Source organism: Theropithecus gelada, chromosome 11, assembly GCF_003255815.1.
Source record: "Theropithecus gelada isolate Dixy chromosome 11, Tgel_1.0, whole genome shotgun sequence".
Classification (NCBI taxonomy): Eukaryota; Metazoa; Chordata; class Mammalia; order Primates; family Cercopithecidae; genus Theropithecus; species Theropithecus gelada.
In genome coordinates this window covers 95,286,247-95,340,079 of record NC_037679.1, presented here as the reverse complement: position 1 = coordinate 95,340,079, position 53,833 = coordinate 95,286,247, and the positions used below count along the sequence as shown (strand labels likewise).

Here is a 53,833-nt window from a genome sequence, read left to right as displayed (position 1 = left end):
GGGAAGATCCCAGTCCATCCTCTCAGAGCTGAGTGCTGGATCAGTGGCCCTGGCTTTGAGGATCTCAGGCAGGGTAGGGGCAGTTCTCTCTTGGGGAGGCCTGCAGATCGTCACCCACCCCGCAGTGGGAAGGAAAGATGAGAGGTGGAGCTCCAGGTGGATTGGGAGGAGAGGGAGATGGAGTGGGCTTTGGCAAGGTGTGGGGGGATAAGCTTGAGATGCAGAGTGGCAGCAGGCAGGCAACAGCATTTCTGGAGACCACTAGGCACAGGACATGCTGGCCTGTCCTCAGCACAAACAATGCCAGGGCCTGAGCTGCCCTTAGCCTTGAGGACAAGGCCCGGGAACTGGAATGTGGGCTATGCTTTTCTTCACCAAACTGAAGCTTGGCACCCTGAGTGTTGTTTGTACCAACTGCAGTAGGCAGACAGGGAACCAACGCTTCATGAGCACTGACTGTGTGCTGTGCGCTGTGCTGGGTGCTTTCTGTCTGCTTGTTTCATGGAGAGATGGAGCTCTGGGGAGAGGGAAATCCCCTGAGAATGTCCCATCTCCTCTAAACCCCCCACCCCAGGTTCTCTAAAAGTCCCTCTCCCCTTATGTCACAGAGAACAAAGCTTCACAGGAAAATGCCCTTAGAAGGGGGGGATTTAATTCACCCTGAGATGCTAAAGATGGTCATGGAGCCCTCCTTAAGCAGAGGCTTTCAGGAGACCAACAGGGAAGAAGGCAGTACAGGGACCCAGCATGTCTTCAACTCTGGTTAAATAAACCTGTAATTGATTGAGACATGTCGCAGTCACTTTGTGGTTAACAAGGTCAACCGAGGCACAAGCACCAAAGTCCACCTGAAGAAGCTGGGTCTATCTACGAACCACTTGTGAGTCACTGTGAATATTTAGAACTGGGGGCTAAAGCTTTTTTTTTATTTTTTTTGAGATGGAGTCTCGCTCTGTCACCCAGGCTGGAGTGCAGTGGCCGGATCTCAGCTCACTGCAAGCTCCACCTCCCGGGTTCATGCCATTCTCCTGCCTCAGCCTCCCGAGTAGCTGGGACTACAGGCGCCCGCCACCTCGCCCGGCTAGTTTTTTGTATTTTTTTTTAGTAGAGACGGGGTTTCACCGTGTTAGCCAGGATGGTCTCAATCTCCTGACCTTGTGATCCGCCCGTCTCGGCCTCCCAAAGTGCTGGGATTACAGGCTTGAGCCACCGCGCCCGGCCTAAAGCTTATTCTAGTTGTTTGTCTGGATATCAATGAGGCCACTCCATAGTAGACTCTCCCACCTTTGGTTTAATGGGATGGACAACTTTGGATTAGGACTAAGGAGGGAGATTTGATCTTGGAAGATACCTTAGGCTTCTTGTCTCTTATCTCCCTAGGAGACTGTTGACTGTCAGTCTCTATACTAGGGGTAAGCCCAAGTGACAGGAACAGTTCTGGAAGCATCTCCTTGAGGTTTCAGGAAAGATTTCACAGACACAAGAGGAGGGCAGGGTGGCAGAGCAGCATCAGATTTGGTTTTCAGTTCGCTTTTCCATCTCCACACGTGTTGGCTGAAATTCACAGGGTCACCTCGCCACACTCCCGTGGGTGTATTTGGATTATGAATGAGAGCATAAGAAGGGGGGCTGTAGGTTACGTACGGCGGAGTGCTGCTGACTACAGTCCCCATCATGTAAGAAAGCACATCAGATTGCCATAGAGCAAGTTATGTTATTGTTGGAATAACTGAAGTCCATTTTAATTTATTTTTAAAAATCATTCTGAAACTTTGTCCCCCCTACCACATAGTAGCTGAAGGGTGCTCTGTTTTCCCTTTTTCTGTCCTAACCAAGAAACACAGCATGCCTCAACTGTTCTGTGACCCCAGCAGCTGCACAATTTGCCCTGCAGGCTGGAACCCGAGGTTAGGCTTTGAACATTCCCAGACACCTACAAAGGTGTTTAGGTTGTTGCCCCAGACACTGAGAGGAACTGGCCAGGCCCTGAGCCAAATGCCTTAATCTCTCATCAGCTCCATTCCCTGATCCTCGTGCTGCAGACCTCACTAGGTAGCACCTCTTTCCCTAACTGTCTATCTGGAGGATATGGTGAAACCCAGTTTCTACCTAAGTTCTCATAATAAATGCTTTGAACTGATCACCCTGGCGTCTAGTGCTTCTTTCTTTGGGATTCCAACGGGTCCCATCTTGGGATGGCTTGGGGTACTCCCTTGTGGGAACTCCCCTGATGCCAGATGCCACTGCTGGGGTGACTCCAGCTGTGAATTCACCGGAAAAGAACACAGGAATTACTGACTAGTTCTTTATGCTCCTTCAAAGGTCAGAGCTCAATTTCCTTGCACCTGATTTCTCATCTACAAAATGGTATTTCTAACACCTCTGTGGAACTTTCCTCCAATATCCTTCTTCCTTTTTTTAAAAAAAAAAAAACCATGCATTTGGCTGCCTGGAATGGAGAATATGTTTTCCACCCTCCCTTGCAGCTAGGTGTGGCCCTGTAACTGAGTTCTGACCAAGCAGTGGAAGGCAGAGTCCCATATGGCACTTTCAAGAAGTATTCTTAAAGAAGAAGGGCACGTCCATTTCTGTCCTGCCTGACTTCTTCAAGACTAGAATGAAACATGATGCCCGGGGCTAAACAGTGATCTTAAACCATCAGGAGGAAGTGATATATTAAAAGGTGGAAGAGCCAAAAGATAGACAGAACCTAGATGACTTATGCTAGCAGAGCTATTCATCATTTTGCATAGTTTGCCTTCAGACTTTGTTCGTAAGGGGGCAAGGGAGTGTGAGTTTTCCATCACAGGCAAACCCAATTCTGATGGATTGACTTAGTCTATCAACATTGCTGTGAGGATTTAAGGAGATAATATAAAATCCTTAGCACTTTTTCTGGCATGAAGTCAGAGGGCAACTTTTTTTTTTTCTCAAAAGTAATGAAATATTAAGGCTACTGAAACTTGGTTCTGAGAACACTGAAAGATACGGAAAGACCACAGAACCTGTTTCCACATTGGCCAGAATGGACTGACATTACATCTTCGAAGTTGGTCATAATCAGAATGTTCTTCATGGCTTCTAAATTGTATGCACTATTGGATAAAACTGGAACAGTACTGACTCCATGTTAGAGAAAAGCTTGTTTGCTTGAATATAGTTACTGCTTTTCTTGAGACTATAGATTATTCATTAAAGACAGCCTCCGAAATACAGGATCTTCAGCAGAGATAAAAGAAAATACACTGACAAACAACTCTGGGAATGGGCTGAGTGGCTTGATAAGAATAGCCTAATGGTACCTGCAGGTCATACAACATTGACCAAGAAAACAGCGATTGCCTGCCTGCCTGCCTGAGACTGCACATGTTTCACAAGAATGCTTTGATCAGCCAGGTACAGTGGTTCAGACTGTTATTCCCAAAACTTCAGGAGGCTGTGGTAGGAGGATTGCTTGAGACCAGGAGGATGAAACCAGCCTGTGCCAAAAAGCGAGACCCTGCCTCTACAAAAACTAAAATAATAATAACAATTAATAATAATAATAGCTAGGTATGGTGGTACATGCCTGTCATCTGATCTACTCAGGAGGATCACTTGAGTCCAGGAGGTCAAGGCTGCACTGAGCCGAGATAAAATCACTGCACACCAGCCTGGGTGACAAAGTGAGACCCTGTGTCTAAAAACAGAGAGAGAAAAAGAAGCTAAGGCTGTTTTCAGGTTAGGTCAGGCTTAGTAACAAAACCTTTTTGTGAAATGCTTCGATCATTGTTTGCACTGCTCCTAATTTCCCTTAAAACCTCCCGGATCAGAGAGGTGGTCTTTGAAGATGAGTTCACAGTCTCCCTCGAGTTTTTGGCTTCCTGAATATAGCTAACTTTCCCTTTCACCAACATTTGTCTCTAGACTTTTGGCTTTCAAGCAACAAGTGGCCTAGATCTGGGTTTGGTTACAAAGTTGGGCAAGCCCAGCCAGAAGCCGTGTGCTCTGGGCTGTTTGCACCCTGTCAGCTCCCAGCTCCCAACAGACAAAGCAATTGGTCACAGCATCATACCAGGGTTAACTCATCCATGTTGTTGGGACGACTTCCTGGTTCCCAAGAGGTGGAGCAATTGATGGCGGCAGCAGGTCAGGGCTAACTCACCGACATTACCAGAGGTTAGCAGCAAATGTTCCGTGGCACTGGCTACTCATGGCAGAAGGGAACTGCAGACACCACCCCAAAGTCTGCCAAAGAGAGGCTGCCAAAACTCTTTCTGCTTCAGAAAAACTTTCTCCTTTCCCCCAATCAGTGCTGACTGCCTACTTTCGCTTTTAGTTGGTGAAAGGAAACTAGCTTTTTTTTTTTTTTTTTTTTTGAGATGGAGTCTTGCTCTGTCGCCCAGGCTGGAGTGCCTTGGTGCGCTCTCGGCTCACTGCAAGCTCCACCTCCCGGGATCACGCCATTCTCCTGCCTCAGCCTCCCGAGTAGCTGGGACTCCAGGCGCCTGCCACCACGCCCGGTTAATTTTTTTGTGTATTTTTGGTAGAGATGAGGTTTCACTGTGTTAGCCAGGATGGTCTCCATCTCCTGACCTTGTGATCCGTCCACCTCAGCCTCCCAAAGTGCTGGGAAACTAGCTTTTTGGATGAGCTGATGAGCTCTATAACCAGGTAAGTCTACTGGGGTGCAAAGTAGTAGTCCACTTTCTTTACCATTTGGGCCTGTGGACCATTTGTGGTACCACTGGTAGAAGAAATGACTCATAGTGACTCCACACCAGTCTCTTCCTTTGTGAAAGCTTGGGTTTGAAAAGTGCTTCATTTGTTTTGGTTGTGTTTTGTTTGTGTCCACCGTGGGAGGTTTTTTCATCAATGCCCTCTCAGAGCCCATTGTGGTTCACACTGGCTGACTGGTCAGCCTACAGTGATAACCCTATGACAAAAAAGATAATCTACTGCAACACAGTGTGGCCAATGGATGTGATACATGAGGAAGATAGGTGGCCATGACATGGTTCTTTGAATTTAATGTTATACGGCTTGAACATGTCTATCTGAGATCAGGAAATTGGGACTGCATACCTTATATTCAAGCTTTTATGTTGGTACATAATAAGCATGCTTCCCAGAAAGGTTGCCAGCTGATGGTGCAAATAGGACCAAATCAGGTAAAATCTCCTCACTCTCCATCAAGTGATGAGGAACAGAAGGAGACAGGATAATCTTGTCAACTATAAACCCTCCACAGGCAAATGATGCTGAGGCTTTGCAGGTGCCTGTCCCATTGCAGCCTGCTCTGGTGCCTGTGCAGGCTCCCACGGAGGCCCCAGCTGCAGCACCAGCACAGTATCCTGAGTTGCCCCACCTCTGCCCCCTCCACCAGAGGATTATCCAGACAATTCAGGTGTACAGGGTGTGGTGTACCCTCCTCATTTTAAAGGTAGCCAAGAAATAGGCTCCCCTTTTAAGACCTGACAGGGCAACTAAATTTGGCCAGAGCATACACCCTCATGGGGCAGAACAATTTCTGTTATGCCAGTTCTCTGCTGGAGGATTAAACTCACAGGGCCATGCTCCTGGACTATTTTGGTTATTCACCATTTTCCATCTTTGACTAAATAAATTGAAAAAAATTCAAGTCCATCCTATAAGGATGATCCATAGGAGATGACTGAAATATTCACCAGTACTTTTCTACTCATCATTCCACGATAGCAGGTGTACAAGCATTATTAAATTTTATGATGCAAGGGGGTTATTTTTAGACAAGGCTAATGATGGAGCCAGAAGGCTATACCAGGAAGACCCTGCTGGGTCCTCCAACACCCCAGAGGCAATTTCCTTAGTGAAACTCAAATGAAACCTCAATAATGAGGTTATATCTTGACTGCAGGATTACTCCTAAGAAAGGGAGTGCCTCAGCCGCAAAGCCTCAATAAAAAATATCCATGACCTCTGGTAGGAAGTCAGTGAAGACCCAGCTGCTTGGTTGGAACAAGTATATCCGGCTTACAGAAAATATTCAGATATTGACCCAGAGCCTCTGGAACATGTTTGGGTCATAAACATAACTTTCATCAGTCAAAGTGCTTCTGACATTAACAGAAAGGTAGAAGAGCAAGAAGGGACTGTTGGAATGAACCCTTCCCAATTTATAGATATTGCTTACAAAGACTTCAATGCTAGAGAAACAAGAAAAACTAGACAGGCAACCGTTTTTTGTGGAGACTGTTCAAATAGGTAGAAGAGAATGAGGGGTGAAACAGAAAGGAACCCCTAGATAAGGACCAGTGTGCCTACAGTGGGGGAATCTGGACATGAGAACTGTGCCACTATAAGTTACAGAGAAAAGATGGTAATAAAAAAGACAAGGGGGAGGAAAAGGGAAATACAAGCCAAAGAAGCAGATGGTGGAGCAGGATTGTGAGTCTGATGAAGACTGATGGGGCGCAGGGACTCCGCTTGGTTTAACAGAGCAATAATAACTTTCCTACAGAAGCCCTGGGTACCAGTGACAGTCGGGAACAAAATGACTGACTTACTGGTTGATACTGTAGCAATGTTTCCAGCCAAGGCTGGAGTCAATGGGAAGTTACAACAGAGACTCTTTCTTAAGCCCTAAGAATACAAATTGGGGGATACAAGATTGAAGTATAGCTTTCTATATAAGCCAGATTGCCCTATTCCATTGTTGGGCCAAGATTTGTTATGTAAATTAAATGCCCAAGTCACTTTTGCTCCTGAGAAACAACATGTAAGAATCCAGGTATCACCCAAACATGTCCTATGCCTGCAGGCACTGGTGATTCAGCCAGAGAAAAGAACTCAAGAACCATTCCTCCTGGAAGTCTCCAACAGAGTGAGTAGCACTGTTTGGGAAGACAGGGAACCTGAACTAGCAGTCAAAGCTCAGCCTGTGCACACTGAATTTTAAAAAGCATTAATTCCACATAAGAACACCACCACTTAAAAGGTAAAGAATTAGAAGTCATACAGGGGGATTACACAGGCTTCTAAAGCTGATGTATTCAATCATGACAGTCTCAATACAATACCACTATCTTGCCAGTGAAGAAACCAAACTCCAATTAGTATCAATATGTGCAAATTTGAGAGCTATTAATGATATTGTTCAAGATACCGACCCAATCGTGGCTAACCCATATACCCCACTTACAGCTATCCCCGGGGATTATGGCTGGTTCTCAGCATAGGAATTAAAGGATGCTTTGGTTCGGTGTCTACCAATTGAGAAGAATGCCCAGTTGTTTTTGCACTTGAATGGCAAGATCTGGAGACTAGGGCAAACTTCCAAAACTGCTAGACTGTACTGCCCCAAAGATTTAAATATCCTCTACCATTTTGGAAAAAATCTTACCAAAAGATTTGAGAAGCTTGCCATTAAACAGGGGAATATTATTACAATGCATGGTATTTACTCACTGCTAGTCCCACTTATGAAGACTGTTTATACCAATTTCTGTTTGTTTGTTTGTTTTGAGACAAGGTCTCACTCTGCTACCCATGCTAGAGTGCAGTGGTGTGATCATGGATCACTGCAGCCTTGCCCTCCTAGGCTCAAGCGAGCTTCCCAACTTAGCCCCCTAAGTAGCTGGGACTGCATGTGTGTGCCACTGCACATGGCTAATTTTTAAAATTTATTTGTCGTAGAGATGGAGTCTCACAATGTCGTCCAGGCTAGTCTTGAACTTTTGTGCTTAAGCGATCCTTCAACTGTGGCCTCCCAAAGTGTCTGGATTACAGGCGTGAGCCACTGCAGCCGGCCAATACTAGTTTTAAACAGCCTGGTGGAATTGGATCATAAAGTATCTCTTTGCAAATATGCAAAGAGCAGGTAGTCTATTTAGGGGTTTGCCTGCAATAGGGTAGACAGAGTCTGATGCCTGACAGGTAACAAGCAATAGCCACTATCAAGGCTCTCAAAAATCAGACAGCTGAAAGGATGCTTAGGTATAGTTGGCTTTTGTTACCTTTGATCCCTAATTTTGGTCTCACAGTAAAGCACTTATCTGAGGTATTTAAAAAGTCAGAGTCAGAATCTTTATATTAGACAGTGGAATGCCAACAGTCATTCAATAACATTAAAGAAAAACTAAGGAAATTTTTATGGGTCCCCAAGATGTTTACCTTAAGACAGTTACGTTGAATTTCACCCTGACCATGTAAATTGATGGCTTATCTTCACAGGCATGGAACAAGAGACATAAGTCATCTCTCTTCTCACCTGAGACAAATGCATATCTGATTGCTCCCCCTGCCTGTGTGTCTTATGTAAAAATGCAGATTCATTGAGCTAGATGAATGTTTAAGTGACTGTTCCCCTACCCTCTCTTACATGTGAAGGCTAATCAAAGACTCAAAAGAATGCAACTGCTTGCCTCTTATCTACCCACACCCTTCTAAAAATGTATCTTCTTCTTTCCTCAATACCTGGCCTTTTCCCTTTAAATATTGGGATCCCAAGACCCTCTTTGGAAAAAGCATGAAACACAATATTTCCTGCGGATCTATGTTCTTTCCTGGGCACGTCCTCAACCTCGACAAATAAACCTAAAATGATCGGGACTCACCGTGGTCGTTTTTCTTTAGTTTACATTTCCTAAGCTACAGACCTGTGCAGCATGTGACTATACTGAATACCATAAGCAACTTCAACACGATGGCATTTGTGTCTCTAAATGTCTCAACAAAGAAAAGATACAGTAAACATATGGTTGAAAGATAAGAGTGGTATGCCTCTAAAGGGCACTATAGCATTACAGTATGTATATGTCTTTGTCCAGGGTTCCTGGCTCATAACTTCTATAGCCCTCATTATAGTCTTATTATAGTGCTGGGACACTTTAGGCTCAGAAAACAGACTCATTCTTTCTCTCTCTCTCTCTCTGACTTTTTCCTGCCCTCCTTTCACCTGCCCAAGGCAGGACTCTGATTGCGCATCACAAGATCCTCATCCCAGAGAGGGTCCTGCCCCATCCTTAGGAGGTGGGAATGCTGCACAGAGAGGCCAAGAAGAATCTGGATAAGCCTTGGTGGGTTTCCCCATCTCAGACAACTAGTGTTAGATCATCCCTTCTGGTCCAATTGCATTTGTACATGGTTTTCAATCATGTCTACCCAATGAAGTCCCCATTGAAGGCTCAAGAGGACCGGGTTCAGGGAGCTTCTGGAAAGCTGAACATGTGGAGGCTGACAAAACTCATCCCCACGCCAGGAGGGTGGCACACCCCAACTCCACAGAAGCTCCTGGGCTAGGGACCCCTCCAGACTCACCCTATGTATTTCTTCATCTGGCTGTTTATTTCTATCATGTAAAATACCCTTTGTAATAAACCAGTAAACGTAAGTGTTTCCCTGAGTTGTGTGAGCACTCTAGCAAATTAATCAAACACAAACAAGAGGTCATGGAAACCCCAACTTGAAGCTGGTGGGTCAGATATTCTGGAGGCCTGGACTTACTATCGTGGGAAGGAGGGGACAGTCTTGGGAGACTGAGCCTACAACCTGTGGGATCTGACACTATCTCCAGGTAGGCAGTGTCAACATTGAACTAGAGGACACCTAGCTGGTGTCCCCTCCAGAATTGCTTGCTTGCTTGGTGTGTGGGGAGAAATTCCCCTATAAGTGGTCACAGAAGTCTTCCATGTTAATGGTTGTTGTGGTGTGAGAGCAAAAGAAAAACACACTAGAGTTGGTTTTTCCACACACAAGCACTTATCATGAATGGAGCTTGCAGGACTGGAAGTTGTTCTGGGTGAGTCAGGGAGTGAGTGTTGCGTGCACGTGAAAGCCTAGGACATTAATGCACACTGCTGTGGACTATAAACAGTGGACACTTAGGCTATACTCAATTTGTTAAAATATTGTTCTTTCTTCAATAAATTAACCTTAGGTTTCTATATATTTTTCACCTTATAAACCTTTTAATTTTTTAAACTTTTTGACTCTTGTAATAACACTTAGTTTAAAACACAACTGTAGAGCTTTTCTTTATTATATAAGCTTTTTTCTATTTAACTTTTTTTTTTTTTTTTTAGTTTTTAAATTTTTCTGTTAAAAATTAAGACAAACACACTCATTAGCGCAGGCCTACACAGAGTCAGGATCATCAATGTCACTGTCTTCCATGTTGTCCCACTGGAAGGTCTGCAGGGGCAATGACACGCATGAAGCTACCGCGTCTTATGATAACAATGCTTCCTTCTGGGATATTTCCTGAAGGATCTTGGCTGAATCTGCTTTTCAATCGGCTTCGTTTTTAGAAAGCAGAGGCCAGGTATGGTGGCTCATACCTGTAATCCCTGCACTTTGGGAGGACAAGGCAGAAGAATCACATATAGCCAGGAGTTCAAGACCAGTTTAGACAACAGAGCAAGAAGCTGTCTCTACAAAAAATAAAGATTAAAAAAATTAGTTGGGCGTGGTGGTGTGCATCTGTTGTCCAGCTACTCAGGAGGCTGAGGTGAGAGGATGGCATGAGCCCAGTTCAACACTTGAGTGAGCTATGATTATGCTGCTGAAGTCCAGCCTGGGCAAAAGAGTGAGACTCTGTCTCAAAAACAAAACAAAACTAGAAAGCGTACACTCTAAAATAACAATAAAGGTATTGTAAACACATAAACCAGTAATGGTCATTTATGATCATTATCAAGTATCGTGTACTGTATGTAACTGTCCAAGCTATACTCTTATACACTGGCAGCTCAGGTTTGTTTATACCAGGACCACCATAAACATGTGAGTCATGCGTTGTGCTACCATGTGATGACAGTCGCCATGCCACTAGGTCACAGAAATTGCTCAGCTCCGTCATAATCTATGGAACCGCCATCCTACGTACAGTCTGTTGTTGGCTGAAATGTTGTTATGCAGCCCGTGACAGTGCATTGGCATTTGTCTACTTGGTCTTCAGCCGAGCTTTGTACTTTGTCTTTGACTTTTCGGCTTCCACTGCAATTTATTTCAAGCTTGGACTCCTTGGGGATCTCTCCGACCCCACCATGGTCTCTGTTTCTTGCCACCAGTCCCTGGTTGCACATTCTTAGCAGCTGCCCCAGCTTAGTCTGATTTATGGGGTCCCTTATCTCATACCTTTTGGGATCCTGACCAAGTCAGGCTACACGGCAGGAGGAAATGTCAAAGGCAGAGGGAAAAGTGGCCCTCTCACTTAGTCTGTCTGTATCTCCAGGGTCTTCCTTTGCATGGTCTTCTTTCCTTCTACCCTCAAGTCCATTCCTCTCCTGTTTCTCTCTGTCCCTCCAGGGTTCCTCCTCTAACTGCATCACCTAGAGTCATCTTCACCTTGCAAAGTGGTTTTGTTGAAACTATTGTATTAACACTAAATGCAGCTGCCCTTGGAATGATCACACCCAGGAGATTTTTTTCTAATTATTGTTCACTTTGAGTGTACTATATTTCAGTGCTGATCATTTTGTCCTTCGGCTCAGATAGCTGTAAACTGCCTTTTATTTCACTGATTCATCATTGTCTCATCTTCCTTTCCCATCTCCCTCCAAATGTGGACCTTTCTTTTTTTTTTTTTTGAGATGGAGTTTCGCTCTTGTCTCTCAGGCTGGAGTGTAATGGTGCGATCTTGGCTCTCTGCAACCTCCACCTCCTGGGTTCAAGCAATTCTCCTGCCTCAGCCTCCCGAGTAGCTGGGACTACATGCATTCACCACCATGCCCAGCTAATTTTGTATTTTTAGTAGAGACGGAGTTTCTCCATGTTGGTCAGGCTGGTCTCGAACTCCTGACCTTAGGTGATCCACCGCCTCGGCCTCCCAAAGTGCTGGGATTACAGGCGTGAGCCACCGTACCTGGCCCAAATGTGGACATTTCTTAAAGGTCATTCTCTGTTCCTCATTTGTTTTTCAAAAACTTGTAATAAAATATACATAGTAAAATGTCCCATCTTAACCCTGTTCAAATGTACACTTCATTCATGTTAAGCACATTCACATTGTTGTGCAACCAATCTCCAGAACTTTTCCTCTTACAAAACTGAAGTTCTCATACCCAAAAAACAACTCCCTATTTGCCCCTCTTCCAGGTCCTGACAATCACTGTTCTACTTTCTGTCTCTATGAATTTGACTACTCTAGGAATCTCATGTAAGTGGAATCATATAGTATTTGTCTTTTGACTGGCTTTTTCATTGAGTATAATGTGATGGTTAATTTTATGTGTCAACTTGGCTGAGCCATCATACCCATACATTTGGCCAACATTACTCTGGGTGTTTCTGTGAAGGTGTTTTTTTTGGATGAGATTAACATTTAAATCAAGGAACTCTAAGTAAACCAGATTAGCCTCTGTAATGTGGGTGGACCTCATCCAATTAGGTGAAGACCTTACTGGAGTAAAGACCGACCTCCCCTGAACAAGGAATTGTGCCAGCAGACTGCCTTTGGACTTGAACTGTAACTCTTCCCTAGGTCTCCAGCCTGCCAGCCAATACAATCAGATTTTCATTCACCAATCCTCCACAACTGCAAGAGCTAATTCCTTAAACCTCTTTTTATCTCTGGGTAGACACACACACCCACACACACACACACACACACACACACCCTGCTGGTTCTGTTTCTCTGGAGAACCCTAATACAAATAATAGCCTCGGGGCTCATCCTTGTGGTAGCCTGTGTCAGAACTTCCTTCCTGGACTGAGTTATACTCTGTTGTATGTATACACCACACTTTATCCATCCATCTGTCGGTAGACACTTGGGTTGCTTCCACCTTTTGGCTGTTACGAATAATGCTGTTATAAACACGGGTGTACAAAAGTCTCTTCAAGACACTGCTTTTACTTCTGTTAGTCATATACCCAGACGTGAAATTGCCGGATCATATGGTAATTCTATTTTTAATTTTTTTCCATCGTGGCTATACCATTTTACATTCCCACCGGCCATGTATAAAAGTTCTAATTTCTCTGTATCCTTGCCATCATTTATTTTTTGTTTTGTTCCTTTTGGGTTTTTTGAGGTTCTTTCTTTTTTTTTTTTTTTGAGACAGGGTCTTGCTGTGTCACTCAGACTGTAGTGCAATGGTGCAGTTATGACTCACTACAGCCTTGAACTCCTGGGCTCACACAATCCTCCTACCTCAGCCTCCTGGGTAGCTGGGACTACAGGTGTGTGTCACCATTCCCCCATAATATTTTTTAAAATTTTTTGTAGAGGTCTGGTCTCACTATGTTACCCAGGATGGTCTTGAACACCTGCCCTCAAGTGATCCTCTCACTTCAGCTTCCCAAAGTGCTGGAATTGCAAGTATAAGCCACTGTGCCTAGCTCTGTGTGTCTGTGTGCGTGTGTGTGTGTGTGTGTGTGTGTGTGTAATAGTGGCTATCCTAATGGGTTGCAGTGGTACCTCATTGTGGCTTTGAGTTGCATTTTCCCAGTGACTGGGATGTCGAGCATCTTTTCATGTGCCTGTGGGCCATTTGCACATCTTTTTTGGAGAAATATCTATTTAAGTATTTTGCCCATTTTTTAATCAGATTGTTTTCATGTTGCTGAGATATAGAAGTTCTTCATAGATTCTGGTTATTAACCCCTTATCAGACAGATGATTTACAAATACTTGCTCCTATTCTGTAGGTTGCCTTTTCACTCTGTTGATCTTGTCCTTCAATGCACAGAAGTTCTAGCTTTTGTTGTTGTCCAGTTCATCTATTTGTATGTTATTTTACAAATCCCTCAACTCATCATCAATATTTTTATTTTTGCTGCCTGTGCTTTTGGTGTCATAGCCAAGGAATCATTGCCAAATGCAACGTCACAAAGTTTTTCCCCTCTATTTTATTCCACCAGTTTTATAGTTTTACAGCTTGCTTTTAATTTTAAACTTTAACTTCAACTTCAGAAAATCCATTTTAAGTTAATTTGGATATATTATATAAGACAAGGATCCTACTTCATTCTTTTATATGTGGATACCTCCTTCCTTTTGGAAACTTCCTTTCAGCAATCTTACTACCTCCATAGCTTCAGTTTAGATGTTTTTGTTGTTTCCCAGGAGTGATCAAATTCATATATCCAGATTTTACCACCTTCCTGAGTTCTAGTGCCCATTTTCAAACACTACTGAAAATTTAGTTTGACTAAGTACATCAAGCTATTATGTGAAGAAATAATATGTCCCACCCCACTATGGTGTGGCTTAATGAGCTAAAGTAATATATCAAGATAGACATAATAATCCAAGAAACTAGGGTTCAGAGAAGCAAATATTATTAGGGTACATCTTGCACTGTTCCAGAGTGAGGCATGTAGGGCCTTGGGGACAGAACAATCTTGTCTCTAATGATGTTTTCTCTTATAGCACAGGCACATTTCATGAGCCTTTTCCACTACGTAGGTGTTACAGTTTGGATATGGTTTGTTTGGCTCCACTAAGTCTCATGTTGAAATCTGATTTCCGGTGTTGGAGGTGGCATCCGGTGGGCAATGTCTGGACCATGGGGGTACATCCCTCATGAAAGGCTTGCTGCCATTACGGCAGGAGTGACTGAGTTCTCACTCTCAGCTCCCGAGAGAATTGCTTGTTGAAAACAAACTTGTACGTTCTACACGCTCTCCTTCTAGAAGAGGATCTAAGGAAATTTATAATAAAAGCACAGGAATCCTGAAACCAAACCCAATTTATATCGGTAATAGCTACCATTTGTTAAGCTTCCACAATGATATGTTAGATGTTAAGCCTTTTATGTTACCAGGACTATCTCATTTATCTCATAAGAATTCTAGAACGTAAGTTCTATTATTATCTTTATTTCATTCGTGAGAAAAGCAGAGACTCAGAAGGCTTAAGTCATACGCCAAGGTCATCCAGCTAGTTAAATGGTGGAGTAGGGAATCTGGATCCAGGCAGTCACACTTTATTAGAACATGTACTTAAAATTAGCAAGAAGGAGTGAGAACAACAACAACAACAAAATTAAAAAATGCTGGCCGAAGAAAACTAAAACAATGTACCATATTTAGCCGTGAGATCACTAGCAGTGAAGGCAAAGAAGAATGCATAATGGGTTTCTATAGCTCTCACTGTGCGGTTATAGAAAATATTTCTACATTAGTACAAGAACTTTTCTTGCTAGCCCTGAGTTTTGAGAGGAGTTTATGAAGGTCTCTGAGTTCATTCAATCAATGGCATCATCTAAGGCTGTTTAATAATAAATGCCGAGGTAGTCCACATAAGGAACTTTTGCCTTTACCTTTGAGACAAAGCCCAGGGCCTCATGTTAGGAGTACAGCTCTCTAAACATAAGCCTCCAGGGCAGAAGTGAGGGGAGGATGGAGGGACACAATCCAGATTTACAGCCTGGTGGGAACGGCCTTTGTCCTGTCCGTGTCTATTGCCACTCTTGAGGTCCAAGCCCCTACTGCACTGTCTGGTTTACTGCACAACCCAACTTGGCTGATTGCTTCTGGTCTCCGCGCCAAACCATCCTTCACACCGCTTCCAGCTTAGTATTTCCAAGACGTTGCATTTGCAAATCCACTCCTCTGTTTAAAAATGTTTCAGTGACTTGTAACTTGTCTACAGTGCGAAGTCTAAATTTATTAGCGTGTTGTTTAAAGCCTTCTACAACCAGACCCCGAGCGACCTTCACGTCCTATCACTTTCTATTCCTCCAATGGTGCTTCTTAAACTGGACGATTCCTACCCTAGGAGTGTGGCTGTGTGGGATGGTGTTTGAAGCAATAGGGTAAAAAACCTAGTGTACCTTCTATTCTAGAGATGTCAATTTACCAGACAACAGTTATTTTAAAACTCTGTTTTTATGCAAAAACAAACACAGATGTTATAGGGTAGAATGCAACATTTTTATGGGCCTGTGAGCCACCTGTACATCTTCTTTGGAGAAAAGTGTATTTAAGTACTCTGCCCATGAATTCTAAACTTAAAACTAAGACTTCAAAGACCCTCTAAGGATTCTGCTGGCCACATCCCAAGACCCTGAAGGGTATTACTTCCTCACCCTCTCCAAACTGCCCAATAAGGAAGCAGGTGACAAAAAAAAAACTGACCCTGGAATCACCTTTTGTAAATTCCCACCTCCAAGCTTTTCGACAGCTTGTTAACACTGGCTCCTCTCCCCAGAAGCATTTCCTTCAAGTCCCAGCAACTTCCCCTGACCCTGCTGGGAAGGTGCACCAATTACCTGTCATTCCAGGAAAGCCCGTAGCAAGAGATGCTCCCATTGATCATCTGCCAGAACCAGACTTTCTGAAAAGTTCTTAAGGACCAGCTAGTCCAATCCCTCACTGAATAAAGGAGAAGCAAAGTCCAGGGAGGTGAGGCGATGCGTTGTCCTCCTAATTAGCAGGTAAGCTCCAGGCAGGGCTGGGTCTTCCGGGCCCTCCGCAAGGTCGTGCCCCGCACGGGGCAGAAACGATTTCATCAACTCGTCATCTAGACGGCCTTTCACTGACACTGTCTCTCCGCGTGGAGGAGCCGCTGGGATGCGCAGTGCAGGTGTCGTCCGTTTCAGAGGTAAAATAACCGAGCTACGGATCTCCAGAGGCCGACTAGAGCCGGGACCAGAAGACAGGTTTCCCGTTTCGGGGACAGCGCCCGTCCCTGGGCGTTGGAACATTGGCTGATGTTTCATCTGGTCAGGCAACCGTCCAGCGCTTCGTACAACTGGCGCTAATCGGCGGGGATTAATCACACAGCCCGCAGCGGGCGGAAAGCAGCGGGAAACCGAACGCTGAGGTGAGATCCAAGTTCCGGAGCGCGCAAACCACGCCCCCTCCAGATTACAGCGGCTGCGTGTTCGCGCGCGTCCTGGAGTGCGCATGCGCAACAGCGGGGGTTGTTCCCGCAGCCTTTCATTGAGGGGAGCCGCCAGTTTCAAATGCAGCGGCGTTTGCCCAGATTCCCTGGGCCTGGTTTTCTGCGTAGCAATTCTGCCGGCGAAGAAGGTGAGCGCAGTGCTGCGTGGCGGCAGAGCTGAGGACGAGGAGCAGCGGGACAAGGAAGGGCAACTCTGGTGAAATCGCAAACCAGGCGTCTGTTCCGGCGCGGGACCCCTGTATGCAAAGGTAGGTGGCCAGTTCGGAGCGGGAAATTATTCCGGAAGTGGAGGGCGGGGCCAGCGTGATTGACAGGCGGGAACCCTGTGCGGAGACTGGGCAGGCCTGCGAGGGTTGTGCCTGCGGTGGAACTGGGCGGTGCGCAGGAGTCAGTATTAACAGCAGCCACGCGTCTGGGTCTTACATTTGGCCCAGCTATGTTGAGCTTTTCATGGATTATCTTACGTAGATAAGACACTGCAGCAGTGAGTGAGCACTGTGACCCACCTGTCTCTTACAGATGCAGAAACTGAGTCCCAGAGATACTAACTTTAGCAAGGATACAGCTGGGATCCTAAATTTGGCAATCTGAGCCCAGAGCCAATAAAGTTAAGGGCTCCATGGCTCTAGCTTCCCTTAGGGCCGGAATCGAGGCGGAGCAGGGTACAGTACAGAGGCCGGGGATGAGTGCAGTTGACCAGATTGTTGACGGAAGTGTCATAAACGTGGACTTAAATGCTCATAAGCCGCTAGTTGGGTTCCACACAGGGTGCGAGCTCAGAATGCAGGTGGGAGGGGAGACAGGGCCAGAGCAAGGTGGGAATGTGGGTTTTATGGGCCAGGCCATCCTCCAGCTGGTGGAGCACCACAGCACTGCAGTGTATGGCCCTGGCTTAACAGCAGTGCGAAAAAGCTTTTCTCTTGGAGCTGTGGTGCTTTCCAGGTGTGTGAAGTTAAAACATTTTAGGGCCATATGGTAGGTAGCACCTGCCACATAGTTGTCCTGGTCAGCGCCGGCTGCCATAACAAAAGACCATAAACTGGGTGGCTTCGACACAGAAATGTGTTTGCTCACAGTCCCAGAGGCTTGGGACGTCCAAGATCAGTGTGGGGAGGACACAATTGAGCCAACAGCAATAGTCTGTACTCAGTAATGAGTGATAATTGGGGATCGAAGAAAATGAACACTTTAAGAACTAATATGTGCCGGGCGCGGTGGCTCACGCCTGTAATCCCAGCACTTTGGGAGGCTGAGGCGGGCGGATCACGAGGTCAGGAGATCAAGACCATCCTGGCTAACCCGGTGAAACCCCATCCCTACTAAAAATACAAAAAAATTAGCCGGGTGAGGTGGCGGGCGCCTGTAGTCCCAGCTACTCGGGAGGCTGAGGCAGGAGAATGACGTAAACCCGGGAGGCGGAGCTTGCAGTGAGCCGAGGTCACGCCCCTGCACTCCAGCCTGGGCGACAGAGCAAGACTCCGTCTCAAAAAAAAAAAAAAAAAAAGAAAGAAAGAAAAGAACCAATATGTTCCTGAAGTGCTTTCACAACTCTTACCTCATTTAATGAGCATGAGATTTGCTGTCCTGGTGTGTGCCTTGGCACAGGGAGGTGATGGTTGTCCTCCGTCCACACAGCCAACCTGAAGAGGGCTGAACAAGTCACTGCAAATGTTTTTAATCTGGCTTAGTGAATCCGTTTTACTCAGATTTATCTAAACCTCTATGATTTAGCCTGTGCTGCTTCTGGAATAATGAGATCTATAATTACCACTGACGGGGAAATGAAATAATACTTAATGTTTCTTCTGTATTGTTTAGTATTGTCATTCTAGGAGTTTGGTAACCAAGTCTGTCTTTTTTATCCCACTTACCCTGGTGGGAGGAAAAGTGAGGAGATACAAAGCTTCAGGTGCCTTGGCCATCTGGCAGATGTGGTTTAAATCCTGAGTTCAAGCACTTGCTGAGTGACCTTGGGCAAGTCACTTAAGTTTACTGCATCTCAGTTTCTTTCTTTATAAAATAGAGCTTATAAAAATACTGACCACACAGGGTTGTTGTGGGGTTGTGTGAAAACGGTTCGAAACTATTAAAGAACTGGCCATTTAACTAGATAGGTATTGAAGTCGTGGGACCTCCATTACCCAGCCTTGGAACAGAAACCTTTCCTTATACAGCCCGCATGTCTGGCTGGCTACTCATTCATTCATCACATTTTTGTTGAATGCCTATGAGGTGTTGAAGCACCTCATTCTGAGTCCTGGAGCGAGAGAAGAACAAGACAGACAAGGTTCCTCTATGTATGGAACTTATATTCCAGTAAGGAAGAATAAATAGGTTCAGATGGTGCTTAGAGCTATGAATAAGTTAAATACAGAGTAATATGATTTTTAAAAAGTGACTTAGAGCAAGCTAGGGGTTGAGGAGTGGGGGTGGTGTTTGACCCCTGTCCAGTGGCCAGACAGCCGGAGAGCCTTCTCTGAGGGGGTGAGCCTGAGCCGAGGCCTGGATATTGAGGACTCCTCCTTTTCCAGGCCAAGGGGAGCAGCAAGTGCAAGACCCGAGCTGAGTAGATGAGGCCGGGAGCCTGACCGGTATCAGGCTGACCAGTGTTCTGTCTGGAGAGGAGCTGCTGGTCAGCTTTTTCTCTTGGGATTCAGAACAGGGAGACACCAAGACTTTTTATTTGGCAGTGGGAGCCGAAGCTGAAAGGTCCAGGGGCTGACGAGGCCACGTGCAAGCTCCAGTGTGGGGTAAGGAGAAACCGAGTGCGCCGAGGGAGTGAGATTGTGGCGTGTCCGGCGCCCGGCTGAGCAGGAGAGTGAACCCCGTGGGTGTGTGTTGCTGGTGACGTTCTGGACCTGTCTTGAAGTCTGAGCTCCCTTGCCGCTTTAGTCTGCTTCTGTTTTTGGCTTTCCCAGATAGTTTCAATTCTTACTCTCAGTTTGTGAACCTCCTTTCAGTGAGCCTCCCTTTACTTACGCTGGATATCTCTTGCAACCGGATGAGCTTCACTAAAGTACAGTCATTTGGACCTGGATTCGAATCCCTGGTTTTCCACTTTTTAGCTGTGACTTTGAGCAATTAATCTCTATAAGAATCAGTATCCGATAGCTGTATCCTTATAGTGTTGTACAGATTTTTTTTTGTTTGTTTTTTGAGACAGAGTCTTGCTCTGTCGCCCAGGCTGGAGTGCAGTGGCCAGATCTCAGCTCACTGCAAGCTCCGCCTCCCGGGTTCACGCCATTCTCCTGCCTCAGCCTCCCGAGTAGCTGGGACTACAGGCGCCCACCACCTCGCCCGGCTAGTTTTTTGTATTTTTTAGTAAAGACGGGGTTTCACCGTGTTAGCCAGGATGGTCTCGATCTTCTGACCTCGTGATCCGCCCGTCTCGGCCTCCCAAAGAGCTGGGATTACAGGCTTCAGCCACTGCGCCCGGCCATGTTAAATGAGATAAGAAAAGCAAAAGACCCTGTAGAGTGTTTAACACATAGCAGATCCTCAAAATTTGTTAGGTACTGTTCTTCCCCTTCCTTCATGTGTTAAAGCTTTTTTAGTCCATACCCCTCTCTCGGATTGAATTGTCATAGTGTTTTTTAATTACCCTTCTTGTAATTATTCCTCTACCTCTGTAGTCATGTTTTTCTCTTTTCATTTTTTCTTGTCCCCAGAATGTCTGACAAAACAGCCAGATACACCTCCGTAAAGACAGCGTAAATAGTGCTAGTTCTGTGAGTTCTCTCTTCTTGTGCAAATCCATCAACTGCCACCAGTCTGTAGTGATGTTAATTGCCCCTAAACTGAAGAGCATCGTGGCAGCTACCTTTCCCCTCGTAAATACAGTGACACTATCACTACTCTTATTAAGGCCAAAGTTATAAAGATGGACTCTCGATCTATTAATATTAATAAAATAGGTTTGGGACTTACTAACATTTGTGCTTAGAAGAGACGGACCTGGCAAATAGCTTGGAGAAGCGAATTCTAAAGAGAGAGGTGTGGGAACCAGGATGGAAGAGTCAGGCCTCCAGATGGTGATTCAAGGAAGAAAGGAGAGGTAAACACTATTTCAGAGATAATTAGATTCAGAAGAGGAGGGAAAAAAGATGACGTCAACGTGGAGCAGAGTTTTTCTTAGCCCTTAGCCTAGGAAGGAAAGAGAAATGCCTGGTCTCAGTACTGGGAAGCTGTTCCAGCCAGAGCTTCGTGACTGTGAAGAGAGCTCTCCTGTCTGGAGCCAAACAGCAAGTTCATGCGTCTTGAGGCCAGAAAAATTAGTAGGAGGCAGCTCTGGCTGGTGCTGGAAATGGAGGCTAGGATGAACTAAGAAGCAAACTAAAGATACTTATAAGGATGTGTATGTTAACTTGTGCCATCCAAACAAGCTGTGTTCGTGGTCCTCTGCCTGTGAGTCATGATTTTCCAGTACCTCACAATGGGATAAAGTGAAGTAACTTCGGCTTGTGAATGTGCATTGCAGAGAAGTGGGAGAAGAAAGTGATTATAAGCAACACCCTAGATCCTAGGGGTGCTCGTCTTTGAGAAGAGAGCTCTAAGCCTTTTGTAGAGGCATTAGGAAGGTGTCGGAGCCACGGTGAAATGGCAGGGGAGATTCGGTTTAGGGGCTTTCCCAGTCTGCATTCCGCTAGAGGCGTTCGTTACATGTCGCTAGGTGGATTGCATGATTCTGGTATGGCCTCATGCGGACCTGCGAAGGATGGAAAGGACATGGTTTCTGCTTCCCAGAAAAATGTACAACCCAAGGAGAAATTTGATAACAAGGGTGGAAACTGCTCTTAGATACTGCTGCAGATTTCAAGCCACTTCTTCCTGCACCATGAGAGAGCTTAACATGTTGTATTTATTTTTCCTAGGTCCATGGCTAATGAAACACAGAAAGTTGGTACCATCCATTTTCCTTTTCCCTTCACGCCCTATTCCATCCAGGAAGACTTCATGGCAGAGCTTTACAGGGTTTTGGAGGCTGGCAAGATTGGGATATTTGAGAGTCCAACTGGCACTGTGAGTATGAATTGTGAGAGATACTGATAAAGACAACATAACGGCAGCCGTGCTAGCTTTTCCTGTTTGCCTGTCCGGAGATGTTCATAGTTTGAAGTTGGGCAGAGTAGTCTCAGTTTATCTTTCTGGGTAATAGTCACTTCCTCTATTAAAGTCTTTTTTTTTTTTTTTTTTTTTTTTTGAGATAGAGTCTTGCTCTGTCGCCCAGGCTGGAATGAAGTGGCGCAATCTCGGCTCACTGCAAGCTCCGCCTCCTGGGTTCACGCCATTCTCCTGCCTCAGCCCCCCGAGTAGCTGGGACTACAGGCGCCCGCCACCAAGCCCGGCTAATTTTTTTGTGTGTATTTTTAATAGAGACGGGGTTTCACTGTGTTAGCCAGGATGATCTCTATCTCCTGACCTTGTGATCCACCCACCTCGGCCTCCCAAAATGCTGGGATTACAGGCGTGAGCCACCGTGCCTGGCTTGAAGTCTTAAACATAGCTCCATGATCTGAGAAAAATTAGGCTGAAGTCATTGGTGCCTTCCTATTATGGTAGATGAGACGGCTTCCTTACAAACTCTTTTCCCTCTCTTTCCCCATCCTTCAAATATAATTCTAAGTTTCAGTGTACATTTTGAGCATAATTTTGTCTTCAACAATATGTCTTAATACTCTGTTTTTTCAGAGTTAATAAGTGCCTTTTTAAAGTTAGTTCAGTTTTGTTTTTTTTTTTTTTTTTTTTTTTTTGAGACGGAGTCTCGCTGTGCTCCCAGGCTGGAGTGCAGTGGCGTGATCTCGGCTCACTGCAAGCTCCGCCTCCCGGGTTCACGCCATTCTCCCACCTCAGCCTCCCAAGTAGCTGAGACTACAGGCGCCCGCCACCTCGCCCGGCTAGTTTTTTGTATTTCTTAATAGAGACGGGGTTTCACCGTGTTAGCCAGGATGGTCTCGATCTCCTGACCTCGTGATCCACTCGCCTCGGCCTCCCAAAGTGCTGGGATTACAGGCTTGAGCCACCGCGCCCGGCCGTTAGTTCAGTTTTTAATATACCTATGCCAGTTCCTCCCACATCATCCCATGGCCTCTCAATACATTTTCCATTCAGAAAATTCCTGTCTTAGTTGGCCAGGACTGCCATAGTAAAATACCATAGACCGGGTGACTTAACAGGAATTTATTTCTCACCATTCTGGAGGCTGGAAAGTTGAAGATCAAGGTTCTGGCAGGGTTCTGGTTCTGGGGAGGGGGTCTCTTCCCGGCTTGCAGATGGCTGCCTTCTTGCTGTGGAACAAGCTAAAAAGAGGAGGAGAAAAACAGATCTTTGGTGTCTTTCTCTTTTATGAGGACAAGGGCTGTTCCCTTACTGCTGCTCCCTTATGACCTCCTTTACCCTTAAAGGCCGGATCTGTAGTACAGTCCCATGGTGGGGTTGGGATTTCAACATATGTTTGTTAAGATGGGGAGTCTCACTGTGTGGCCCAGGCTGGTCTCGAACTCAGGCGGTCCTCGCCTCTCAGCCTCTCAAGTAGCTAGTGGCTGGCAAGATCCGAGATTACGGGTGCACACCACCATACACAGCTTCTTTTGTTTTGTTTTTGTTCTTTGAAAACATTTTTTTAACATGCATTTTGGTGGGGATACAATTTAATCCACAGCAGTAACCAATTCCATTTTTACCTTGGAGCCCTCCTGGAATCCTCCATCCTTTCCCTGTCATTTGAATTAGTTGCTCCTCAGACTGACTTGACAGATTTCAGCATGAGTGTTGCTGGGACAGACAGCCGCACCCACACCACAGCAGGGTATATGTCCATTTGGAGGCTTTCCTCAAACGTCTGGCGGCCCTGGACTGCCTGTGTATGCTGAAGAACAGGATACAGAAAGACTGAGTCTGCAGGGCAGGCTGGCTGTGGCTGCCAGGCTGGGCTCCTTTGTTGGGGGCCTCCAGTTGCCAGCACATCTGTGGGATTTTCCCTAGAGTCTTCGGTCTCTCCAGCGCAGGTGCCTCTACGCTCTGGCCCAGCAGGTACAAGGGCTGAAATCTGACAGCCAGTCTTCCTAGAGGTGGTCTGGGGAAGAGGCTCCAGGTGGAGAGTCCGCCTCAGTGCCTGCTTTCAGCCTGGCCCTCCTCCCCTTCCCCCTTGCCTCCTCACTCTGCCTGTTGCCTCCAGGGCTCTCCTAGCTCAGCTTCCACTGAGAGCCCACTTCCTGTCTTCTGCAAGGAGCAGGAGCAGGGATTGCAACCTGGGGATCTAATTGTTCTTGAAAAGAATTTCAATCCGTCCCTTTGTTTTCAGTGACCTGTCTTTCCTATCACTTCCTGAGTCTTCTGAGAGTGAATAGGGGAGATCTCTGGGGACACTTGGGCTTGAGTGTCTCTGTCGAATCACTTTGATGTCTCTGTCTTCTTTCCCTCTCTCCTAAAACATACTACTCCTTCCACTTTCTTTGTTTTTTTGGAACACAGTTGAGTGCATGTTCATTCTGCCTTGTTTATTTTAATTTTAGAGACAGGGTGTCGCTCTGCTGCCCAGGGCAGAGTGCAGTGTTAAGATCATGGTTCACTGCATGGATCATTCGACCTTCTGGTGTCAAGTGATCCTCCCACCTCAGCTTCCTGAGCAACTGGGACTATAGGTGTGCACCATCACACCTGGCTAATTTTTTAGTTTGTAGAAATGAGATCTCACTATGCTGCTCAGGCCGGTGGTCTTAAACCCCCAGGCTCAAGCAGTCCTCCTGCCTTGGCCTCCCATAGTGCTGGGATTACAGGCATGAGCCACTGCACCTGACCCCTTTCACCTTGTATAGCCTGACAACCCATCTTCTCCCTCTCAGGTCTTTCCATCTCAGTCTTCTGCACTCCAGGCTTCCGCGTTGTCTTCCTCTGCTCAGTCTTTAATTGTCGATGTCTCTGGTTCTATAGCCTCATCTTGTGTGCACTCTCTGGGAACGTACCCTGTGGCTTTATTACCTTGACATTCTTCTGTTTTCTAAATCAACTTCTGAATAGAGTGTGTTCTCCTGTCCCGGGTGTCCTGCGGCCCACAGGAGCAGCCGTGCTGGGGGACACCCTGAGTGGGGTTTTTGTTACCTGTTGTACCTACCATGCCCTTCCCTGCCTTGGATGCACAGGTACCCCCACCTTAGGTGCCTGAGATGCTGTTTATCCTTGATAGTCACCTTTTAAGCCGTGTATCGGTCTATGAAGTGGAGTCACCATTACAGCTTGGTGTGTGCTGTGCCTTGTGTAACACTGCAGTTCTGGGAGTCCTCGAACCTGAGTGCATGCTTTGCAGGGATCTATGATGCCCTCGAATTGTATGTTACATGTGGGCCTGTGGCCTCTTGCTAGGGGCTCTGCACCTTTGTGTCCTCAGCTCTGAGCCCCATGCTTGCTACCACCAGCAGGTGTTCAGAGTGAATGAATTTGCTTATCTTGGCATAAATCATTTAACTGTGTTATCTGGGACGATACCCTAGGAAGGTGAGCCTTTGGTTATGCATCCTTTTAACATTTTCCAATCTCAAAGTTTTGTGGTCTCATTACTGGATGTAGAAAACGATGGGCCTCAGTTATTCTTTTGTTGTTGTGCCGGAGTGTACCCACGGTTGTTTTTGAAAGATAACTTTGACCATGCCCTCAGGAACTTCCTCAGCTCACTTTCAGATGGAGGGCACTGGCTTTCTAACCATTGTGTCTCCCAGCCCAGTGACAGCTGAAGCTGACTGCTTCCAATGTCACAGGCAGCATGGAAGAGCCGCCCTCCAGGTGCTGCTGGGAAGTGCTGCCTGGAACTCTCTGCCGTTTACTTTCTGTCAAAAGCTGAGGGAAATGGTACATACGGGGCTTTTGTAAAAATATGGGATCCATCCATTTGTCAACAGTGTCATTCTATCCTATCCCAGGGCCCTTCAAGATTCTGATGAAAACTAATAGATCCCATATCCCAGAATAATGCTATTAATAATTGTATTATTATTACTTAATGATAGCAAAAAGTTAGCTAACTCCAACTGCTCACTTGTTATTTGCCAGGCAATCCTCTAATCCAGAGGATTTGGCCTTTCATGTGTGTTAATGTCCTGCTTGCACCATTTCTATAAGGAGGGTGCTCCTGTTGCCATTCCCATTTCTGCACTCGTGGAAACAAGCATAGTGAGGCCAGCCTGAGCCACAGAGCTGCAGGTTGGGGAGGCAACTGGAACCCTGGCGCCTGGCTGTGGAGTTTGAGGCTCTGACTCCTGTGCTGCGCTGCTGCCCCAACCCTGGTCAAACCAGGTATTTCACCCCGCCCCGGACACTCTGAGGTCCCCTCTGGGTTCAGCAGGCTGGAAGAGCTGACTGCCTGGAGCAGAAGGTGTGGACTCCTCCAGAGACTCCCCTGAGCTGAGTCCCCTTGTGGACACCAGGGCCACCTCCTTGTGGTGCTCCCTGAAGGGTCCTCTCTGGAAGAACTGTATTGGTTCCCTGGAGCTGCCGGAGGAAAGCTTCACACAGTGGGGCTTAAACAACAGAAACTGACATCCCACAGCACTGGAGGCTGGAGGCTGAGATCAAGGTGTCTGCATGCCTGGGCCCTTCTGAGGGTCGCGAGGGGAAGATCTCTTCAGGCCCCTTTCCTGGGCTTATAGGTGGCGTCTTCTTGGGTGTCATCACATCGCCTGCCTTCTGTGCATGTCTGCATCCACGTGTCCCCTTTCTAATAAGGATATTCGCCCTTCAGGCTGGGGCCCGTCCTAGTAGTCTCATCTTAACTGATTACATTTGCGATGGTCCTATTTCCAGATAAGGCCACATTCTGAGACACTGGGGGTTAGGACTTCAACATAGGAGTTTGGAGGAATACAATTCAATCAGGCTCACAGAAAATTCTGGTCTTAAGTCAAGAGTAGTGTTTTCCAGTCTGTGTGCGGAGGCACACACCTGTAGTCCCAGCCACTTGGGAGGCTGAGGCCAGAGAATTGTGTGAGCCCAGGAGTTCCATACCAGCCTGGGCAACATAGCAAGACCTCTCAAAAACAGACAGAGAGAGTGATGTCCTCTAGAGTGATTAGTTTGCTTTAAAAAATAAAAAAATAAAAAAACATGTAAACCCTGGCCCTCGTGACTCATCATCCTGCATCTGCACAGGAGCCGCATGAAGGCTGAGTGGCTGCTAGGCTCCGTGTTGGCAAGTGCATGGGATTTCTTGCTTAGCATTTGGGGGCCTTAATTCTTTTGGGGGGCTTTTTGTCTAATGTCTCAGCTTCTAATTTTGTGCGATATTTACATATAATCTAATAAACTGCTTTAAATTTGTTTTCAGAACAGTGAGCTGGATAATTAAAGAAGCTCTTTCCTGCTTCTTGGGCCCAGTTTTCATTTCTTCCTTCTGTTCTGTTTTTCCAGGCTATTCTAATGCTAATTTCCTTCCTTTCCTTTCCTTTCCTTTCCTAGGCTGGTCTTAGAGCATCCTCTCATATGTACAGCCAGACCTTCTTTCAGGCTTTTATTAAAATGGGGAAAGGTCATGTGGGAAGCTTTGTTGTTTTCCTGTTTCTGAAGATCATTTTTCTTTCTGCAGGGAAAGTCCTTAAGTCTTATTTGTGGAGCCCTCTCCTGGCTCCGTGACTTTGAACAGAAGAAGCGTGAGGAAGAGGCACGACTCCTTGAAACTGGAACTGGCCCCTTACATGATGAGAAAGATGAATCCCTGTGTCTGTCGTCTTCCTGCGAAGGGGCCGCAGCCACCCCGAGGCCTGCTGGAGAGCCGGCCTGGGTGACTCAGTTTGTGCAGAAGAAAGAAGAGAGGGACCTGGTGGATCGACTAAAGGTGAGACCAGGGGTATCCCGAAGTGGGAGTGATGGAGGAAACATGGCTTCAGCGATTGTTCTGGGGCGATTCCGAGACTCAGGTAGTGTGTGTTCCTCTGCCATTGCCGTGCCTCTCAGCTCTTCATCAGCTCCTTGGGTCGACGGTGCTGCCCTGGTGCTATCTTTTTTGAGCTGGAGGTCAGCAGGCCTTCTCCACACAACGAACTGTCGGTTCCCATTTATTACTCACCTGGGAAAGGACCTGTTCATTGCCATTGGCAACATGGTTCAGTGGCTGCAAATGGATCTGATGGAGAGCGTGTGGCTTTGGGAGGAGTGTGCAGCCTTGTGCAGTGAGCAGCGAGGCTGGGACCTGCGGGATTGAGGTCCCGGGAGGGGATGCAGCAGCCCTTGTGTGCTGGCTGGGGAAGGAGAGCTGCCCCAGGTGAGGAGGCGCCGGGCTGAGCCGTCCAGACTCCTTAGGAGAGGCCTGGTTAGGGGCTTCCTGGTGATTTTTCTTCATGTCTGCCTCCTTTAGGCGGAGCAGGCCAGGAGGAAGCAGCGAGAAGAACGCCTGCAGCAGCTGCAGCACAGGGCGCAGTTCAAATATGCAGCCAAGCGCCTGGTGAGCCTCATTTCTTGGGGGGCAGGATTATGTCCAGGCAGGGTCGCTCTGCTTGGAGGCTCATGGATGCGTGGCCAGGGCCTCAGTCTCCCCTCCATGATCCTCACTGGCTATGTGCTCCTGTACAGGAGCTGGGCTGTGAGTGGTTGAGGCATGGATCCTGCGAGTAGACCTCTCTCCAGCCAGGCAGCCAGGCCCCTGTGAATGGGCGTAGTGTGCTTTGTCTCTGGCACGTGGGAGGCGGGTACTGGTGCTGAGACTTCTTCCTCCCTCCCCACTTCCACTCCTCCTGTCCAGAGGCAGGAAGAAGAAGAAACGGAGAATCTCCTCCGCCTCAGCAGAGAGATGCTAGAGACAGGCCCGGGGGCTGAGCGGCCGGAGCAGCTGGAGTCTGGGGAGGAGGAGCTGGTCCTTGCCGAATACGAGAGCGACGAGGAGAAAAAGGCAGCGAGCGGGTGAGACAGAGGTGGCAGCGCTACCCTGCCCCAGGCCAGGGGACACCCTTGAAGACAGCTCTTTCCCTCATGCCACAGATGCCATGAAGCACCTGGTGAGAGGCATGGTGGCCTCTGCCCTCTGCTCTAAGCCGGGTCCTTCCTAGGATCCATGAGTGCCAATGGCTGTGGGGACAGTCACTGGCCTGGCCTGTGTCCTCTCAGCTGTCCTCACGGCAGCTCAGGCAGGGCAGGAACATTTGGATCTGTGCCTTATACACAAGGAGGCTGCAGCCCCACAAGGGGAGACACCTTGGCTGAGGCCACAAGCCTCAACAGTGGAGAGCTGGGCTGGAACTCGGCCGGCCTGGCTCTAGATCTCAGGCTCTGAGGCAGCTGACTGCGCTGGGTAACCTGTGAGGTGTCAGCCGTCAAGGCGTCCTTAGCCTGAGCTTTTCTTCTCCCATAAGGCCTCTGTTGGTCTAGACTTGAGGTTTCCACTTGATGAGCCATGAGCTGCTGGGTGACTTAGCCCTGAGCAGGCCACCCAGGCCATTTCGGGCCCACAGGATCCCTGGTGACAGCCCTGTTCCCATTCATACTGGAACCTCACCACCATCCCTGAGTGTCTGCTCTGGGTGTGGCACTGTCCAGATGCTGTGGACGTAGAAGGGAAGAAGACATGGAGGGGACAGTTAATAGACATGAAAACAAATAGCACCTATGTGAAATCAGCGTGTTTGCCTACAAGGAAAACCAAACGGTGATGTGGATGGGATGGGGGGCTGTACCTGGTGATGGGTCCCGTGTGTCCCGTGGCACCCTGGCCACCGCATCTGTCAGAGGGTAACTGCAAGACCAGAGACCTTCTGTGGATGTTCCTGAAGGTTCATCCCCGGCCCTCACGGTCTGTCTGCAGGGCGCCTTCTGACGCCACCTCCAGCCTCCACCAGATGCCAGCTTCCCCGCTGCCCTGACCTTCCTCCAGCGTGCCAGGCCGTCCTCTGTCGTGTCCGAGGATTTGCTCATGCAACGTGCTGTGGCCAGACACCCTGCCCTCCTCCCTTGGCAGATGTCTTCCTCTCCTTTAAGGCCTGGCTCAGGTGTCATCTGGGTGGCCTCGGGTGTCAGCTGCTCTGTTTTGCTCACGCACCCGCTTGTGCTTCTGTTGTTGCCTCCTCTCCCTGGCTGAGCTCGAGCTGCTTCAGGCAGGAACCACGTCTTTATAGTTTTGTGTTCCCAGAGCTGACCCAGCGTTTGGCGTAGGGGTGTGCTCAGTAAAATCGAGTTGACATGAATGAGCAGATGCTTCCTCGTTCCAGTCCAGTAGTGTGATTCCAGGCTGCCCATGCGGATCTCGACTATTGCCCCTGCCCAGGGCAGAGACCACCGTGCTGCTTTATGCCTCACTGGAGAGAGGGTCATAAACAGCTTGTGCTCCATGAACCCTTCCTGCCCGCCTCCAAGGTCGTGCTTCTGCTCCCCCTCCTCTTCCTTAGAGCCCGTGAGGACAAGGCAGAGAACTTGAGTGGACGTGGAGGTGGCGAATATTATAGGAACAAAGTGCTCCTTCAGGTCTGGGCAAGAGCCATGGATCCTATAGGTCAGCTTCCGGGGCTTCCCATGCCCTCGCATTTCAGGAGATAACGTGAGCCTCAGAGGACCTGAGTTGTGAATAGAAAACTTCTGCTGTTCATTTCTTCACACACCCAGCCGCTCACTGAGCTCCTGCTGGCTTTGTCCAGCATGCGACATAAGATTGATCCAAGCCTTTAAGATAGAGCTGCCTGCTCTTTAGTGACCATGAAGCCAAGCCTGTAATAATTACTCTTCTGATAACCCAAGGCAATTGTGTTCTGCTTTGTTAGAAAGGAATTTCGAGGTGAACAAAAATGTTTTCTTTTTGTGTGATGTTCCCATAGGTAGTGTGTGCCTGTCAGATGGTTTTGTGTTTCTGAGGAGCGTAGACTAGTAAAGCTGGCTCAGCTTCGGGCCATGGGATGCAGGGCTGGCCTCCCCACCAACACCCAGTGCTGATCGGCTCTTCCTGCATTGCTGGAAAGGGCAGACTGAGGCGCTGACAGAAGAGGTGTAACTGGTCATAAGTGAGAGCGTCCTCTGTTCACTTGGTCAGTCAGTTGTGGCTTCATCCAGGAGATGGCCATGGGGTTCCTGCCGCATGCCAGGCTCTAGGTGAGGCCACAGGGACTCAGCAGAGTCAAGGCTGACCTGGGTCCTCCCTTGTGGACATGACAGTCTGTAGGGAGATAGACTGAGAGAAAGCGATTTTGAATGAGGTAGGTGTTAAGAGCAGGGGCCATGAATCTGTGTCAGAGCAGCCAGACCTACCGGGGAAGGTCAAAGGCGGCTTCTTGGAGGAGGTGAAATTTCTGCTGCTATCTTAGAGTTGACTGAGAGCTGGTGAGGGGAGACAGCATTCCAGTCACAGAGCATCCAAAGGCCTGAGGTGATGAAGAGCAAATATCCCCCCTGGGACCTCAGAGGGATCCAGCTTGCCGGAGGGAGGGCAGAGAGGAGAGCAGCCTGCCATGACCCCCAAGGCTTCCAACTCAAGACTTGGGTTGGGGGTGCTGAGCCCCTTTCTTCTTTTTATATTTCCCCCCCCACAGACCTAAGTGGCCATGGGAGGCTGGGGTTGGCATTTGCCTGGGGGAGTTTCTGAGCGAGCAGCACCTGCTGCCTTGGTGGAACCCATCGCTGGGAATGGCCAGGGCTCATCACCAGCGCTCAGCAGATGCTCAGTGCATTTTGCTGAGTTTGCTGAGAGAAGACTGTTTTCTGTTCTGTCTCACACAGAGTGGATGACGATGAGGATGACCTGGAGGAAGAACATGTAACTAAGGTAACACGAGTGTCCTCAGCTGGTGCTGTGTTGGGGCCTATGGGCTGGGCCCTGCACCCCCGGGGAGAAAGCTGGAGTCACTCAGCTGCTTCTCACCCTTCTTTCTACACAAGAGATTCCAGCACTTGCACTCTGTGGCTTCCCGGATGCAACCCTGGTCCCAAGTTGCTCCCTTGGCCAGCTGCAGTGGACCCTGGAGACCTTTCCCGGGTTCGGGGCCTGGGGAGACCTCTCCTGGGGGCAGGGCCATGCTTGCCACGCCAGGGCATCGAGGAGCAGCTGTTCAGGGCTGAAGTCTGGGTGGTGTGGGTAGGACAGACACGAGTGTCCTATCCTTTGGGTCTCTCATGGTGTGCTTCTCCCCTTGTCCGTGTTCCGATTTGCATGGAGGGCTGTGGGTTATGTGTGGTCTGACATCTCCCATTTGGTTTCATTGATTTATGACTTTTGTTTTCTGTCGGAAGTAGGTATTTTCTCTGTATTTTTCTTGTTTCCTCCCTTCACTGTTGCCTTAGAGGAGTAGAGAGAGGGTATTCTGGTCAGCCTTCCTTTCTCCCTTTGGGGGATGTGTGTGACACACTCCCCCACCCACCCCCACCGACAACCCACCCTCCCCAAGTGGGGACTGTTTGCAACGGGAGATGGTCACCCGTGTCCTAAGATTGGCCAACCCTCCAAAGTGGTTGATTAGAGACTGGATATGACTCGTGGAAGGAGCTGCCTTTGGGGCATTCCCTTGAACTTCTGGAGCTGTGGGTGACTTGGGAACCCCTGGGTCCCTCGATAGATGCCTGATGTGGGACATCACTGTCCTGCCTCAGCTTTGTGCATTTGGAGCCACTCCCTTTCCCTCAGCCTCTCAGGCCCTGGCGTATCTTGATCTTACAGAATGCCGTGGGATGTTTTGGTTCCCTCTTTGAAGCACCTTTCTTTCTCTCTGCTAGATTTATTACTGTAGTCGGACACACTCCCAGCTGGCCCAGTTTGTGCATGAGGTGAAGAAGAGCCCCTTTGGCAAGGATGTTCGGCTGGTCTCCCTTGGCTCCCGGCAGGTAAACAGTGGCCAGTGTTTCCACCAGCGGCCATCCTGCTCCTTTCCCCACAGCTTTGTCCTCCTCGTCCAGGCCTGGGAGACCAGTGTGAGGAGCAGCCCCCTCCCTGGCCTGGCCAGCCCATCACTGGAAGGCAAAGGAGAGGCGGGGCAGGTCCATCTGTGTTGGTTAGATGTCATTTAGCTGGCACCATCTCTTTGCCTCTTTCTTTCTCCTTTGTTGCAGAACCTTTGTGTCAACGAAGATGTGAAAAGCCTAGGTTCTGTGCAGCTTATCAACGATCGCTGTGTGGACATGCAGAGAAGCAGGCACGGTAGCCATCGGGACCATGGCGTAGCCGCAGGCGGTCTGGAGAGAGTGAGGCAGGGGTGGCAGTGACCGAAGACCATTAAGTATCTTTCATAGAAAGAATGGCAGAGGAGACCCCAGTTCCTTCCTGAGGCCCCTCTCCTTGGGAAAAAGTGTTCCTACTCTCTGGGTCAGTGTCAGGGAATCACTGGTTTGGAGATGATTTTATAGGCTCTTTCTGGAGAACAAAAGTAAAACCTTAATAGTGTTCCAGTGAGACCACTGTAGGCAGTACTTGGGAGGGTCCTATAGACCCCACCCCATGGAAGTGGGTCTTAACATTACGGAACCCTCTGTTGGGCCCATGGACAGTTGCTGTCCTCTCTCTTTTCTCTCCTTGTGCCTGTGCCACCCTCAGAGAAGAAGAAAGGAGCTGAGGAGGAGAAGCCAAAGAGAAGGAGGCAGGAGAAGCAGGCGGCCTGCCCCTTCTACAACCACGAGCAGATGGGCCTCCTCCGGGATGAGGCCCTGGCAGAGGTGAAGGACATTGAGCAGCTGCTGGCCCTTGGGAAGGAGGCCCGGGCCTGTCCCTATTACGGGAGCCGCCTTGCCATCCCTGCAGCCCAGGTGAGGGCCCTGCAGGGCCGGAAAGCCGCGCTTGCTCTCACTGTGGTCTAGGACATGAGGGGAGTCTTCATCACACTGTATTTTGGGGGATGCCACCTACCGTGTTCAGACTGACAGTACCTAACCCATTCTTTCCTGATGTGTGAGTTGGAGGTGGCGCGTGGGATCCCTTGGGGGCTCCAGGCAGCAGGGCCAATTGGCATTACTGGGGATAGGATTTAGGAGCCAGGAAGCATGTGCATTCCTAGTGAAACCACAGGGAGAGGATGCCAGGAGCTGAGAAGAGTGCGGTACTTAAATCTGTTTACAGATGGCTTTCCAAGTGATGCTCCCAACTTCCATGCCTATCATGTGATGGCGCACGTCAGCGGTGGAACCATTCAGTTTTCCTATTTTTCATTTTTGTAACTGGAAAGCTTTCCTAGCATACACCTACCTGCAGCACGTGAGAATACTGTCTTCTCTGCCTCAACTTCTCTTGATTTTTAAACAGAAGGAAGAACTGCTAATGTAGCAGATCAAAAATAGTATCTCACGGTTATTTGGTGGGTGCAATTCCACTATTTTCTTGCTACTTTAATTTGAGTGACTTTGGAAACAGGATATCACTTGTGGAAAATGCTGTATAATCCAGAAAAAATTTAAAGTTTTAAAAGATTTGGGGAACTAAGTAACCATTTTGCACAGCAGCTGAATGCTCACCAGCATACCTGCTGAGCTGTGTGGGCGCTGGCAGAGAAACGGGGGGAAGCTGCCAGGCCCCATGATGTCCCAGGCCTTCCCTCCGGTCTGTTTGCCTTTAGAGCAAGATTAGTGCTGTAGGCATTTATACACAAATATCCTAATATGGCTCAAAATCTTTACAATTTTTGAATTTTTAAAGCACTTTGACCATATTTTGCTTTTATGTTAATAGTATTCCAGTGGAATTCTATGCATGGGGACATTGGAGCCCAGAAAAGTTAAGCGACTTTTATTTTCTCACCAACCGTGAGTGATGGATCCATTCAGTTTTCCAGTATTTCACTTTTTATATGAGTATTCCTTTAACTGGAAACTTTCCTAACAACAAACACCTAAAGATCTGCAGAGTTGCTTTTATTTTTGTTACCCCAGCTCCACTCAACCCTCGCTTGAGATATATAAACCCTATTTTGCAGATGAGGAAACCAAGGGTCAGAGAGGTTAGACAACTCCCAGAGTCACACAGCTGGGAAGTAGCAGCTCCAGGAGCAGAAACTGGGGCCACTTCCTGGCGCACCAGTGGTTTTCAGGTGGTTTGCAGAAACTCGGGGGCTTCCGGGGCGACCTTGAGGACATGGACAAGGCTAAGCAGGGGTTCCCCTCACCCAGCCCTGCCCTTGGTTTACTCAGGAGTCAGACCAGCCCGTTTCCTGTGTTTCATATGTTGGCGTTTCATTTAAAGCTCAAGGGAAGTTTGTCCGTTGCTACACTCTACTTTCGAATGGCGCTACATAGTCCAGGCAGGAAATAGAAGCACTCACGTCAGGACCTCAGTGTCAGGCAGGCAAAGCTTCTGCAGGGGAGCCCCGCCCTGCTCAGGTGGCCTCATCTCCCCTCCCAGCTGGTGGTGCTGCCCTATCAGATGCTGCTGCATGCCGCCACTCGGCAGGCTGCGGGCATCCGGCTGCAGGAACAGGTGGTGATCATCGACGAAGCGCACAACCTGATAGACACCATCACGGGCATGCACAGCGTGGAGGTCAGCGGCTGCCAGGTGTGTGGGCCTCCCCTCCCTGGGCCAGGGCCGCCCTGAGGTAAAGGGACTTGCATGGTTCCTCCAGACACCTGGGCCAAGAATTCCTTCGGAGGTGGGGCTTGCTAGAGGGTGCATAAGTCAAGGCAGTGACCTCATCGGAGGCTGACCATGGCTTTCCACTGCATCCTGGGGAGCCCGCTACGGCAGAGTGGCTCATTTCCCTGCACCTTACCTGCCCCCATGCTCCTGAGTCGCTCCAGCCCTGGATACCAGCAGCCAGCTCTGTAAGCCAAGGAGATGGCATGAGTGAGGCAGAAGGCCCCTCAGGATTGGATTTTTCGTTACTGCAGTTGCCTGGAGGGAATGAATTGAGGAATGCTCAAGATCAGTGCAGGCTCCTCCTGCCGACCTGTCGTGCGCCATGCATGGCACCAGGTGTCCCTGGTCTTCATGCTAACTCTGCCATGGGGGTGGTGTTCCTGTTTTACATTGAGAACTTAGAGATTCAGACACGGTCAAGCTGTGTCCTAAGGTCATGCAGCTCATGAGTGTGGAGCTGGGGTGTGCCCACTGGTTTCTGACTGTGAAACCCCCCACGACATCCCACCAGCTCTGCTGACCCGTGCCTGGGTTGAATTGAGGCCGGGATGTGATGGTGACCTTGAACCATCACTCTGTAGACTCCAGGTCTTTTCCCAACCCAGTGGAAACTAGCAGGGGATTCCGTACTTGAGGGATTCAGCCTCTTGCTTTTCTCCAACCCACAGTGGATGCTGGAGGAACACTTCCCTTCCTTCCCCTCTCTCTTAGCTCCCACCAGCCTGAGGGCTGTGGAAACCCATACCTTTTGTCTGCACCCAGCCCCCTCTCCTGCCTTTGGTGGCTTCCTGTGTGTCCAGGGCCAGCATCTTCTAGGCGAATCTAAGATGTCAGCAGCTCAGTCCTTGGCTGCTTGCCCAGAGCCTGGTTTGTGTTCTTTCCCCAGCTCTGCCAGGCCCATTCCCAGCTGCTGCAGTACATGGAGCGATACGGGTGAGATGTGACCCTCTGAGGTAGTGGGACAGTCCCTTGGCAGCCGCCTGCATCGGCCTCGGAGAGGCAGCACTTTGGTTCCCGCCTCTGGCCTGGGCTGTGGTGGGGTGGAGCTGCGTGCCATTCATGTCCTGGGCACATCATGGTGTGTGCTGCACACAGACCTGGAAGGCTGGGGACCGACCACTGGCTCTGAGGCCTGGCGCCATGGCCAGCCTGCTCTCTGGGAAAGGATTTGTAGCTTGTGACCCAATTTGAGAGGCACCGGGCACAAGGCTTCCACTGGGGCGGGCGGGGCGAGTCACTCTCAGGGCACCACCACTTAATGTCCATTGGCTTCTTCTCAGGAAGCGTTTGAAGGCCAAGAACCTGATGTACCTGAAGCAGATCCTGTATTTGCTGGAGAAATTCGTGGCCGTGCTGGGGGGTGAGAGCCCCATCCCCCTGCTGACCCTCGGTCTGCACAACCTGCCGGGCTGCTTTTTCCTTGGTTGCCCATCAGGACGCTTCAATTCTCTGTTTTTAAGAAGGGTCACCCAGGCGCGGTGGCTCACGCTTGTAATCCTAGCACTTGGGAGGCTGAGGCAGGTGATTCACCTGAGTTTGAGACCAACCTGGCCAACGTAGTGAAACCCCATCTCTACTAAAAATACAAAAAAAACTAGCTGGGAGTGTTGGTGTGGCCTGTAGTCCCAGCTGTTCCAGAGGCTGAGACAAGAGAATTGCTTGCTCAAACCCGGGAGGCAGAGGTTGCAGTGAGCCGAGATCATGTCACTGCACTCCAGTCTGGGCAACAGAGTGAGAATCCGTCTCAAAAAAAAAAAAAGCAGGGTCTTGGTCATTGATTGAGAAAATTCTTGTTCTTTGTAGCTTGGTTGAGTTGTCTGACTTGAGCTTTTTTTAGGTCCTCGGGTTCTTTGCCCATGTTCTGAGGACTTTCTATTTCAGGCCCTGCCCTGGGGGGATAGTAAGGATACAGCATCATATGAACACACAGTGTTTCCGTGATGGGCATAGTGCTGTGGGGTGTTCGAAGCACTTGCATATGCGGTTTTGTGTGCCCTGTGAGAAAGTAGTGCTGGCATTTGAATCCTTGTTGATGACGCATAAATTAGACCTCAGTGCAAGGGCTGCTTACGGTTCCCAAGCCCAGCACGGGAGCCTGGGATCTTCTGACTCCGGCTCCCACGCCTCTTTGCATGACCCTGTCGTGTCCCCTTCTTTTATGATGGGGCACCCCCTTGGAAGGCGTCTGTGGAAGTGGAAGCTGCAGAAAGCCTGTGGGAGCTTCTAGCGGGAGCTGGTCTCGTGCTGCTGCTCTGAGCCGCCAGCTCTGCTTTGCCTCAGGCTCCCCACGTGGCCTGGGCAGCTCCTGTGTGGTCCCGTGCCCTGCATGCATTGGTCTGGCCACTGTGTCCTGGCCTCCTGGAGAAGGGGTGAAAAACATGAACTTACAGAGCTTTGGGTTCCATGTGGAAGCACGTGAGTCAGATGTGGGAGGCTCCTGGACCCACCTGCCCTCTTGGTAGGTCCTTTGTGTGCTATAAATAGCGAAAAACAAAACAAAGCCCTTCAAGTATGGATGCTCTTCTCACTTGACGTGCAGTGCCGAGGGAGAGAAGATAGGGAAGGGTTGAGTGGCCAGAGAACCACCATTGTGACCAATTTCCATTCTCTTTCTTAGGGAACATTAAGCAAAATCCCAATACACAGAGCCTCTCACAGACAGGTAAGAGAGTTGCCCTCAGAGGGCCCAGAGCTGATCTGAGCCACTTCCGAGCTTAACCCTGGGACTGAAACCCAAGGCTCAGGGTGAAGCTCCCAAGGCCCTTCGTGTGTTTGCTCTCAGGGACAGAGCTGAAGACCATCAACGATTTTCTCTTCCAGAGCCAGATTGACAACATCAACCTGTTCAAGGTAGAGGTTTCCACCTTTCCACATTCCACATCCAGTTTCCTTCCTGTTACCACTGTGGGTAGAGTACTATGTTAAGACTATAGAAGGAAGAAAAAGCAAAACATAGACATGTAATAACCCTTAACCCGCAGCATGCCTGCGAGACAAAAGTCATCTTCCTTTAGGGTGAGGGCGACAGGGATGGGTGAGAAAGAGACTTCTTGGTGCCTCATAGAACAGATAGAGACTCCAGGTCCTCGCCGCCTCACTCCGTCCTCTGGCACAGTCTCTCAGGCTTATGGACAGGAGCAGGACATTGATTTGTTCTGTGCAACTCATCACGTCTTCCCACTTGGACCTTGGGTCTGTTTGCAGCCTCAGACCTCTGCTCACTCCAGGTCTGCATACCCGGCACTCCCCACATGGAACATGGCCACTGCCGCCTGAACCCCAACTTTGTAACTCAGATCAGCAACAGTGACTGTCCCCGGGTACAGGGTTCTGCTTGTGTTCTAGGCGGCATGCCATGTGCTGTGGCTCTGAGCTAGGATATCCTTTTGCCCCAGCAAGGAAAGCAAACAGGCCCAGGGAGGTGACTTCAAGAGGGTGGCGAGCACAGTCGTCCCCCAAGTGAGCCAATAGCACACGGCAGAGACAGCGTCCAGACCTGGCTACATTGAGTCGGGGCCCCGCATTCATCCCATCCTGCCTGCGTTTTTTTTCTTAAAACCAGCTTTCCCCCTGAATTACCCATTTGGGTCACTGTCACTGCCACCATCCCTGCCAGACAGGCTGGATCCAGGTCATCCTTGATGCCTTTCTTCCCTTGTCTCCCACATGCCTATGATAGCCGCCAGGCCCGACAGCCCTCAGACAGTCCTGCCATCCCTGCGCTTCTCCCACAGCTGGGACATGGATGCAGGCGCTCCTTCCTCGCCATTCCTCTGCCCCTCTTGCTTTCCTTCTCCTCTCCTTCCCATGGGTCTCATCACCCACCATCAAGGGAATCCTCATCGAAGGATGTCGCTCTTTTTAGAAACCAGTTTAAAGGCTCCAAACTCCCCTCTCTGCATCCCCAGCTGAGATCTGGCACCAAACCACACATACTGGATGCACCGACTTGGTGGCTTTGCTCATAGAAGTTCCTTTTTTTAACTCTGTCACCTGGAAGGAAAGCCAAGGGGACCTAGATTGTACTGAGCACTCTTAGACTTGAGAAACACTTTTGGAAAGAGGGTCTCCCCCTTCCGAAAGGAGGAGGCCACTGCATTGTGGGCAGGGGCAGTAGAGGAGGGGGTGGCCTCGGAGAGGGGATGACAGGGTTGCTGGCAGGGAGGCTCCGGGTGCCTCAGAAGGTAGCACTGCATTGTGCTGCCTGGGTGGTAAAAGTGGTGTGTGTTTTTTTTGTTTTGTTTTGTTTTGAAGAGTACAGCTTGCTCAGTTTGCACACATGCCTACAGCTGGGCTTGGTTTTTGCAGGTGCAGCGATACTGTGAGAAGAGCATGATCAGCAGAAAGGTAACTGCTCACGTCTTACGGTCCTGAACGTGACCCAACTGTGCCCCGACCCCCCGCCCTTGCCATGCTTTCCTCCCCTGCCCTCAGGGAACTCCAGAGTCCCCTTCATCTCCACCCTCCTTGGTGCAGTGGGCCTTGCTGGGGTGGTGGGATGTGTGCTGCAGGCGTCTTGGGCCTGGCAGAGCCTCCGATCCGCCCAGCCTCTCTTTCACGGCTGTTCCTCGTTCCTCTCCGCTGCTCACTCTCATTCCACCCAGCTCTTTGGATTCACAGAACGGTATGGAGCAGTGCTCTCATCCCGGGAGCAGCCCAAACTGGCTGGGTTTCAGCAATTCCTGCAGAGCCTGCAGCCCAGGACGACTGAAGGTAAGGCAGTGGGGTGGGCAAGCAGAGCCAGCTGCAAGCCTGGCCAAGGACGTCGGTTCCTTGCGTGTGGACCTGACCGCAAGGAAGCCTCCTCCCCGTTCTGCTCTGTGCAGCTCCTGCAGCCCCCGCAGACGAGAGTCAGGCTAGCGCCCCGCGACCAGCTTCCCCACTGATGCACATCGAAGGCTTCCTGGCAGCTCTCACTACAGCCAACCAGGACGGCAGGGTCATCCTGAGCCGCCAAGGTAATCAGGTGCTTCTTGGCCAGGTTCAGTTCCCAGGAAGGAGCCAAGCTGAGCCAGGGAGCCGCAGTGTGAAAGGATTCTTTCCTTCCGTCCTGGGAACTTCCGGGTTAGGAGGAAGCAGTGCAGTGGGCACTGGCCTGCTGTGACCTGGGCAAGCAGTGGAGGCGGACAGGAGGAGATCGAGGGGCTGGGATGGGAGTCCTCTCGGACAAGGGTCCTAGGGAAGCTTGCATTGTGGGGCAGATGGGCTTTGGTTTGGGTCATGGTTTTGTCATCTATGAGCTTTGTGATTTGGACTGTTTTCTTTCTCAACTTCAGTTTCCTTGTATGAAAATGGAGAGGATAGGCCGGGCGCGGTGGCTCACGCCTGTAATCCCAGCACTTTGGGAGGCCAAGGTGGGCGGATCACGAGGTTAGGAGATTGAGACCATCCTGGCTAACACAGCGAAACCCCGTCTCTACTAAAAATACAAAAAATTAGCCGGACACCTGTAGTCCCAGCTACTTGGGAGGCAGAGGCAGGAAAATCATTTGAACCCAGGAGACAGAGGTTGCAGGGAGCCAAGATTGCACCACTGCACTCCAGCCTGGACAACAAATTGAGACCCCATCTCAAAAAAAGAAAATGGAGAGGATAGTATGGTCCACCTCTGTGGACTGGTTGTCCTAGAGATTAAATGGTGTTTAAAGAGAAAGCACTAGCACTTGTGCCTCAGATCTGGACTTACCTGGGGACCCCCTTTGCTGGGACAGTAGAAGTGTCTGTTGGCTTGCACTCACCTCCCCACCGATCTGTTTTTCCAGGCAGCCTCAGTCAGAGCACCCTTAAGTTTTTGCTCCTGAATCCAGCTGTGCACTTTGCCCAAGTGGTGAAGGAGTGCCGGGCAGTGGTCATTGCAGGGGGGACCATGCAGCCGGTAAGGACGCCTTTCCCAGCCCCTTGTGCCCCATGTGTTGGGATGAGATGGGGGCTTTGGAGAGATGCATTTTCAGTCCTGTTCTCTCCTGGGGCCCCAAGCCAGAAAGGGTCAGCTCGAGCAGGCCCAGTGGTGTCCACTGGGTGACACTGCTATTCTGTCTCACTGCTGTGCCTTTTAGGCTGGAGGGACAGCAGGGACTCCTCTGCTGCTCCATTCTCTAGTGCCAGGTTCACATGTCTCCCAGAGAAAGCTGTTCTGTGGTTTGAAACTCAAAGCAAAAAAATTAGGATTCCACTTTTAAAAGGTTCATTTTGATGTATATGAATATAATAGTCTTTGTAGGCATAATTTTTACTTATGTGCATACCTATTTTAAAAACAAAAGTGCGGCTCCCTCCACGTGCTATCACTGGAACTCGCTCTTTTCACTCAGCAGTAGAGGGTCATAAACCTGTCTCCTTGTCAGCAAGCATGCGTGTATTTCAGTATCGGAGCTGTGCTGGATTCCAGTTACACAGATACATAGCATTTCATGTGGGTGCTCCTGTTTCACTAGGTGTGCAGGTTATTTGCAGTTTTCTGTTTTGAGCATGATTGGGATGAATATAACGGCATCTCTGCACAGTGGTGACTCCTACCTAGGAAAGAGCCTCCTGGACGAAAAGCTGCTGGGAATCCTGAAGCAGTGCTTCCCAGCCCCAGCTGCCTTAGCTTTTGATTTTTATATTTTTGTATGTATAGATTCATAGTTCTATTCATTCAGCATACTAAAGTTGTTCATAGTCATTATTGTTTCTGACATTCACGTTGTCTCAGCTGATGTGACAGCCCCTTCCTGCTAGCTCAGGTCCTCGCCGTGGCCCAGTCAGTCTTGCCTCCAGCACAGCAGAATGTCCTGGGTTCACCATGGGTGTCCTTGCCCCCACACTGGATTCATTTCTCCAAGCCGCCCTGGTTTCTTGTAATGGGGAATGACGTTTGGAAATCAAGCTGTGGGTGCTAGGGGTTTGTCATACTCCTGGGACATTTCAGTAGACAGATGTAGGAAATGTTTTCAGAATGAATCCATGCTGGTATTTCTTTTTTTTCCTTTTTTTTTTTTTTTTTTTTGAGACGGAGTCTTGCTCTGTCTCCCAGGCTGGAGTGCAGTGGCCCGATCACAGCTCTCTGCAACCTCTGCCTCCTGGGTTCAAGCGATTCTCGTGTCTCAACCTCCTGAGTAGCTGGGATTACAGGCATGTGCCACCACACCCAGCTAATTTTTGTATTTTAGTAGAGATGGGGTCTTACCATGTTGGCCAGGCTGGTCTCGAACTCAGGTGATCCGCCAGCCTTGGCATCCCAAAGAGTTGGGATTACAGGCATGAGCCACCACGCCTGGCGCATGTTGGTATTTCTAAGTAAAAATCAAAGCATTTGTTTACTTGAGCTTATATTGTACCTCTTTTTCTCTTAAGCCTGAACATTTGTGGTACATTAACATACTTATCTGCTCTATCCTATAATACACTTAAAAGTTTTGAAATCATAATACCAATATTACTTCTAACAATAAATGTGATTGAAATTGCCTTTCCTCTTTGCCCTTAACAGTCTGACCCACTAAGGATGTCTGGTCACTAGGCTCTAAAGTCGTGGAGCCAGGCTTCTCTCCGTGTGCTTCTATTGTCCGTTTCATAGCAAGCTAGGCAGTTTTTGTTTCATTTTCTTTTCAATTTTAGAATATGCTTTTTTCTTTTCTGACTTGTAGTTTTTAAATATGTAAATATTTGTATGGTTCAAAAGTCAAAGCTGATATAAAAAGATCTATTCAGGAAAGCCTCACTCTCGTCCTTCTCCAGCCCATTCCCCACCCCTACAGGGAGTCAGTTTTGCTAGCCTGTCCTTGCAGTCTTTCTTTTTCCCCCAAATAAGCAAAAATGTGTCTTCATTTTTCCCTTTCCTGTTTTATTTACATAGAAGGCATCTTAGTCAGTTGTCCCAGCCATTGCTCCTCTAGTGGGCTGCGTGGTTCTCCGTCTGGCAGATGTAGGGAGCTCATTCAACCAGTACTCTCTGGAGAGGCAGGTGCACGGTTACAGGGAAAGGCCTGGGGCACATGCTGTTTGGTATTTGTGGCTGTATATTTTCAGTAAACTCTTAAATATGGGATCCTGGGTTTAAAAGTATAAATACATTTAATTTGTTAACTATTGTGAAATTCCCCTTCATAAGAATTGGACATTCTGTATCCCACCAGTAACGTCTAGGAATGCCTGTTTCTCTTTTGGATTGGTTACTTCTGGATTTTTGCCCGTCTAACAGGTGAAAACCTGGAGATTCTTATTCAGTAGTTTGAGCTGGGACCTGGCCACCTATATTTTTGAAAATTTTCACTATAATTTTGCTGCATAGCCAGGGTTGAGACTGACTGTGCCAGATTTGCTGGATTTCCTTTGCTGTTCCTGCACGTAGTTTAAATGAGGCTGTCAGCACTGGGTATCAGTCACCATTTTTCTTTTTGTTAGTTTGCCGTCAGCCTTTTCTTTGACCTCTTCTTTCAGTGTGTGTGTACTTGCTGTCTCTTAGCCCAGACTTCTCGCTTCCTTTCTGCCGGGCCTCTGAGGGGCCACGAGGCCGTGACGCTGTGGCCTTGGTCTGCAGGTGTCTGACTTCCGGCAGCAGCTGCTGGCCTGTGCCGGGGTGGAAGCTGAACGCGTGGTGGAGTTTTCCTGTGGTGAGGAGCCATGCCCAGGGTGGGGCAGGCTAGAGGTCAGGTTCTGGCTCCTGTTTTCTGCGTGTAACCTCTTACTGCAACAAGGCACAGGGGCGGTGGAGACCCCGGGATGGGAGCCTTGCCCTTTGTGCGCTCGCCCAGGCTCTCCTGCTCTGCTCCCTGCTGCCTGCTGCCCAGTGTGACTGGTGATGGTGGGTGGGTGAGCGCTGTCAGTCGCTGCTCCTGTGCTGGAAGATGGGGCGGGGAAATGCCCTTTCTGCACTGTGTCTCAGCACCCCTGCATCTCCAGTTTTCGGCCCCTCCCTGGCTCTTACCAGGTCACGTGATCCCTCCAGACAATATCCTGCCCCTTGTCATCTGCAGCGGGATCTCCAACCAGCCACTGGAATTCACGTTCCAGAAAAGAGAGCTGCCTCAGATGGTCAGTCCCAGCCAGCTCGCCGTGCCACAGCCTGGGCTCAGGCAGCAAAGGGTTTTCCGGGGCAGGGGCACTCTGGCCCACCCTGAGTGTTTTCAGGTGTTGGGGAAATTGCATGGGGCTAGGGGGGGAGGAGGGCACCCACTATAGAGCCTCACAGAATGAGCGGCATCGATCTAGATGCTTATGGAGGAAGGTCTGAGCTTCCCCGCCCCTCACCCCTTAGGCTGCGAAGTACATATTCTTAAAACCTCCAGGCATGCCCTGAGGATGCCTCACGCAGAGGAAAGCTGCTGGTTCCCTTTGGCTCTCTTGCCCTTTGGTTATATCTGCTCCTGCCGGTGGCAGGGATGCGGGGCTTGGGGGGCATCTCCTGGGGCGTGCAGCCCCTGATTGTCATTGCGGTGCCCATCAGGACCCTGGAGTGAAGACGGGAGGACTCAGTGCCAGGGCAGTAGGAAGGCCCCCAGGGACACTAGTGCTGTGACGTGTGTCAGAAAGGCGCAGTCCGTAGCAGTGGCTGGGTGTGTTTGGTGGGAGGCGGCACCTACCACCCTGCGGTTCCCACCCAGGGGAGCCAAGTCCTCTTCCTTGGTGTAGTCCTGCCGTGGGTCTCTCCTCAGTTTTAGGTCTCAGGTTAAGATGGTTTGTGGGTGACTGAGACGTGGCTCCATGGGGGCTTCCTCTCTTCCGTTGTTAGATGGACGAGGCGGGTCGCATCCTCTGTAACCTGTGCAGTGTGGTTCCTGGAGGGGTGGTCTGTTTCTTCCCCTCCTACGAGTACCTGCGCCAGGTCCATGCCCACTGGGAGAAGGGTGGCCTGCTGGGCCGCCTGGCTGCCAGGAAGAAGGTGAGTGGCCTGTCCGCCGGCCCTCCCACTCCTGAGGACGGTGCCACTGAGTCCTCGTGGGAGCCCTTGTGCTCATCGAGTCAGGACAGGCTTCTGGCTCCTCATCCCCGCTGCTCCCAGTCCCTGATTGCAGAGGATTTCCCCAAAGCCCCTGGCTGTGAGGTTCTCAGTCCCCTGGCCAGAAAACAAGGCCACCAACAGAACCGAGACCTGGCACCCTGAACCTGTCTCTGGGAGATGTCCTCTGTCTTTCTCAGATATTCCAGGAACCTAAGAGTGCGCACCAGGTGGAGCAGGTGCTGCTGGCGTATTCCAGGTGCATTCAGGTGCGGGCGTTAATGCTGAGCTTGGGTCTGAGACTGTGTGGGGGTGGCAGCTGGAAACGTGGGTGACATCCAAGCTTTGGCTCGGGAACTCAGCATCTGGGTGTCTCCCGCAGGCCTGTGGCCAGGAGAGAGGCCGGGTGACGGGGGCCCTTCTCCTCTCTGTTGTTGGAGGAAAGATGAGTGAAGGGATCAACTTCTCTGACAACCTAGGCCGGTAAGTAGTGGTTCTGCTCCTGTCCTGGACTATGATACCTGGCCGGCCCTCACTCCCAGCAGCTGGGCCCCTGCCTGTGTCTGCTGCCATTAGAGCCCACAACTGGGCTGCAACTGCTCAGACCAGCCAGCTGGAGGGAGGGGCTCAGCAGCTCTGGGTTTGGCCCTGGGAGAGCAGGTGGAAAATCAGGCTGGCCACTGCGGTATCAGTACCCAATCCATTGGCCTGGATGGGATCTCTCAGCTGAACAAGCCCTCTCCAGGCGGTAGGTACAGAGCAGGGAGGGTCAAAGCTTTGATCACAGTCGGAGAGGGCTGAGGAAGGGGTAGAACGGAGCAGCTGGTGAGATGTGGGTGATGACCCGGGAGGTCCTGACACCCACCCGCCCTGGGCTCCTGCCTCTCTCCAGGTGTGTGGTGATGGTGGGCATGCCCTTCCCCAACATCAGGTCTCCAGAGCTGCAGGAGAAGATGGCCTACTTGGATCAAACCCTCGTGAGTGACCCCAGTGTCGCAGAGCGGGAGAGGAGAGTGGGCGGTGGGTGGGAGTGGCGTCGCCCTTAGGGCTGATACAGCCTGGCCTTCCCCACTGTGCTGGCGTCTCCTGCCCCCTCCGGAGGCTTGGATGCCCCTCCACACCCTCTTGATCTTCTCTGTGATGTCACCTGGGCCCGTGCTGCTGGCGTTGGCCACGAAGCCTCCTGGTCTGGCTCCAAAGCCTGGCAGGGTCTCTTCCCAGGGAGAGCTGCAGGCAGGAAACAGTCCTGATGAGTCATCCCCTCCACCCCCAGCCCAGAGCCCCAGGCCAGGCGCCCCCAGGGAAGAATCTGGTGGAGAACCTGTGCATGAAGGCCGTCAACCAGTCCATAGGTGAGCCCGGCTGCCTCCGACTGGGTGGACAGATGGGAGCTGGAGAAGGGGAGAACAGGAAAGGGGGGTTGCCTGCTCTGTCTCCTAAATAAGTCTGAGGAAGGGGAGGGGACGCCATGGGAATGTGCTGTGGGGAGGCAGGTGTTACTCGGAGCCGCAGCCTCTGTTCCTGTGCAGGCAGGGCCATCAGGCACCAGAAGGATTTTGCCAGCATAGTGCTCCTGGACCAGCGATACGCCCGGCCCCCTGTCCTGGCCAAGCTGCCGGCCTGGATCCGAGCCCGTGTGGAGGTTAAAGCTACCTTTGGCCCTGCCATTGCTGCTGTGCAGAAGGTCAGTCCCACCTTTTTCTTTCTGAGAGCCTCCCCACCCCGAGATCTCATTTCTCACTGCCTTCTGTCTGCCCAGTTTCACCGGGAGAAGTCGGCCTCTTCCTGATGGGCAGCCACACCACCGCCTGGCGCCGCGCCCTTCCTTTGCCCTGCCTGCTGGAGACAGTATTTGTCGTGGGCCTGGTCTACAGGGATCCTGTTACAAGGGTGAAACCCGGGAGGAGAGTGTGGAGTCCAGAGCGCTGCCAGCGCCCAGGCACAGGCATTAACCCTGTAGGAGAAAATGGGGGAATCCTGAAGAAACAGTGGGTCCTGGCTGGCCTTGGGGCATTCCAGGGCAGCTCCCCTCCTGGCACAGAATCTTCCTTTCCATCCTGCATGGCTGAGAGCCAGGCTTCCTGCCTGGTCTCCACAGGAGGCTGTGGCGACTGTGGCATCCACTGTGGCATCTCCATCCTGCCCACCTTCTTAAGAGTTGAGATAGAGCAGGCCTGTTTGCCTCTGCCGTTTCTAGCCAAGGTTAACTGCCCTGGACTGCTCATCCTCTGGTCTCAATTTAAAATGATCCCATGGCCGCAGGGCTCCTGCCCAGGGCTTGTCACCTGCCCCTCCTTCCTGAGTCACACCTGCAGCCCTGCTCCCTAACCCGTCCCACAGCCCTGCCTGGATTTGTGTCTCCCTGGCTTCGCACCAGTTCCTCCAAGTCCGTGGCACCTCCTTCCCTCTCAACCACTTAAACAAACTCCAAGACACCTTCTACCCCACACCATCAATTATGCCAAGGGCCATTAGGCTCTCAACTTGACTATAGAGACCCCGTGTCATCACGGAGACCTTTTTTCCTGTGGGAAAATATCCCTCCCACCTGCAACAGCTGCCCCTGCTGACTGCGCCTGTCTTCTCCCTCTGACCCCAGAGAAAGGGGCCGTGGCCAGCTGGCATCTTCTGCCGCCACTAGGGACCAACGGGGGCCAGAGGAGAGTCACTGATGCCCAGATGTGTGCATCCTGCACAGCTACACGTCCTTAATTAAAAGTGTACTGTTGGTTTCTGCTGAGTTTTTAATTGATTTGTGCTGCCTTTTTCTCTGGAAGCCTCTTTAGGGAATCGAAGAGCGCACTGCTGCAGGGGCTGGGTGGAGCCATCCCCGGACGAAGCACAGGCAGACAGAAGCCCCCGCCCCAGCCTCGTGGCCTCAAGCCAGCCTCCCACTCCTTGAAGGTGGTCCCCACACAGACCTGGGCCAGTTCCATCCCCGCCCCTTCCAGGGCAGCAGGGCTGAGGAGCCCATTCTGGCTGTGTCCACGTCCGGGCCACGGCCAGAGTCTGGGTTTAGGGGAGGAAGGCATGGCACATCCCCCTCGGATTTCCAGTTGTCCTCTTCTTCCTCTGTCTGTGGCTGCTGGGGGTTGGCAGAGATGGTTTGTCGTCTGACATAGGGGCTCTCTCCTCCCAGCCCCTCACCAGCCCCAGTGGTGAAAAGGCTGGAGGGCAAAGGCTGAGTGAGGGTGGTCTGTGGGGAGCGCTGGTTCCCCCATGCCCCAGAGACTTAAACACAGGAAGAAAAAGGCAAGAGGGGATTAATGATGCCCCAGCCTACGGCAGACAGCAGCCCTGCCTCCCACGCGTGCATCTCAGAACCAGCTTGTTGAGATCCCACATCAGCTCCCTACTTTGGCTTATGGTTCTCACTGCAACAGGAAGGTCACAGAGGGGGGTGTGGGGTTCAGTCACATTCAACCCCCAGCTCCATGTTCCTGCCCCTATAGTGTTTTTGTTTATTAGACCCTCTTTTCTCTTTGGTTTAAGAATGAGGGCCCCGGGGCCAGACTTGTCCAGGCTCCCTCTCCCATAGAGGTGGGCATTCCAGGGCTCTACCGTTTGAAAACCACTATTTTATGAGCCCAGTAGAACACGAAATGAGAACTATTAAAAAAAAATAAGGGATTTTTGACAACAGCCCCACAGAAAATCCACCAGGGGTCCAGAAATGAGACTGAGGTGGCCTCAGAAAGCTGCTCCCACCTGAAGAGGGTGCTGCTGCTGTCATTCTGCCCGGCGCCTTGGACTGCGGTGGCCAGGGCCTGGGGCGGGGATGAGGGTGCACTGACCAGCACCACAGCAGCTCGGGGAGATTGGGGTGCTGTTAGCGTGCCATCTTATAAGTCAGAAATGGAAATGGGAGAAAGTGTGGGGTGCCTAGGGAAGGAGGTGGCTGAGCAGGGAGCTTGGCTCCCGTCCTAGCACCCAGCTCACTTGGCTTGAGAGGCTTGAGCCTGTTGCCAGGGGCAGAGTGGGTGATGCCGGGGCCCAGGCTGGCACCATACATGAGGTTGTCCGCCAGGCAGGTCAAGTAGGTAGGATGGCATATTGACCTTGGGCACTTGGCCCAGGTCTGGCATGTAGTAGTGGTTCTCTGGGACGGGACCTGCAGGATTAGGTGGGGACATGTGAGAGATGACAGGGACCTACAGGAGCAGCTAGTGAGGCCTCAGGTGCACCCTGCACAGCTGTGGTGGCATAAGGGGTTCAATAGAGCCTCTCCTGGAGAACAGTCTGACAGGCCTTCCAGCTCCTGCACCTGCCTCCATCCCTGCCCCCTCCCTCTCCACCTGCTGCTCCAGCTGCTCTTATTGATGGACAAGGGACACTGAACAGTTTCTCCTCCATCTCTGCCCCCAGCATCACATGGGTCTTTGTTACAGCACCAGCCAATCGGTCCAGGAAGAAAGACTTCTTGTATCTCCAGGGGCGACGTGGAAGTCAGGCAAGCCGGCATCTGCTGTCCCGAGACCATGTTCCTGACCTACCTCTCCCGCGTCGTCAGGGACACTGTGCAGTGAGGGGTCCCAGGCCACCAAGCCAAGCCACGCCGCTCACCTTCTGGCTCCCGCCTCTGTACTGCACCTGAGTGTGATGTCCTGGGACCCCATTAAGTCAGGCTGGGTCTTGCACCCACATGCCGCGACTCCATTTTCTGCCATACAGGATCTCTGTGGTGTTGACGAGCAGTGTGGAGACCTGGGGAGACCCCCGAGCCCCTCCTCCCCGTCATCCTCAGGCTCCAGCTTAGTGCTCACACACAGGAAAGGACTTCAGCTTCTGAGAGGGCCGGGTGGCTGAGGGATGGTGGATTTTGGAGTCAGACCAGCAGCTGACCTACAAGCTACTGGGGAGGAGGAAGCAGGGAGCACCCACTCCTGACCCAGATTCACTGCTGCTTCCCTCGCCTCTGCCATAAACCCAAAGAAGCAGATCCTGAACCTGGGCTCTTGCCTTCACCTTTATTCTCTCCACTCTGGGGCAATTAAGAATGATTTGCTAATTACGCAGGCAGCCGATCCAGTGCTGTGTCACCTTGGGGGCCACCAGATGCCAATCAGTAGAGAGGATGGGAGAGAAGGATGGAAGAAGTGAGGACAAGGGGCAAGGAGGAAGGTCTGTCCACCTGTCTCTTCGGTGCAGGAGGTTTCCAAACAGGAGCATGTCTAAGGGGGGGAGGTTCTAAGTTGGTCACATCCCCACAGAAAATGAAAAGCCCACATGCTTGTCCATTACCGCAGGATGGGGGCAAGTGGAGGGGGAGCGGTGTCAGTGCTCCCACCTTACTCCAGTCATCACTGACTCCTCCCTTTCCTTCGTTCTCATTCCCAGTCTGTCACCATGTCCTGTCGTCTTGTCTCACCCAACCCTCTCTGCCTGCAAGTCCCGACTGCAGCCTCATCCCTGTCACCTCCTGACGACAGGTGGTGACAGAAGAGGAGCCTGCACAGTGAAGCAGCAGGGACTCCAGGTCTTCCAACAATGAGGGATGGGGCTGGGTGGGGGTGACTTGGACCAGGAGAGGGACCTGAGTCAGGCAGTCATACTTCACGCTGGGGTACCCCACGTGAGGCACAGCCTGGGCTCCAGGGAAGGAGACCAAGCCTCACTTCAGGTTGTTTATGGCCAAACACGGGACCTGTGTACCTCACAACCCTTGGGACCTTTGCAGGAAACAGCAAACACCGTTCACTCATTTGAGTTAGGTAAACACTGAAAAGTCACTAGAGCCCAAGGACTGTGCGGGGTCAGTGCTGCTGATACAACAGGCCGCAGCCCTCCCACTCGGCTCCCTCAACGGCCTCTCTGCGCTCCAGCCACACTGGCCTCCTTTCAGGTCCTCCACCTCAGCTCATGGGCTTCCTTCTTTCTGGAATGTTCTTCCTGACCTACCCACTCACCCTCAGATTTTACCACAAGTGCTATTTCCTTACATCCGCCTTCCCTGATCCCTGAGACCAAGCCAGGCTCCCCATGACGAGCCTCGCCACACCTCATCTCCCCTCCACAGAGGCGGTAATAACCCACAGAACCCAGGGCCAAGATCCCTGGCTTTGAACCCTGGCTCTGCCACTTGGCCAGATCTCTTTCTACGCCTCAGTTTCCTCATCTATAAAATGGGTAACAGCAGTGCCTGCTCATAAAATGTGGCAAGGGTTAAATGAGTTAATGCAGTCAGATCAATGGTGGAGCACGCTCCATGATAAATGAAGATTAGTGATTGCAGAATACTGTAAATAGGCCTTATCACAACTGTAATTACATAACTGATCATTAGTTGGTTATGCAGGTCTGTCTCTCCTGCTAGAGGGTATACACCAGTTGGACAGGGACGCTGCCTTGTTCATCACTGCATCTATAGTGACTGCACACTGCCTTGCACACAGGTACTGTTGGGTACATATTTTCTGACTGCAGGAAACAGTGCAGGACGAACCCCTCCCCCCCAGCACCCTCACACCCCCCCACCCTCGTGGGAAGAGGAGCGTGATTGGGAGGCCAGAACCACCACAGGAAATCCGGAGGCTAGGTGGAGCGGAAGTGGGTGAGCTCTCCGGCTGTCAGGAGCGAAAGCTTCCAAGCCGGGCTTTCCCCTTGTCCCCTCCCACCCAGGGAAGCCGGCTGGGTCCTCCAGGACCAGGAATCCCCAAAGGGGCTGCTCCCAGAGGTTGCGTCTCAGGGACTGGAGAGAGGACTGCCCAGTACAGGGGGTGGCCCTCTGATCAGGTGGGGGTGGGTGGCAGCAGAGCGTTTGATGGGAGGCCAGGAGCTCATAGGAGATGGGATTCCGCTGATGCCTGCTAAATGAATGAGGGAGGGAGATGGCAAGACCAGGGACTGGGGAATTGGTACTAAGGTGCTTGGTACCTGCCAGGCACCCTGTCCATACGTGATCTCAGTTCAGCTCTCCAACTTGGAAACACAAGAAAGGAGCGCTGGCTGCAGAGGAAAACAGGCTGGAAACGGGGATACATGGGCAGGGTGGTGGTGGTGCGAGAACTACCCGAATCACCTGCAAAAGGTGCCCAGGTTGGAAAAGCAAATGTGCACACATTTGTTCCTCCTCCTTTAACCCTGAGGAAGTTGAGGCCTGTGTTCAAGACAGACTGGGCAGTGGCTAGTGACTCTAGGTACAGGAGTGTCCAGGTGCTGCTCACCCAGGCTAGAGCTTAGGGAGCCAGAAGGAAGGAGGTGCATGTGGGGGTGCAGGAAGGAGGGACAAATCCTCAAATTGCAAGGTGAGGGCAGAATCTCTTTACATTGGGTTGAATTAGATTCCTCCCCCCAATGCCACTAAAGCAGGAATCACACTGCAGATGGTACTGATTTGACTGACAAGAGACATGCCCAGCAGAATATTAAGGGACCAGGCCCTATAATTAGGACTAATCATAGCCTGTTGCTTGAAAAGGGTATGAAGGACATTCATCAGGCCTGGCACTGTGCCGTAGGCCTGCTCTCCTGGGCACTACAGTGGGGCCCTCCATTGCAACGGAGGTGTGGGTGGGCCTGGGTGAGTGTGGCAGGAAATGCCTAGGAGGCTCTACTTGACCTTAAAGGGCTGGGAGACCTTGGGTAAGTTGCCTTCTCTGAATTTCTGGTCTTTTCCATTTTCCGTTCTCCAGGCTGAGAACTGCACTCTGACACATGGTTATTCCCAATAATAATAATAATGTGTGTATCATGCATAATGCACTGCACCTCTTCACCATGCTGGCGCCTACTCCTCTGCTCCCCCTGCTGGCTTCCTCAGCCCCTTCTTCTACCCTGATGGTTCTCTCCTAGCCTCCTCAGGCCAGCACTCCCCATGATGTGAGATGTCCGTCCTCCTTCCTCTTCAACTTTTTCTCCAGCAGTGAGTTCCTCCTCCTAACTCAGGCTTCCAGGAAGGATATCCTCTGCTTCTCAGACCTGAACCTGCCTCGAATACTCATGAGGGTCCAGGAGCTACTCCTCACCTCCCACTTCTCTTCCCTCCTGTCAGATAACCAAGGCACGGCCAACTGATCCTTCACCATCTGAGGAACCCAACCGTGTGAGACCACCCACCCCTTTCAAGAATGTTCCTCCCCTCCCCTTCTTCTTTGTATTTATACTGATGGTAATTTGCTGGCCATCTTAACTCAGTCCTGCACCCCAGCTCTCCCACCTGTAAGATCTCCTCCTGTAAGATGAGGAGGAGGATAAAGATGTAACATACTTTCTGTACACATTTTAAGATGAATTCCTTGTTAGTTACCACATCTGAGGGTATCTGTGTGTGTTTACTGTACTACCCATGTGAAAAGATTGTACAGACACGAATCTAAGCAAGGAAGTAGCAAGTCCATTCAAGCAGTAAGAGACTGATTGGTGGTTAATTCATTCTGTCTGCAAACATCTACTGATCATCTATTCAGTGCAGACCATGATCACAACAAAGATGAATAAGACACTATGCAACAGCCAGGGAAACAGCCTCAAAAACAGTTAAACTCGAATCCAGCCATGAGTACAATGCTAAGGAGGGACAGATCCCTTCTGGGGTTAGGGAAGTCAGGAAAGGCCTCTTAGCAGAATGTGTGCCTCTCCACCAGGCCCAGGGAGAAGG

The 53,833-nt window shown here is 50.2% G+C and overlaps 1 protein-coding gene across 6 annotated transcripts; it reads left to right on the top strand.

Annotated features, from left to right (window-relative positions):
* The first annotated feature begins 15,780 nt into the window (after window positions 1-15,780).
* DDX11 (DEAD/H-box helicase 11) lies at window positions 15,781-47,977 on the top strand. Of its 6 annotated transcripts, none has more exons than XR_003121818.1 (27): window positions 15,781-17,058; window positions 21,682-21,829; window positions 27,381-27,629; window positions 28,149-28,235; window positions 28,533-28,690; window positions 31,487-31,532; window positions 32,477-32,584; window positions 32,810-32,897; window positions 33,291-33,499; window positions 35,085-35,237; window positions 36,205-36,251; window positions 36,599-36,678; window positions 37,936-37,980; window positions 38,101-38,168; window positions 39,627-39,665; window positions 39,923-40,031; window positions 40,145-40,276; window positions 41,081-41,193; window positions 43,840-43,912; window positions 44,230-44,333; window positions 45,031-45,180; window positions 45,438-45,531; window positions 45,620-45,720; window positions 46,130-46,214; window positions 46,511-46,589; window positions 46,767-46,921; window positions 46,997-47,977. XR_003121818.1 is itself a non-coding variant. In XM_025402566.1 (27 exons), the coding sequence occupies exons 1-26, from the start codon at window positions 17,051-17,053 to the stop codon at window positions 46,882-46,884; spliced, it is 2,661 nt and encodes an 886-aa protein (XP_025258351.1). In that variant the 5' UTR covers window positions 15,781-17,050; the 3' UTR covers window positions 46,885-46,921; window positions 46,997-47,977. The 6 variants fall into 6 exon arrangements, 5 of the variants coding, with proteins under 5 accessions (XP_025258351.1, XP_025258350.1, XP_025258353.1 ...); XM_025402566.1 differs by having other exon boundaries at window positions 45,438-45,506; window positions 46,516-46,589; XM_025402565.1 differs by having other exon boundaries at window positions 45,438-45,506.
* Window positions 47,978-53,833: the final 5,856 nt, after the last annotated feature.

Coding starts and splice junctions, on each gene's coding strand:
- DDX11 (XM_025402565.1), top strand. Junction 35,238..36,204: donor TGGAGGTCAGCGGCTGCCAG/GTGTGTGGGCCT, acceptor TTCTTTCCCCAG/CTCTGCCAGGCCCATTCCCA. Junction 46,922..46,996: donor CCATTGCTGCTGTGCAGAAG/GTCAGTCCCACC, acceptor CTGTCTGCCCAG/TTTCACCGGGAGAAGTCGGC.